This window comes from Sturnus vulgaris, unplaced genomic scaffold (assembly GCF_052056855.1).
Source record: "Sturnus vulgaris isolate bStuVul1 unplaced genomic scaffold, bStuVul1.hap1 Scaffold_510, whole genome shotgun sequence".
Lineage (NCBI taxonomy): Eukaryota > Metazoa > Chordata > Aves > Passeriformes > Sturnidae > Sturnus > Sturnus vulgaris.
Genome location: NW_028276507.1, coordinates 100,001 through 157,132, shown reverse-complemented (window position 1 = coordinate 157,132; position 57,132 = coordinate 100,001). Strand labels below are relative to the sequence as shown.

Below are 57,132 nucleotides of genomic sequence, written 5' to 3'. Positions count from 1 at the left end.
TCAGCAAAGGGTAGCCGGCTCACTGGGCCTTGGATCTAGAACTCTTTCTGGAACAAGGTGGAGAGCTGAGGTTCATGCAAGGAAGGGGCCAGGAATTCTTTGTCTGACTGGAAAATGCCAGAGGGGCAGTGTGTGACTCGGATAGGATGATATGTTCGTCTGGCGAGAGTCACAAAAGAATATTTTGGTTTACTGATAACTGGGCAGCTCAGAAGTTACTACTTGACTTAGTTGCTGCTCCCATCTGTTGCACACATAAACAGAGCAAAGCAGACGAATTCTCTCGGAGCCTGAGGTCTTTGACTGGCCCTCCAAAAATGCTGCCCGCTAAAAAACAGACGTGGGGGAGGAAAGTTGTCAAATACAATAGAGCAAGAAAAGGACACGGGCTTCAAAGTGCCCTCCAGCAGACCATGGAAGTGACGTGTCTGGAAGTGAAACCAGCAGTCTGCTTCCCCAGCCTCCTGGAAGCCTCTAACAGCTACACAGGCAGTGAGGGGAGAGAACAATTCAACCTAAAAATAATTTTCAGTAGCGTTCTGCACTGCTGTTAAAAATACTGCAACCAGGGAATGTGGTGTGGTGATAACTATTAGGCCTGTAAGTCTGGTAACTGGGGCTTTTAGCTCAAACATCTCGGTATGGCTACTTTGAGCCTTGTAAAAGCTGCGTTAAGTCCAATTTCTTGGGTAGTTCTACTAGCTCTAGCCTTGCTTTTCATCCCCTCAGTAACAAAGCAACTCCCTCTCGAGAATGTTATTTACTTTCCATATTATGTGCCTACCAATTTCTGGAATTGCAAATGTCTTTGGATACATGCGTAAATTTAAGTTTCAAGAAAGCTGTCAAGCTAAAACAAAGGCTTGCCATAATGCAGAAGAAAATGTTTTATGGAAGAACTGAGAGGTCCCTACCTGGGCATAGAATTTGCTATACGAGGGTGTGTTCCAAACGGATCTGCCATCTAAACAAGCAGAAAAATAGTTGGAATGTAGTGAGTTCAATTTAACTATTGCTAGAAATAGGAATTATTAGCAGAGCTTGGAGCATGATATCACTAGCAGCAGTAAGACGCTTTTAGCTTGCTTCTCATAAATTACTTGTAAAAAGCATTTGTACCTAGTGTGTAGCAATTAATATTTCCCCATTTTCTTCCCCCCCGCCCCCCAGTCTCAGGTACTCCTTTTATTTTACCCTTTTCTGTCTTGTAACATCACCTTCCTTTATTTTATTCTATCTTCTGTTCTCAGAACATCGCAGCATCCTCTGTCAATGTGAAAGCATTTGTTCATCCTGTCTTGGAATGGCTGTCAATGTTGCCCTCTTCTGGATCACTTTTTTTTTTTTTTTTTTTTTTTTTTTTTTTTTTTAACAATATGTTGCTAAATGTCAGGAAAATTAATCCACAAACACCAGCGGTTTATGTCCAAAAAGGAAACAGAGGAGTCCTTTTTGCTTTATTCGAATAAAGGGAGAGGCCATGGGACATTCCCCTGGGATCTCTCAAATTTTTGGAGGACGCAGCCTCCTTTTTATCCTATTTTCCCGGCCGCATTTCCCTCTCTCTTTTCCCATTGGCTGAGGTACTTGAGAGGCACAGACTTCCCGGAACGCCTGATACCTGAAATTCCCCTCTAATGTATAACCCTCCCTTTTAATTTTTAATTCTTATTGAATTCATAGTTTCCCCCCGTTGCTTCTTTCATCTTTCGATATCCAATTTCATTTATCAGCAGCCCTGCAGTTTGTTTGTAAAGGCAAATATCTCTTTCCATTCATCAATCAGTGGAATCCATCCCATTGTTTCTTTTATCTCTCAGTGCTAGCCTTATCTACAGGCTGATCCACAGCTCATTTGTAAAGACAAATTCAACATTCCTCTCAGCTAATAAATGAGAAGTTAGCTGAAAAAAGTAAAAACTGGATTTTTTTTCTGGTGTGTGTCTGACAATACAGTGGAGAGAATTTGCGGGAGGATGATCGAGGATATCCTATTATAATATCGTTCTCGGACATTTTACTATTTTAGATCATCAGTTGTATTCTGAAAGAAATCTATTTTAATGATATGTGTACGTTTGCACGAAGTTAAATATAGCTTGCGGCTGGGCTCTTTAATGAATAGGGGTATTTTTGGTTTTAATTCAATATTTTATGCTTGTGGTGTGTAGTGTGCTGATTTATTTTTTAATGTTATTTACTACGTGCGCTTTTGTTTTTGAGTGAAGGTAACTTTCTGGATGGCTTTGTATTTGAGGCAGAATGAATTGAAGTAGGTTTTTAAAACTGATTTTTCATATGTACGATGGGGAGTTTAGTAGGGGCAGCTCTGATGGTGGGGGCTTGGTTGTTAATTTTATCAGACGGCTTTTGTTAGATACAGCTTTTAATTCTGGAAAGTTTTTTTTTTCTAATGTCGTGCTTTGAAGGTGGTTTTCGAGGATGTATGGTATAGCTTTATTTTGTTTGTAGATGGTGTATGATAAGGGCTATGGTCTATTTATCTAATGCCATGTTTTTTCATTCAGGTGTTGATAAGGGAGTTCTTGAATGGCGTTTTGTGTTGTTTTTGTTTTTGGTGGGGCGTTGTTTTTAAAGGATACCTTGATAAGGTTTGCCGATGGCGTTCTAGCCTGTAGCATAAGGCATAGGGTAGTTTTTGAATTATTTTGTGGTGGCTTTGATTCTTGCCAGTATGTAGTGTTTGTTTGAGGTAATGCTGTGTAGCTAATTTCTGTTTTCTTATTAATATTAGAATTGGAGTGTTGTAGTATATGGGCTGTTATTATATCATAGGGGTTCTATTTATTTGGTTTGATTGTTTTCTAGTTATGGATAATTTTTCTCAAAAAACCATTTTCAGGATTTCAGGCGTGACACAAAAGAACACTCAGATTGCTGGAAGGGAAACGTGTGCCCAGATTGTCTCGAAGCAGTGCTGCTGTCGGTTCTCGTTCAGTTGTGTCTTCTGAAAATGAGACTGTTGTATTCATTGCGCTGTGCTAAACACTTGTCATTCTCCCAATGCCAGGAAACAGATGAAGCTTGAAGAAAGAGGAAGGAATTTGGAAGCGTACAAACAAGCTGAGAAGAGGTTCAGAGATCAGGGTGCTCGCTGGCAGCAGGGGCTGGGGTTAGGGCTGAGCAGGAGCAAAGCCGGAGCACATCAACCTCACCTCGTGTTTTCTCGGGGGCTTTATGGCCCTGGCAAGAGAGAGATGTTCACTGATGAGTCCCAGGCCGAGCCGTGAGCACAGCATGTTGTGTTGGAGCTGGGGTTTTTTTTTGAGACGTTCAGCAGCCACACTCTCTAGTCAAAAGTCCTGAGGTTTGTTGCTGCTCCACTTTCATCCTCATATCCAGCTTCCAGCCCTTTTCTTCTCTCTGTCCAGTGTGTCTTTTGTGTTCCTTTCTTGTCCTGTGTGCTCCCCATCCCATTCCCGTTCCCTACGGAGGGGGAGGGTGTGGAGACTGGGGGCTCCGACGTGGTTTGGGGCACCCCAAGGTCCCTGGGAAAGGGAGCCGGGCTGCGCTGGAGGAGCAGGTGAGTCGGGCGTGGGGGGGGGGGGGGGGGGGGGGGGTCATGGTGGGTGCCAGAACATTGAGAAGGAGGGGTGGGTGTAGAATGCATGAAAAACAGAACCATAAAAAATACCTAAATATAGTCTAAAAGGAATGTTTAAATGCTTTTTATTTGGGTAGAGGCACGGTTTTTATAGCTAATATAAAAATAAAATATAAAGAATAGAAATAGATTGGTATACATGTAAAATATAATGAAATATAAGTAGCAAATATCTATGAAAAATCTAGTGTATAACAGAAATAATGCAAATATAAGAATATGTATAAATATAAAATAGAGCTATGAGAATGGTAATAAGAATGGGGTAAAACATCAGTGAGAAATGGAAAAAAACCACATGAAAAATGGTGGGAAAATCAGTGAGAAATGGAGAAAAATCAGTGAAAAACGGGGGGGGAATCTTTGAAAAATGGGGAAAAAAATCAGTGAGAAATGGGGGAAAAAAAATCCATGAAAAATGGGGGAATAAATCAGTGAGAAACGGGGAAAAGTGGGGGAAAAAATAATTGAGAAATGGGGAAAAAATCAGTGAGAAATGGGGGAAAAGTCGATGAAAAATGGGGGAATATTCAGTGAGAAATGGGGGGGGGGGGGGGAATCAGTGAGAAATGGGGAAAAAATCCATGGAAAACAGGGAAACAATCCATGGGCAATGGCAGGAACAGAGTGAGCTGTTGTCGCTCGTGCTGTGGTGGCCGATGCTGTGGGGAAAAAATAAGTGAAAAATGGGGGCAATAATCAGTGATAAATGGGGAGAAAATCAGTGATTAATGGGCGGAAAAATGCATGAAAAATGGAAGGAAAAATTCAGAGAGAAATGGGGGAAAAAATCAGTGATTAATGGGGGGAAAAATGAATGGAAAATGGGGGGAAAATTCAGAGAGAAATGGGGGCAAAAATCAGTGAGCAATGGGGGGAAAAAATCGGGAAATATCCATGGAAAAATGGGGGGAAAAAATCAGTGAGAAATGGGGGAAACATCATGGTGAAATGGGGAAAAAAAATCTTTGATAAATTGGGGAAACAAATCATTGAGAAATGGGGGAAAAAAATCAGTGAGAAATGGGGAAAATATGGGAAAAAATCCACGAAAATTGCGGGAAAAAATGCATGAAAAATTGGGGAAAAATCAGTAAGAAATGGGGGAAAAAATCCATGAAAAATGGCGGGAAAAATCAGATCGGCGATCGATAGCTAATGCGTGCCTATGGATTAGATCGGCGATCAATTGATCACAACTACCGATCGATTAAATCGGCGATCGATTGATCGCGCCTGCCGATCGATTAGATCGGCGATCGATTGATCGCGCCTGCCGATCGATTAGATCGGCGTTCGATTGCTAATGCCTGCCGATCGATTATATCGGCGATCGATTGATCGCGCCTGCCGATCGATTAGATCGGCGTTCGATTGCTAATGCCTGCCGATCGATTAGATCGGCGATCGATTGATCGCGCCTGCCGATCGATTAGATCGGCGATCGATTGCCAATGCCTGCCGATCGATTAGATCGGCGATCGATTGCCAATGCCTGCCGATCGATTAGATCGGCGATCGATTGATCGCGCCTGCCGATCGATTAGATCGGCGATCGATTGCCAATGCCTGCCGATCGATTAGATCGGCGATCGATTGATCGCGCCTGCCGATCGATTAGATCGGCGATCGATTGCCAATGCCTGCCGATCGATTAGATCGGCGATCGATTGATCGCGCCTTCCGATCGATTAGATCGGCGATCGATTGCCAATGCCTGCCGATCGATTAGATCGGCGATCGATTGCTAATGCCTGCCGATCGATTAGATCGGCGATCGATTGCCAATGCCTGCCGATCGATTAGCTCGGCGATCGATTGCCAATGCCTGCCGATCGATTAGATCGGCGGTCGATTGCCAATGCCTGCCGATCGATTGCTAATGCACACTATTTGCACACTCCTTGCACACCCTTTGCACTCATACAGAGGCAGGAGGTTTGTCAGTTCTGGTCGGGGTTTTTTGGGGCGTTCATTCAGGGGGATTTCCTCAAGGATTGGGACACTCCTTGATTCCATCCCTTGCCTGTCTCCCAAGCGCCACCCTGTGGGCAGAGCGCGGTACTGCGCGCCTGCCTCTCCCAAGATGGCGGCTCGGGTGTCGCTCCCCGACCTTCTAACTCTGGCTGCAAAAGGAGGGTGGCACAGCAAGGAGCCCGCTCGCTCTAGTGGGATGCCTGCGCACGACGCCGACACCGATCCCACGGGTGCGATTTTCGGCGGCGTTTCCAATCGTGCGGACATCTCCTTCAGCCCGCTTCGGCCCGGGGAAGAGGGGCGGGGCCGCCAGCGATGGTCCCGGCGCAGCCCGGGCAGGCTCGGGGCGGAGCCGGGGCTTGGCGAGGCGGGGCACGGAGCTCCCGGGGACGGGACCGGGCGGGGCCGGGTGATCCCGGAGCGGTACCGAGCTGTGCCGGGGACGGTGCTGCAGGGGCGGTGCCGGGCCCGCCTCAGGGTGATTGAATGCCCAGAAATCGCCTCCTCTGCCCCGTGCTCACAGTGAGCTGCGGGCTGCAGCGTGCTGTCGGAGCTCCGCACACAGCACGGATTTGGGCTTCCCCTCCTCTCAAACCCTCTCCCCCTTCTTCCTCCTCCTCATCTTCCTCTTTTTCCTCTCCCTCCGCCTCGCCCCCCTCCCCGGGCCCCTGACTCCCCCCGGGATCCCCTCCTCCGGAGGCGGCCCTTCCGAACCGACCCCCCCTCCAAGCCCCGGAGCTCGAGACCATTAAGGTAAGCTTTGGAATTGAAATATCAGGATATTCACTCTATCCCACTGGCCTGAAATTTCAGGATCGTACGATTTTTTCTGGAAGCAGTTACCTTTGCTGCAGGATTGTGTGGTCACCAGTCTCCTTTCCTGTGCCTCTTGTTGAAATTTGCTGTCAGATAACCGGCTAGTAACGAAATATTTGACAGAAATCAATGCTGTGAACGGACTTCACTGCAGCAGTTGATGAAAGAGCAAAGAAAATGTCTGTCGTGTTTACGCACCCCCCCGAGGCTGAATGAATTCTGATACTGTAATAAATCAGTGCAGTTGGTGCCTGCAAAGGTCTTGACATTGATCAAGAAGATATTACTTTGGATTTTTACTTTTTATCAGTGTTTCTTTAATCTGTACTTCAGCACTCTAGCCTTTCATAAGTCTTCTCCGGTTTCCTCTGGCCCTGCAGAGTAGTCCTCTCTGTTATTGTCTGATCCCAGCTTTGATGCAAGGAGGACTTTTTGTCTTGAAAATTAGCATCCCCCTCCGCATATTTAAATTAGTTATTTGACTTTTGAGAAAAAGCTGGTCAGCTCGAAGTCCACCAGACACCAGAGGCTGCTGTTTTTAGCACCTTATTCAAAGAGGACATCCTTTAGTTACCTAAGGAGGGGTAGAGATTTACCCCTAGGAATAAGGAATAAATGCAAGCAGACTGTCCTGGCAAGAAAAAAATCCAGTTACAGTGACTGAATTAGGGTTTAGTGGCCCTTGATCCTTGCAAGGGATTAAAGGCAGGTTCACTTGGTCTCCCAGCAATGAATGTCTCAACCGAAAGCTGCTCAAAATGTGCCGTTTTTCTGATGGTTTTGGATTCTTTTGCCAGGTGGGAACATGGACTGCTTGACTTGTTCCTGTGTCCACTTTCCACTTCAGTCCTTTGCATTTTCTCTGAAGGGAAAGCAGGAACAGGGAAGTTGGGGCAGTTCCGTCAGCAGAAAGGCTGCTAAGAATAGATGGTAAGGACTTACTTTTCTGCACAGTGCCATGTAACTGAAGGCTCGTTTTTGGATTTCACATTCTGTTCCTGCCCGGTTTTGTGAGAGCTGCAGGTGCATTTCTGTTTCCAGACCCTGCCAAAAATAGTCGCTTATATTATAATGAATCCTTTTTCCTTCATGTTTTCTTGCTTTAAATGAATTCCCCTGTCAGATTGATGTGAGCAGCAGTTATTTTTAGAGCTGCTGGTGTTGTACACGGAGTAACTGTAGAACAAATGAGTTGTGATGGCTTCCTTGTATTTGATGTGTGGAGAGGAGCAAAGGCACAGATTCATCCTGTGTAATTGCAGTCGTCCAACGTAGGTGCCAGGGTTGGCAAGCTGGGCAAGGTTTCCTCTCTTGCTGGGCCTTAGGGGGAGGGAGCTGAACCCTGGTGTCACTCGGATTCCTTCCTCTTCTCCCTCCTCCTTTCTTGCTTGTAGAGCTGGAGCTCGGGGTCACCGAGTTTGGGTGCTCGCAGTCAGGGCCTGAATTTGGAGAGCAGGAAAGCGGGGGGAAGTTTCTAGGCACGTCAAAGCCTGTCTCTAGGGTGTGGGACTTGTTGGTCTTCCTCACCACCCCCAGCAACTTGCACTTCTCTCTGGACCTTGCTGTGGTCACAGCCCACTGCTCATTTATGTGACTGTTCATCCGTCTGCCTGATTGCTTTAAGTACAAGTAGCCTGATTCAGGTTTAATTTAGCAATGATTTTCCTCTGTTTCATCGGTAGTTTTCTAAAACTCCCCTACAGGCTATTTTGAAGGTGCTTTTTTTTTTTTTTTTTAACTGCCTGTGATGATAGAAAGCTGTACGGCCCTCTGAAAGCAGTATAACCTGCTTTCCAAAAATTACAGAAGTAGGATTTTTATTGTCCACTATGCAGCTGAAGTCCCCCAATGAGCCTCTTGAACTGAGGGTGAGGAGAGCGGCAGATACGACTCCTCATCAACCTGCTCTTCTTTTCGTTCCTAAAAGAAGGAAGCATGAAGGTAACTATAGAAAAAGATCTGCATCCCTCGGGGTTTTGTATTTTAGGTGTTTTGAGGTTTATTTACACACCTCCTCCTTTGTTTCCTGGACAGGTTTTACGTGACAGTGGAGCTTTTGAGTACACGTGGAAGGAGCTTTCAATTTGGCTGGAGCACTTGGATAATACAAAAGAAGACCAGAAGGAAGCAGTGATTCAGTTTTTGGAAAAGGTAACGGTGTTCAAATCAGCTGGATAAAAAAATGCAAAGAATAGTGTTAGTGGAAACTGGAGGTCTTGTTGCTATTGTTGAGAAACCTGTCAAAGACCAGCGAATGAATTCTGAGAAAAGCCTTGTTTGGGATTCTTTATACGGAGGTGGCATCCTTCTTGTGTTCAGTGGGAGGGCAGCCAAATGATTTGTAGGAAAATGAAATCCAAAAAGATCAGCTGTTATTACAGCATTGTTGGTGTAAGGGTAGAGTGGTGTAGGTGTGGGTAGCTTTGATCTCCTCTTTAGGTGCCGACATTATCAGAGCTCAGTAGATGGTGGTCCTTGACAAGGAAAGGTGACACTTGCTGTTTACTCTTCAGGATGTTGAATGCCCAGTGCTTTGCCTCCGCTGTGGTCTGCCCAGGTACTCGGTGTGTGGTCGCAATCTAGGTGCCAAGTTGTGGTGGGTTTTTGTTTTTCCATCAGTGTGGCCTGTAGAGCAGGAACTGTAGACAGAATCCTGCAGAAGTGCTATGGAAGTTGTCCTCATAAAAGCTGCCCAGCTTTCAGCACGTGGTCGTTCTCAGTACCGTGTGGTTCCCCTGCACTTGCCAGCCAGCAGGTGCACTTACCTTTCTCCCCACCTTTGCTGACAGATCCTGCTGAAGCTGGTGACCAACCCCTGTCCCTACACTGACAAGGCAGCAGACCTGGTTCAGGCAGCCAGCACGCTCCAGGTGGCTCTGTTTAAACAGGACTCTGATAACATCAGCATCCCCGTCTCTCACATTGATGGTATGTGGTAACCTGTCAACATCCCAACTCCATGACTTGGGGATACACTTTCTAGCCCTAATCAGCAAACTGGGGATGGATAACTCTGGCAATCCTGTTAAGTAAGGGCCCTCCAGGATTCAGCTCTCCACGTGTTCTTGGTATCAGAAGTCGAAGTGGAATTGCCAAGTTGCCGCTTTACCTCTGAAAGTAATTTCTGCCGTGGCTGTGCCACTTGAACGGTATTTGAAATCTCTCTTCATGCTCTTGCAGCAGCGTTTTTGAACTCAAATGGAAATCTAGCCCTTCTGCCTGGGACTGTTGACAGAGTCATGGAATCCCAGAGTGGTTTGGCCGGCAAGGCTCCTTAAATCTCATCCAGTTCCAGCCCTGCCATGAACAGGGACACCTTTCAGTAGCCCGGGCTGCTCCAAGCCCCAGTGTCCAGCCTGGCTTTGGACACATCCAGGGATCCAGGAGCAGCCACAGCTGCTCCGTGCTGGACAGCAGCATTGAAAGGCAGAGTGAAGGTTCAGCTGTAATTTAGGGGTTGCACTTAACGTTGTATTGTGTGACAAATGTGGCTTTCATCCTTTTTTTTAAATTTTTTTTTTAATTAAAAAGAATTAAAAAGATGCCTTGTATTCCTGGAGTGTTGCATTCTACGTCTGTTGTTTTTCCTGTTAGTCTGGATTCTTGCTTTGATGTTTTTCTTCACTTATTAGATGTCCTGGATATGGTGGATGTCCTGCTCGAGGACAGTGATGGCTTTGATGAAGAAGTTGGGTTCTCTTTAAATGAAGACGTGATCATTTCCCTTCAGTGCTGTTGTCCCTGCTGCATTAGAAGCCAGGAATGAACAAGTCCACGTGGGCCTGGATGCTGATCCCTCTTGCTGGTCCATGACAGCATGTGACAGGTGAGATTTCCAGGTGTCTGATTTAGCAGGAAACTGGTTTGTTCCTTCTTGTGAGGAGGCTCATTGGCTTTGCATGGGCAAAGCCACTCCACGTTTTCCATCTAGGAACAGAGTTGGGGAGCTGTTTTAAAACAGAGTCCCAGAGGTAAACAGCTTGGCTCGGTATTTCTGTGTGGGAATAGAAGAATATCTGTGTCTTCTGATTTTTCTCTCGTCTTTCTTCCACAGGTGTTTTTGTATTCCTGACTTGGGTTTCCATCGGGGACACGTGGCTTGGAGCTCAGGAGCCGGATCTGTTCCTTGCCCACGGCAGATTGGTCTGCACTAGTGCAGGTGACGAATTACAGGACGGCTTGGGAACTCGGAAACAAGGAGAAGCAAGTCTTATGTGTCTTTGCAAAAAGATTTGGCTACCACAGGGCATTAATTCAGGGAGTTAAGACTTCATCTTTAACGTTCTGTGCTCTGCCAGCATCACTGCGAGCCCTGAAAGCCTCCTGAGCTGTTCTCATACAGACCTATCTTGTTTGGTCAAAAAAAAAATCTTAGTTTAGTTTCGTCCAAGAAATGTTACTACTCTGTGCGAGCTCATGGGGAAGCTTTTATTCGGCATCTCTCAGTGGGACATTGAAAGTCCAACTTCCCATTTCTTGCACAGTCTGAGAGGCAGTATTACTTTCTATCATTTTTATCACAGGCATTTTAAACTTTTTGAGGAACCGGCAGGACTGTTTGTGCGGAGGCGTGCGGTTCACAGCCATCCTCTGTCCAACGTAGGATGGGAAAAAAAGGCTGGAGAGCTTCCTACAAGGGGCTGTAAGTGCAAATGACCAGGAGCCCGGGGTTTAGTCATGATGATTTAGTATTTCTTAAAAGACTCTGATTGATTTCATGATGCCAAAACCAGTATGGATAGAAGACTGAAGTCAGGAATCACGATGGTCTCCTTGGGTTTAAAAAGCTTTAATGGTGTTTCAAGACATTTGTATGAGACCTGGTTTGTTTTTTCTTACCCTTTTATTCAATCAAAAAAAAAAAACCTTGATCCATCACTGCTGCTGTGATGTGTGACAAATGCCTGTCCTCCCTCCACGTGGAACAGGTGAGAGGTGGAACTGAAGCCCAAAGAGTTTTCTGCCCACTGATAATACGTGAGCCGTATTGGGAATTCTCTGCAGAATGGCAACAGTTGTTCTTGAATGTGGCCATGAGGGGAGTGGAACATGGCAGCCCGGGTCTGAGAAGGTGCAGTGCCAGAAGGAGAAGCTTTGAAATGTAAATCAGGATTGATTCAGGTGACTCGCTACCGTGTGCTGTGCCCAGGGCCTTGGTAGAAATACTGTGCAGGGAAAAGCCAGAGCTGCCTGTGCTATGAGCTGAATTTTTTATTGGGGGGGGGGGGGGGGGGGGGGGTGTGAAATAAGAATGAGGTGCAAATGAGGGAATTGCTTGTGTGTGTGAATATTCTTGTCCTAAAGGAGCGCTGCCCGGTGCTCCTCCCTTCCTGTGCCCCTCTCCTGGTGAGCCTCTGTCCTGCTGGCCGTGCCTCTCTGTCTCCGTGCCTGTGCTGCTCCTTGCCCGTCTTTGCCCGCCCCGCACGGGCTGTGCTCGCTTCCTCTCTGGCTCCTGGGTTCCCTCTTTGTCATGGTACCCCTCAGTCCTTGCTGTGTGTTTGGCACTCTCTGTCTTTTCTCCGTCCTTCTCTGTGCCTCTGTGGTGCTCCCTGTGCCGTTGTTTCCCGTGGGATCCTTGTGTCCCGGTCACTGTCTGTCCTAGGGTGATGTTATGGTGTTTCTATCTCCAATCATGTGTCCTGATTATGTTTGGTATTATGTCCTGTGCTTCCAGGACTGACTCTGAGAGTGAAGCTTTGTTTTGTCTTGTTATCAGCCGGCTCACCTCCCCCATGGTCTATGTTTAGGAGAGGTTTTAGCTCGGTTTGCTTGCTTGCCTGCTTGCTTGCTTGCCTGCTTGCCTGCTTGCTTGCCTGCTTGCTTGCTTCTGCCTCTTTTTCTTTCCTTCGCTTTGCCCTTGCTTTTTTCTCATTAGTTAGTTCAGCTAGGCAGTCCAACTTTTTCCCTGGACTGTTTTCTCTTCCACCCCGTCCCCTCCCTCTCCTGGATACCATCTGAACCTGTTCCGGACGGGGACCTGGGAAACCCCAAGAAACACCGGGAGTCTACACTCTGTCACCTGCAGCAGCCATTCCCAAGCGCCAGAGACTGATAACTGAGCGACCACTCGCCAGAGAGACTGAACTCGTCATCCCTTCAGAACGGTGAAAGAGTTTTTTGTCAGCTGGCGTTGTCTTTTTTCCCTGTGCTGGGGAGTGTCTTGCTTGTTAAATAAAGAGGTTTTTTTCTCCCACTCTTCTCCGAGGAAATTCTTCCCGAACCCGGTGGGGTGGGGGGGAGGAGTCGTGGGGTTTGCTGTCTGGGGGCTCCTTCTGGAGGTTTTCCCCCAAATTTGCCCAAAACCAGGACACTGTCCCTGTTCATTTTTAATCCCTCCCTCTTGTGCTGCCCATCCAGCATGCCAGGGGTTTCTTTTCGTTTTTTGGTTGTTTTTCGTTTTCATTTTTCTTCTTCTTTTTTTTTTTTAGGGGGGGTTCCATTTCATCGTGCACCTTGATGTTGATTTTCTTCCCTTGTCCTCTCTGCTGCCCCTCCTCCTTTCTGCCCCTTGTCCCCTGTGTCTGCAGGGCTGGGGAGGAACTTCAACCCTTGTGGGGACTGCCCTCCCTTTTCTGGTGTCAGCAGAGTCACTTTCTGTGGGATGGACACATGGGAGGGGTTGCAGTCAAGTGCCCTGCTGCTGTCCAGGGCAGTTGGAGTCGTTCTGTGCCTTCTTTGGGGTGAGGAAAAAAGGCTGAGGGGGGCTCCGACGTGGTTTGGGGCACCCCAAGGTCCCTGGGAAAGGGAGCCGGGCTGCGCTGGAGGAGCAGGTGAGTCGGGCATGGGGGGGGGTCATGGTGGGTGCCAGAACATTGAGAGGGAGGGGTGGGTGTAGAATGCATGAAAAACAGAACCTTAAAAAACAGCTAAATATAGTCTAAAAGGAATGTTTTATTGGTTTGTGTTTGGATAGAGGTAGGGTTTTTTTATAGATACTGTAAATAGAAAAGAAAAGATAAAGAATAAAAATATAGAAGCAAATATAAGAAACCAATATATAAATATATTACATTACATTATATTTTGTTATGAAAATAGAAATATATAAATATTTAGACTTTAAAAGGAATTTTTTATTGTTTTTTATTTGGTTAGAGGAGGGTTTTTAATAAAGAATATAAATAATATAGGCAAAAATATACAAATATGCAAAAATAGATACTGACATAAAATTATTATAACTATATATGCATATATATATGTAAGTATAAATCTATAGAAATAAATATAAATATAAAATACATGTATGTAGTATGTAATAGAAATAATTTATCGATTTTAATATGTTATATTAAATAGTATGTTATAATAGAATGTAAATAGCATATAGTATATTAATATACTAGTAAAAACTACATTAAATAGTATATAAATATAGGATACACAATATAGACATATAAATCTACAGATATAAATATGAAAACTAAATAGAAAAATATATTCAAATAGAATTTAAAATAATCGAGTTTTTTGTTTCTATTTGGTTAGAGGCAGAGCTTTTAAAGAAATAATATTAAAAACTATGAACCTACAAATATAGATAAAATAGAAATAACATTAGTAATATAAATCTATGTATATAATGAATAATAAAATAATATTGTATATATGATAAATAGAATAGCAATTAAATTGAATATATGAAATATGTCTAGATTATGACTATAAATTAAATATTAAAAAATAGATGATTTCTATATATAAAAGGGGTTTTTTTTTCATTTGGTCAGAGGCAGGGCATTTTTAGTTTGGGTCGGGGTTTTTTTGGGGCGTTCATTGAGAGGATTTTATGACGGGTGGGGACTCTGGTGCTTGGAACTCTCTCCCTTCTCTGTCTGTCCCTGACAGGGCGGCAGTGCCGGGCTGAGTTGGGCGGCAGTGCTGCCGCCGTGTGGACACGGGCGGGTACTGCACCGTGCCCCTCTCAGGATGGCGGAAGGGCCCGCGGGCCGGGACCCAGCCCTGCGGCAGCGCTCAAGATGGCGGCCTCTCTAGGACCCCGGCGGATAGGCGTTTACATAAAACGCCTGCCCGCACCCGCCGGCGCCCTCACGCCCGCGGCACCGCGGACCGCGCGGCCGTTGTCGGCACACTCTGACACGTCCGGGAAAATTGGCGGCGAGTGGATCGGCGTCGGCGATTTAATCAGGCATCTTATGCCTACACACCGGGGTCCTGATTTTTTCCCGCCCTTTCTGCCGCCATTTTGGGAAGGTCAGGCGGGGTGCCGCCCGAGCCGCCATTTTGAGAGTGCGGACACGCTCAAGATGGCGGCCTCTCTAGGACCCCGGCGGATAGGCGTCTACATAAAACGCCTGCCCGCGCCCGCCGGCGCCCTCACGCCCGCGGCACCGCGGACCGCGCGGCCGTTGTCGGCACACTCTGAAATATCCGGGAAAATTGGCGGCGAGCGGATCGGCGTCGGCGATGTAATCAGGCATCTTATGCCTACACACCGGGGTCCTGATTTTTTCCCGCCCTTTCTGCCGCCATTTTGGGAAGGTCAGGCGGGGTGCCGCCCGAGCCGCCATTTTGAGAGTGCGGACACGCTCAAGATGGCGGCCTCTCTAGGACCCCGGCGGATAGGCGTCTACATAAAACGCCTGCCCGCGCCCGCCGGCGCCCTCACGCCCGCGGCACCGCGGACCGCGCGGCCGTTGTCGGCACGCTCTGAAACGTCCGGGAAAATTGGCGGCGAGCGGATCGGCGTCGGCGATGTAATCAGGCATCTTATGCCTACACACCGGGGTCCTGATTTTTTCCCGCCCTTTCTGCCGCCATTTTGGGAAGGTCAGGCGGGGTGCCGCCCGAGCCGCCATTTTGAGAGTGCGGACACGCTCAAGATGGCGGCCTCTCTAGGACCCCCGGCGGATAGGCGTCTACATAAAACGCCTGCCCGCGCCCGCCGGCGCCCTCACGCCCGCGGCACCGCGGACCGCGCGGCCGTTGTCGGCACGCTCTGAAACGTCCGGGAAAATTGGCGGCGAGCGGATCGGCGTCGGCCATTTAATCAGGCATCTTATGCCTACACACCGGGGTCCTGATTTTTTCCCGCCCTTTCTGCCGCCATTTTGGGAAGGTCAGGCGGGGTGCCGCCCGAGCCGCCATTTTGAGAGTGCGGACACGCTCAAGATGGCGGCCTCTCTAGGACCCCGGCGGATAGGCGTCTACATAAAACGCCTGCCCGCGTTCGCCGGCATAAAAATAAAGATGCATAAATATAAACATAGACATAAACATGCACAAACGTAAACCTGCATAGATATAGACATAAACATAAACATAAACATAAACATAAACATAAACATAAACATGCAAGACAATAACAATAAATATAAATATAAACATAAATAGAAATAGAAATACAAACATTAAAAAAATCAGTGAGAAATGGGGTAAAATCAGTGAGAAATGGGGGGGAAAAACCATGAAAAATGATGGAAAAATCAGAGAGAAATGGGGGAAAAATCGGTGAGGAATGGGGAAAAAGATCAACGAAAAATTGGGAAAAATCAGTCAGAAGTGGGGGATAAAAATCAGTGAGAAATGGGGGGAAAAGTCGGTGAGAAATGGGGAAAAAATCAGTGATTAATGGGCGGGAAAATGCATGAAAAATGGGGGGAATAATTCAGAGAGAAATGGGGGCAAATATCAGTGAGAAATGGGGGGGAAAATCAGGAAATATCCATGAAAATTGGGGGAAACATCCATGAAAAATGGCGGAAAAAATCAGTGAGAAATGGGGAAAAATGGGGAAAAAGGAGTGATAAATGGGGGAAAAAATCAGTGAGAAATGGGGAAAAATGGGGAAAAAAATCCACGAAAAATGGGTGGAAAAATCCATGAAAAATCAACGGAAAAATCAGTGAGAAATGGGGAAAACATCATGGTGAAATGGGGAAAAAATCAGAGAGAAATGGGGAAAAATCATTGAAAAATGGGGGATAAAAATCAGTGAGAAATGGGGGGAAAATGGGGAAAAACATCAGTGAGAAATGGGGAAAAAAATCTTTGATAAATTGGGGCAAAAATCATTGAGAAATGGGGAAAAAAATCAGTGAGAAATGGGGAAAATTTGGGAAAAATCCACGAAAATTGCGGGAAAAAATGCTTGAAAAATTGGGGAAAAAAATCCGAGAGAAAATCCCCGGGAAAATCCCCCCGGAATCCCCGAGAAAATCCCCCGGAGTCCCCGGGAAAATCAACCCGGAGTCCGATGGAAAATCCCCCCGGAATCCCCGAGAAAATCCCCCGGAGTTCCCCTGGAAAATCCCCCCGGACTCCCCGAGAAATTCCTCCCGGAATCCCCGGGAAAATCCCCCCGGAATCCGCGAGAAAATCCCCCCGGAATCCAGGCGAAAATCCCCCAGAAATCCCCGTGAAAGCCCCCCCGGAATCCCCAAGAAAATCTCCCCGGAATCCCCGAGAAAATTCGCCCGTAATACTCGGGAAAATATGCCCGGAATCCCCTGGAAAATCCCCCCGGAATCCCCTGGAAAATCCCCCCGGAATCCCCGACAAAATCCCCCCGGAATCCCCGGAAAATGCCCCCCGAATCCCCGGGATACTCACCCCGAGATCCCCGGGAAAATCCCCTGGAATTACCAGGGAAAATCCCCCCGCAATCCCAGGGAAAATCCCCCCAGAATCCCCGCGAAAATCGGCCCCGAATCCCCTGGAAAATTCCCCCAGAATCCCCAGAAAATCCCCCCGGAATCCCCGAGAAAATCCCCCCGGAATCCCCTGGAAAATCCCCCCGGAATCCCCGGGAAAATCCCCCCGGAATTCCCCGGGAAAATCCCCCCGAAATCCCCGAGAAAATCCCCCCGGAATTCCTCGGGAAAATCGTCCCGGAATCCACGAGAAAATCCCCCGGAAATCCCCGACAAAATCCTCCCGGAATACTCGGGAAAATCCCCCCGGAATCCCCGGGGAAATCCCCACGGAATCCCCGAGAAACCCCCCCCCGAAATACTCGGGAAAATCCCCCCGGAATCCACGAGAAAATCCCCCGGAAATCCCCGACAAAATCCTCCCGAAATCCTCGAGAAAATCCCCCCGGAATCCACGTGAAAATCCCCCCGGAATACTCGGGAAAATCCCCCCGGAATCCCCGAGAAAATCCCCCCGGATTCCCCGGGAAAATCGCCCCGGAAAACCCGAGAAATTCTTCCAGGAATTCCCTGGGAAAATCCCTCCGGAATCCCCGAGGAAATCGCCCCGGAAACCCCGGGAAAATCCCCCCGGAATCCCCGGGATAATCCCCCCGGAATCCCCGAGAAAATATGCCCGGAATCCCCTGGAAAATCCAGCCGGAATCCCCGAGAAAATCCCCCGGAAAATCCCCCCGGAATCCCCGGGCAAATCTCCCCGGACTCCCCGAGAAAATCCCCCCGGAATTCCGCGGGAAAATCTCCCCGGAATCCCCGAGAAAAACCTCCCGGAATCCCCGCGAAAATAGCCCCAGACTCCCCGGCATAATCCCCACGAAATCCCCTGGAAAATCCCCCCGGAATTCCCGGGAAAATCCCCCCGGAATCCCCGAGAAAATCCCCTAGAATTCCCCGGGATAATCCCCCCGGCATCTCCTGGAAAATCCCCCCGGAATCCCCGAGAAAATCCCCCCGGAATCGCCGGAATAATCCCCTGGAATTCCCCGGGAAAATCATCCCGGAATCCCCGAGAATATCCCCCCGGTATCGCCGAGAAAATCCCCCCGGAATCCCCGGGAAAATCCCCCGGAATTCCGCGGGAATATCCCCCCGGAATCCCCGGGAAAATCCCCCGGAATTCCTCGTAAAATCCCCCTGGAATCCCCGGGAAAATCCCTCCGGACTCCCCGAAAAAATCCCCCCGGAATACTCGGGAAAATCCCCCCGGAATCCCCGAGAAAATCCCCCGGAATTTCCCGGGAAAATCACCCCGGAATCCCCGAGAAAATCCCCCGGAATTCCTCGTAAAATCCCCCTGGAATCCCCGGGAAAATCCCTCCGGACTCCCCGAAAAAATCCCCCGGAATACTCGGGAAAATCCCCCGGGAATCCCCGAGAAAATCCCCCGGAATTTCCCAGGAAAATCACCCCGGAATCCCCGAGAAAATTCTCCCGAAATACTCGGCAAAATCCCCCAGGAATCCACGGAAAATTCCCCGGAATCCAGGAGAAAATACCCCGGAATCCCCATGAAAATCCCCCCCCCGGAATCTCCGAGAAAATCCCCCGGAATCCCCGCGAATATCCCCCCGGAATCCCCGGGAAAATCCCCATGAATTCCCCGGGAAAATAATCTCGGAATCCCCGAGAAAATCTCCCCGGAATCACCGAGATAATGGCCCCGGAATACCCGAGAACATCCCCCGGAATTGCCCGAGAAAATCATCCCGTAATCCCCGAGGAAATCCCCCCGGAACACTCGGGAAAATCCCCCCGGAATTCCTCGTAAAATCACCCCGGATACCCCGGGAAAATCCCTCCGGACTCCCCGAAAAATTCCCCCCGGAATACTCGGGAAAATCCCCCCGGAATCCCCGAGAAAATCCACCCGGAATCCCCTGGAAAATCCACCGGGAATTCCCCGGGAAATTCCTCGCTGAAACCCCTGGAAAATCCCCCCGGAATCCCGGAGAAAATCCCCCCGGAATTCCCCGGGAATATCCCCTCGGAATCCCCGGGAAAATCCCCCCGGACTCCCCGAAAAAATCCCCCCGGAATACTCGGGAAAATCCCCCCGGAATACTCCTGAAAATCCTCCCGGAATTCCCTGAGAAAATCGCCCCGGAATCCCAGTGAAAATCCCCCCGGAATCCCCGGGAAAATCCCCCAGGAATCCCCTGGAAAATCCCCCAGGTATCCCCGATAAAATCCCCCTGGAATCCCCTGGATAATCCCCATGGAATCCCTTGGAAAATCCCCCAGGAATCCCCGAGAAAATATGCCCGGAATCCCCTGGAAAATCCCCCTGGAATCGCGGGGAAAATCCCCCCGGATTTCCCGGGAAAAATCCCCCCGGAATCCCCGATAAAATCTCCCCGGAATCCCTGAGAAAATCCCCCCGGAATCCGCGAGAAAATATGCCCAGAATCCCCGATAAAATCCCCCCGGAATCCCCGGGAATATCCCCCAGGAATCCCCGATAAAATCCCCCCGGAATCCCCGACAAAATCCCCCCGGAATTCCCGAGAAAATCCCCCCGGAATCCCCGGAAAATCCCCCCGGAATTCCGGTCCATTTCTGTAGGAGAATAGTTTGTAAGGATAGTGCAGAAGGCACTAGTTGCCAACGAGTTACAGCTGTACTGATTAGCAAGGAGTGGAAACAGCCTTGCCTGCCCAGTGAGGCTGGTTGTTATAAAAGCGTGGGTCAGCTGGCTGCCAGTTTCACTAAGCACAGCTCCAGCAGGAGGTGCAGAGCCTGCTGCAGTGTGGGCTGGAGCCTGCTGGCTGTGCTGCGAGGAGGAAGGGACACGTGGCCGTGCAAGGGATGGACAAGGTGAGAGGATGCTGTGTGTGGGACAGACAGGCTCAGGTGGCTGGGGAAGGGACAGGCTGGGGTTTAGCCAGTCGTACAGAGGAGAGGAGGAGTCGGTGCTGTGTGGAGCTGCCTGTGAGAAAAGGAGACAGAGTTGCCTCAAAGAAATCTGTGGAGAGAAGGCATGAAAAGTGTGTAATGAAAGACTAATGTTGGTGCCTGTCATGTCTGTCTTGATAGAATTGCTACACGTTTTCTCGGAATGCTTTAATTTAGACATAAAATGAAAACTTTATTGTAAGAAAGGAATGCATTTCTCACCAAAGTGGTGTAGGGTGGGGGATCACAACTCACAGATGGCCTGGAAGCGGAACGGCCACAGGGGTTACTGTAACTGGGCCTCCAGTACCAAAGCCCCAGTGGGTTTAAAGGCTAGAGCTGGGCTGGGATTAGCACGGGCTATGCAGCTGGGCTCATGCACAGGTCTGTCAGCACTCCTACCCGAGGACAGTCCCTCACCTAGGGAGAGGTTCTAGGCCTGGAGATGAGGCTGAGTTTGGGAAGGGTGATGAGGACATGGTTAGGGAGGGATGTAAATGCATATCAAAAGACTTAATTTTGAGGGGTGGCAAGCATTAGCTATAAAACAGTAAGTATTTACAGCTAAAGGCTGGAGGTGGGGGCTGTCTGAGGAGGACAGGACTGTTTAAGGCTGAAGTTGGAAGAGAAACCTTGGTGAAGCTTTTGCGTTAGAAACGGCCTCACCTGCCAAATCAGATTTTTGTCTTCAGGATTGCACGAGTGAGGATGCCACAGCCAAGGAAAAGGTTCAGGTTTGGGAGGCAAAGGCGAGTTAGGCAGGGCTGCAGGGCTGGGGCTTGGCTGTTTCCATACTGCTCAGGGCAGCAAAGGGTAGCCGGCTCACTGGGCCTTGGATCTAGAACTCTTTCTGGAACAAGGTGGAGAGCTGAGGTTCATGCAAGGAAGGGGCCAGGAATTCTTTGTCTGACTGGAAAATGCCAGAGGGGCAGTGTGTGACTCGGATAGGATGATATGTTCGTCTGGCGAGAGTCACAAAAGAATATTTTGGTTTACTGATAACTGGGCAGCTCAGAAGTTACTACTTGACTTAGTTGCTGCTCCCATCTGTTGCACACATAAACAGAGCAAAGCAGACGAATTCTCTCGGAGCCTGAGGTCTTTGACTGGCCCTCCAAAAATGCTGCCCGCTAAAAAACAGACGTGGGGGAGGAAAGTTGTCAAATACAATAGAGCAAGAAAAGGACACGGGCTTCAAAGTGCCCTCCAGCAGACCATGGAAGTGACGTGTCTGGAAGTGAAACCAGCAGTCTGCTTCCCCAGCCTCCTGGAAGCCTCTAACAGCTACACAGGCAGTGAGGGGAGAGAACAATTCAACCTAAAAATAATTTTCAGTAGCGTTCTGCACTGCTGTTAAAAATACTGCAACCAGGGAATGTGGTGTGGTGATAACTATTAGGCCTGTAAGTCTGGTAACTGGGGCTTTTAGCTCAAACATCTCGGTATGGCTACTTTGAGCCTTGTAAAAGCTGCGTTAAGTCCAATTTCTTGGGTAGTTCTACTAGCTCTAGCCTTGCTTTTCATCCCCTCAGTAACAAAGCAACTCCCTCTCGAGAATGTTATTTACTTTCCATATTATGTGCCTACCAATTTCTGGAATTGCAAATGTCTTTGGATACATGCGTAAATTTAAGTTTCAAGAAAGCTGTCAAGCTAAAACAAAGGCTTGCCATAATGCAGAAGAAAATGTTTTATGGAAGAACTGAGAGGTCCCTACCTGGGCATAGAATTTGCTATACGAGGGTGTGTTCCAAACGGATCTGCCATCTAAACAAGCAGAAAAATAGTTGGAATGTAGTGAGTTCAATTTAACTATTGCTAGAAATAGGAATTATTAGCAGAGCTTGGAGCATGATATCACTAGCAGCAGTAAGACGCTTTTAGCTTGCTTCTCATAAATTACTTGTAAAAAGCATTTGTACCTAGTGTGTAGCAATTAATATTTCCCCATTTTCTTCCCCCCCGCCCCCCAGTCTCAGGTACTCCTTTTATTTTACCCTTTTCTGTCTTGTAACATCACCTTCCTTTATTTTATTCTATCTTCTGTTCTCAGAACATCGCAGCATCCTCTGTCAATGTGAAAGCATTTGTTCATCCTGTCTTGGAATGGCTGTCAATGTTGCCCTCTTCTGGATCACTTTTTTTTTTTTTTTTTTTTTTTTTTTTTTTTAACAATATGTTGCTAAATGTCAGGAAAATTAATCCACAAACACCAGCGGTTTATGTCCAAAAAGGAAACAGAGGAGTCCTTTTTGCTTTATTCGAATAAAGGGAGAGGCCATGGGACATTCCCCTGGGATCTCTCAAATTTTTGGAGGACGCAGCCTCCTTTTTATCCTATTTTCCCGGCCGCATTTCCCTCTCTCTTTTCCCATTGGCTGAGGTACTTGAGAGGCACAGACTTCCCGGAACGCCTGATACCTGAAATTCCCCTCTAATGTATAACCCTCCCTTTTAATTTTTAATTCTTATTGAATTCATAGTTTCCCCCCGTTGCTTCTTTCATCTTTCGATATCCAATTTCATTTATCAGCAGCCCTGCAGTTTGTTTGTAAAGGCAAATATCTCTTTCCATTCATCAATCAGTGGAATCCATCCCATTGTTTCTTTTATCTCTCAGTGCTAGCCTTATCTACAGGCTGATCCACAGCTCATTTGTAAAGACAAATTCAACATTCCTCTCAGCTAATAAATGAGAAGTTAGCTGAAAAAAGTAAAAACTGGATTTTTTTTCTGGTGTGTGTCTGACAATACAGTGGAGAGAATTTGCGGGAGGATGATCGAGGATATCCTATTATAATATCGTTCTCGGACATTTTACTATTTTAGATCATCAGTTGTATTCTGAAAGAAATCTATTTTAATGATATGTGTACGTTTGCACGAAGTTAAATATAGCTTGCGGCTGGGCTCTTTAATGAATAGGGGTATTTTTGGTTTTAATTCAATATTTTATGCTTGTGGTGTGTAGTGTGCTGATTTATTTTTTAATGTTATTTACTACGTGCGCTTTTGTTTTTGAGTGAAGGTAACTTTCTGGATGGCTTTGTATTTGAGGCAGAATGAATTGAAGTAGGTTTTTAAAACTGATTTTTCATATGTACGATGGGGAGTTTAGTAGGGGCAGCTCTGATGGTGGGGGCTTGGTTGTTAATTTTATCAGACGGCTTTTGTTAGATACAGCTTTTAATTCTGGAAAGTTTTTTTTTTCTAATGTCGTGCTTTGAAGGTGGTTTTCGAGGATGTATGGTATAGCTTTATTTTGTTTGTAGATGGTGTATGATAAGGGCTATGGTCTATTTATCTAATGCCATGTTTTTTCATTCAGGTGTTGATAAGGGAGTTCTTGAATGGCGTTTTGTGTTGTTTTTGTTTTTGGTGGGGCGTTGTTTTTAAAGGATACCTTGATAAGGTTTGCCGATGGCGTTCTAGCCTGTAGCATAAGGCATAGGGTAGTTTTTGAATTATTTTGTGGTGGCTTTGATTCTTGCCAGTATGTAGTGTTTGTTTGAGGTAATGCTGTGTAGCTAATTTCTGTTTTCTTATTAATATTAGAATTGGAGTGTTGTAGTATATGGGCTGTTATTATATCATAGGGGTTCTATTTATTTGGTTTGATTGTTTTCTAGTTATGGATAATTTTTCTCAAAAAACCATTTTCAGGATTTCAGGCGTGACACAAAAGAACACTCAGATTGCTGGAAGGGAAACGTGTGCCCAGATTGTCTCGAAGCAGTGCTGCTGTCGGTTCTCGTTCAGTTGTGTCTTCTGAAAATGAGACTGTTGTATTCATTGCGCTGTGCTAAACACTTGTCATTCTCCCAATGCCAGGAAACAGATGAAGCTTGAAGAAAGAGGAAGGAATTTGGAAGCGTACAAACAAGCTGAGAAGAGGTTCAGAGATCAGGGTGCTCGCTGGCAGCAGGGGCTGGGGTTAGGGCTGAGCAGGAGCAAAGCCGGAGCACATCAACCTCACCTCGTGTTTTCTCGGGGGCTTTATGGCCCTGGCAAGAGAGAGATGTTCACTGATGAGTCCCAGGCCGAGCCGTGAGCACAGCATGTTGTGTTGGAGCTGGGGTTTTTTTTTGAGACGTTCAGCAGCCACACTCTCTAGTCAAAAGTCCTGAGGTTTGTTGCTGCTCCACTTTCATCCTCATATCCAGCTTCCAGCCCTTTTCTTCTCTCTGTCCAGTGTGTCTTTTGTGTTCCTTTCTTGTCCTGTGTGCTCCCCATCCCATTCCCGTTCCCTACGGAGGGGGAGGGTGTGGAGACTGGGGGCTCCGACGTGGTTTGGGGCACCCCAAGGTCCCTGGGAAAGGGAGCCGGGCTGCGCTGGAGGAGCAGGTGAGTCGGGCGTGGGGGGGGGGGGGGGGGGGGGGGGGTCATGGTGGGTGCCAGAACATTGAGAAGGAGGGGTGGGTGTAGAATGCATGAAAAACAGAACCATAAAAAATACCTAAATATAGTCTAAAAGGAATGTTTAAATGCTTTTTATTTGGGTAGAGGCACGGTTTTTATAGCTAATATAAAAATAAAATATAAAGAATAGAAATAGATTGGTATACATGTAAAATATAATGAAATATAAGTAGCAAATATCTATGAAAAATCTAGTGTATAACAGAAATAATGCAAATATAAGAATATGTATAAATATAAAATAGAGCTATGAGAATGGTAATAAGAATGGGGTAAAACATCAGTGAGAAATGGAAAAAAACCACATGAAAAATGGTGGGAAAATCAGTGAGAAATGGAGAAAAATCAGTGAAAAACGGGGGGGGAATCTTTGAAAAATGGGGAAAAAAATCAGTGAGAAATGGGGGAAAAAAAATCCATGAAAAATGGGGGAATAAATCAGTGAGAAACGGGGAAAAGTGGGGGAAAAAATAATTGAGAAATGGGGAAAAAATCAGTGAGAAATGGGGGAAAAGTCGATGAAAAATGGGGGAATATTCAGTGAGAAATGGGGGGGGGGGGGGGAATCAGTGAGAAATGGGGAAAAAATCCATGGAAAACAGGGAAACAATCCATGGGCAATGGCAGGAACAGAGTGAGCTGTTGTCGCTCGTGCTGTGGTGGCCGATGCTGTGGGGAAAAAATAAGTGAAAAATGGGGGCAATAATCAGTGATAAATGGGGAGAAAATCAGTGATTAATGGGCGGAAAAATGCATGAAAAATGGAAGGAAAAATTCAGAGAGAAATGGGGGAAAAAATCAGTGATTAATGGGGGGAAAAATGAATGGAAAATGGGGGGAAAATTCAGAGAGAAATGGGGGCAAAAATCAGTGAGCAATGGGGGGAAAAAATCGGGAAATATCCATGGAAAAATGGGGGGAAAAAATCAGTGAGAAATGGGGGAAACATCATGGTGAAATGGGGAAAAAAAATCTTTGATAAATTGGGGAAACAAATCATTGAGAAATGGGGGAAAAAAATCAGTGAGAAATGGGGAAAATATGGGAAAAAATCCACGAAAATTGCGGGAAAAAATGCATGAAAAATTGGGGAAAAATCAGTAAGAAATGGGGGAAAAAATCCATGAAAAATGGCGGGAAAAATCAGATCGGCGATCGATAGCTAATGCGTGCCTATGGATTAGATCGGCGATCAATTGATCACAACTACCGATCGATTAGATCGGCGATCGATTGATCGCGCCTGCCGATCGATTAGATCGGCGATCGATTGATCGCGCCTGCCGATCGATTAGATCGGCGTTCGATTGCTAATGCCTGCCGATCGATTATATCGGCGATCGATTGATCGCGCCTGCCGATCGATTAGATCGGCGTTCGATTGCTAATGCCTGCCGATCGATTAGATCGGCGTTCGATTGATCGCGCCTGCCGATCGATTAGATCGGCGATCGATTGCCAATGCCTGCCGATCGATTAGATCGGCGATCGATTGCCAATGCCTGCCGATCGATTAGATCGGCGATCGATTGCCAATGCCTGCCGATCGATTAGATCGGCGATCGATTGATCGCGCCTGCCGATCGATTAGATCGGCGATCGATTGATCGCGCCTGCCGATCGATTAGATCGGCGATCGATTGATCGCGCCTGCCGATCGATTAGATCGGCGATCGATTGATCGCGCCTGCCGATCGATTAGATCGGCGATCGATTGCCAATGCCTGCCGATCGATTAGATCGGCGATCGATTGATCGCGCCTTCCGATCGATTAGATCGGCGATCGATTGCCAATGCCTGCCGATCGATTAGATCGGCGATCGATTGCTAATGCCTGCCGATCGATTAGATCGGCGATCGATTGCCAATGCCTGCCGATCGATTAGCTCGGCGATCGATTGCCAATGCCTGCCGATCGATTAGATCGGCGGTCGATTGCCAATGCCTGCCGATCGATTGCTAATGCACACTATTTGCACACTCCTTGCACACCCTTTGCACTCATACAGAGGCAGGAGGTTTGTCAGTTCTGGTCGGGGTTTTTTGGGGCGTTCATTCAGGGGGATTTCCTCAAGGATTGGGACACTCCTTGATTCCATCCCTTGCCTGTCTCCCAAGCGCCACCCTGTGGGCAGAGCGCGGTACTGCGCGCCTGCCTCTCCCAAGATGGCGGCTCGGGTGTCGCTCCCCGACCTTCTAACTCTGGCTGCAAAAGGAGGGTGGCACAGCAAGGAGCCCGCTCGCTCTAGTGGGATGCCTGCGCACGACGCCGACACCGATCCCACGGGTGCGATTTTCGGCGGCGTTTCCAATCGTGCGGACATCTCCTTCAGCCCGCTTCGGCCCGGGGAAGAGGGGCGGGGCCGCCAGCGATGGTCCCGGCGCAGCCCGGGCAGGCTCGGGGCGGAGCCGGGGCTTGGCGAGGCGGGGCACGGAGCTCCCGGGGACGGGACCGGGCGGGGCCGGGTGATCCCGGAGCGGTACCGAGCTGTGCCGGGGACGGTGCTGCAGGGGCGGTGCCGGGCCCGCCTCAGGGTGATTGAATGCCCAGAAATCGCCTCCTCTGCCCCGTGCTCACAGTGAGCTGCGGGCTGCAGCGTGCTGTCGGAGCTCCGCACACAGCACGGATTTGGGCTTCCCCTCCTCTCAAACCCTCTCCCCCTTCTTCCTCCTCCTCATCTTCCTCTTTTTCCTCTCCCTCCGCCTCGCCCCCCTCCCCGGGCCCCTGACTCCCCCCGGGATCCCCTCCTCCGGAGGCGGCCCTTCCGAACCGACCCCCCCTCCAAGCCCCGGAGCTCGAGACCATTAAGGTAAGCTTTGGAATTGAAATATCAGGATATTCACTCTATCCCACTGGCCTGAAATTTCAGGATCGTACGATTTTTTCTGGAAGCAGTTACCTTTGCTGCAGGATTGTGTGGTCACCAGTCTCCTTTCCTGTGCCTCTTGTTGAAATTTGCTGTCAGATAACCGGCTAGTAACGAAATATTTGACAGAAATCAATGCTGTGAACGGACTTCACTGCAGCAGTTGATGAAAGAGCAAAGAAAATGTCTGTCGTGTTTACGCACCCCCCCGAGGCTGAATGAATTCTGATACTGTAATAAATCAGTGCAGTTGGTGCCTGCAAAGGTCTTGACATTGATCAAGAAGATATTACTTTGGATTTTTACTTTTTATCAGTGTTTCTTTAATCTGTACTTCAGCACTCTAGCCTTTCATAAGTCTTCTCCGGTTTCCTCTGGCCCTGCAGAGTAGTCCTCTCTGTTATTGTCTGATCCCAGCTTTGATGCAAGGAGGACTTTTTGTCTTGAAAATTAGCATCCCCCTCCGCATATTTAAATTAGTTATTTGACTTTTGAGAAAAAGCTGGTCAGCTCGAAGTCCACCAGACACCAGAGGCTGCTGTTTTTAGCACCTTATTCAAAGAGGACATCCTTTAGTTACCTAAGGAGGGGTAGAGATTTACCCCTAGGAATAAGGAATAAATGCAAGCAGACTGTCCTGCCAAGAAAAAAATCCAGTTACAGTGACTGAATTAGGGTTTAGTGGCCCTTGATCCTTGCAAGGGATTAAAGGCAGGTTCACTTGGTCTCCCAGCAATGAATGTCTCAACCGAAAGCTGCTCAAAATGTGCCGTTTTTCTGATGGTTTTGGATTCTTTTGCCAGGTGGGAACATGGACTGCTTGACTTGTTCCTGTGTCCACTTTCCACTTCAGTCCTTTGCATTTTCTCTGAAGGGAAAGCAGGAACAGGGAAGTTGGGGCAGTTCCGTCAGCAGAAAGGCTGCTAAGAATAGATGGTAAGGACTTACTTTTCTGCACAGTGCCATGTAACTGAAGGCTCGTTTTTGGATTTCACATTCTGTTCCTGCCCGGTTTTGTGAGAGCTGCAGGTGCATTTCTGTTTCCAGACCCTGCCAAAAATAGTCGCTTATATTATAATGAATCCTTTTTCCTTCATGTTTTCTTGCTTTAAATGAATTCCCCTGTCAGATTGATGTGAGCAGCAGTTATTTTTAGAGCTGCTGGTGTTGTACACGGAGTAACTGTAGAACAAATGAGTTGTGATGGCTTCCTTGTATTTGATGTGTGGAGAGGAGCAAAGGCACAGATTCATCCTGTGTAATTGCAGTCGTCCAACGTAGGTGCCAGGGTTGGCAAGCTGGGCAAGGTTTCCTCTCTTGCTGGGCCTTAGGGGGAGGGAGCTGAACCCTGGTGTCACTCGGATTCCTTCCTCTTCTCCCTCCTCCTTTCTTGCTTGTAGAGCTGGAGCTCGGGGTCACCGAGTTTGGGTGCTCGCAGTCAGGGCCTGAATTTGGAGAGCAGGAAAGCGGGGGGAAGTTTCTAGGCACGTCAAAGCCTGTCTCTAGGGTGTGGGACTTGTTGGTCTTCCTCACCACCCCCAGCAACTTGCACTTCTCTCTGGACCTTGCTGTGGTCACAGCCCACTGCTCATTTATGTGACTGTTCATCCGTCTGCCTGATTGCTTTAAGTACAAGTAGCCTGATTCAGGTTTAATTTAGCAATGATTTTCCTCTGTTTCATCGGTAGTTTTCTAAAACTCCCCTACAGGCTATTTTGAAGGTGCTTTTTTTTTTTTTTTTTAACTGCCTGTGATGATAGAAAGCTGTACGGCCCTCTGAAAGCAGTATAACCTGCTTTCCAAAAATTACAGAAGTAGGATTTTTATTGTCCACTATGCAGCTGAAGTCCCCCAATGAGCCTCTTGAACTGAGGGTGAGGAGAGCGGCAGATACGACTCCTCATCAACCTGCTCTTCTTTTCGTTCCTAAAAGAAGGAAGCATGAAGGTAACTATAGAAAAAGATCTGCATCCCTCGGGGTTTTGTATTTTAGGTGTTTTGAGGTTTATTTACACACCTCCTCCTTTGTTTCCTGGACAGGTTTTACGTGACAGTGGAGCTTTTGAGTACACGTGGAAGGAGCTTTCAATTTGGCTGGAGCACTTGGATAATACAAAAGAAGACCAGAAGGAAGCAGTGATTCAGTTTTTGGAAAAGGTAACGGTGTTCAAATCAGCTGGATAAAAAAATGCAAAGAATAGTGTTAGTGGAAACTGGAGGTCTTGTTGCTATTGTTGAGAAACCTGTCAAAGACCAGCGAATGAATTCTGAGAAAAGCCTTGTTTGGGATTCTTTATACGGAGGTGGCATCCTTCTTGTGTTCAGTGGGAGGGCAGCCAAATGATTTGTAGGAAAATGAAATCCAAAAAGATCAGCTGTTATTACAGCATTGTTGGTGTAAGGGTAGAGTGGTGTAGGTGTGGGTAGCTTTGATCTCCTCTTTAGGTGCCGACATTATCAGAGCTCAGTAGATGGTGGTCCTTGACAAGGAAAGGTGACACTTGCTGTTTACTCTTCAGGATGTTGAATGCCCAGTGCTTTGCCTCCGCTGTGGTCTGCCCAGGTACTCGGTGTGTGGTCGCAATCTAGGTGCCAAGTTGTGGTGGGTTTTTGTTTTTCCATCAGTGTGGCCTGTAGAGCAGGAACTGTAGACAGAATCCTGCAGAAGTGCTATGGAAGTTGTCCTCATAAAAGCTGCCCAGCTTTCAGCACGTGGTCGTTCTCAGTACCGTGTGGTTCCCCTGCACTTGCCAGCCAGCAGGTGCACTTACCTTTCTCCCCACCTTTGCTGACAGATCCTGCTGAAGCTGGTGACCAACCCCTGTCCCTACACTGACAAGGCAGCAGACCTGGTTCAGGCAGCCAGCACGCTCCAGGTGGCTCTGTTTAAACAGGACTCTGATAACATCAGCATCCCCGTCTCTCACATTGATGGTATGTGGTAACCTGTCAACATCCCAACTCCATGACTTGGGGATACACTTTCTAGCCCTAATCAGCAAACTGGGGATGGATAACTCTGGCAATCCTGTTAAGTAAGGGCCCTCCAGGATTCAGCTCTCCACGTGTTCTTGGTATCAGAAGTCGAAGTGGAATTGCCAAGTTGCCGCTTTACCTCTGAAAGTAATTTCTGCCGTGGCTGTGCCACTTGAACGGTATTTGAAATCTCTCTTCATGCTCTTGCAGCAGCGTTTTTGAACTCAAATGGAAATCTAGCCCTTCTGCCTGGGACTGTTGACAGAGTCATGGAATCCCAGAGTGGTTTGGCCGGCAAGGCTCCTTAAATCTCATCCAGTTCCAGCCCTGCCATGAACAGGGACACCTTTCAGTAGCCCGGGCTGCTCCAAGCCCCAGTGTCCAGCCTGGCTTTGGACACATCCAGGGATCCAGGAGCAGCCACAGCTGCTCCGTGCTGGACAGCAGCATTGAAAGGCAGAGTGAAGGTTCAGCTGTAATTTAGGGGTTGCACTTAACGTTGTATTGTGTGACAAATGTGGCTTTCATCCTTTTTTTTAATTTTTTTTTTTAATTAAAAAGAATTAAAAAGATGCCTTGTATTCCTGGAGTGTTGCATTCTACGTCTGTTGTTTTTCCTGTTAGTCTGGATTCTTGCTTTGATGTTTTTCTTCACTTATTAGATGTCCTGGATATGGTGGATGTCCTGCTCGAGGACAGTGATGGCTTTGATGAAGAAGTTGGGTTCTCTTTAAATGAAGACGTGATCATTTCCCTTCAGTGCTGTTGTCCCTGCTGCATTAGAAGCCAGGAATGAACAAGTCCACGTGGGCCTGGATGCTGATCCCTCTTGCTGGTCCATGACAGCATGTGACAGGTGAGATTTCCAGGTGTCTGATTTAGCAGGAAACTGGTTTGTTCCTTCTTGTGAGGAGGCTCATTGGCTTTGCATGGGCAAAGCCACTCCACGTTTTCCATCTAGGAACAGAGTTGGGGAGCTGTTTTAAAACAGAGTCCCAGAGGTAAACAGCTTGGCTCGGTATTTCTGTGTGGGAATAGAAGAATATCTGTGTCTTCTGATTTTTCTCTCGTCTTTCTTCCACAGGTGTTTTTGTATTCCTGACTTGGGTTTCCATCGGGGACACGTGGCTTGGAGCTCAGGAGCCGGATCTGTTCCTTGCCCACGGCAGATTGGTCTGCACTAGTGCAGGTGACGAATTACAGGACGGCTTGGGAACTCGGAAACAAGGAGAAGCAAGTCTTATGTGTCTTTGCAAAAAGATTTGGCTACCACAGGGCATTAATTCAGGGAGTTAAGACTTCATCTTTAACGTTCTGTGCTCTGCCAGCATCACTGCGAGCCCTGAAAGCCTCCTGAGCTGTTCTCATACAGACCTATCTTGTTTGGTCAAAAAAAAAATCTTAGTTTAGTTTCGTCCAAGAAATGTTACTACTCTGTGCGAGCTCATGGGGAAGCTTTTATTCGGCATCTCTCAGTGGGACATTGAAAGTCCAACTTCCCATTTCTTGCACAGTCTGAGAGGCAGTATTACTTTCTATCATTTTTATCACAGGCATTTTAAACTTTTTGAGGAACCGGCAGGACTGTTTGTGCGGAGGCGTGCGGTTCACAGCCATCCTCTGTCCAACGTAGGATGGGAAAAAAAGGCTGGAGAGCTTCCTACAAGGGGCTGTAAGTGCAAATGACCAGGAGCCCGGGGTTTAGTCATGATGATTTAGTATTTCTTAAAAGACTCTGATTGATTTCATGATGCCAAAACCAGTATGGATAGAAGACTGAAGTCAGGAATCACGATGGTCTCCTTGGGTTTAAAAAGCTTTAATGGTGTTTCAAGACATTTGTATGAGACCTGGTTTGTTTTTTCTTACCCTTTTATTCAATCAAAAAAAAAAAACCTTGATCCATCACTGCTGCTGTGATGTGTGACAAATGCCTGTCCTCCCTCCACGTGGAACAGGTGAGAGGTGGAACTGAAGCCCAAAGAGTTTTCTGCCCACTGATAATACGTGAGCCGTATTGGGAATTCTCTGCAGAATGGCAACAGTTGTTCTTGAATGTGGCCATGAGGGGAGTGGAACATGGCAGCCCGGGTCTGAGAAGGTGCAGTGCCAGAAGGAGAAGCTTTGAAATGTAAATCAGGATTGATTCAGGTGACTCGCTACCGTGTGCTGTGCCCAGGGCCTTGGTAGAAATACTGTGCAGGGAAAAGCCAGAGCTGCCTGTGCTATGAGCTGAATTTTTTATTGGGGGGGGGGGGGGGGGGGGGGGGTGTGAAATAAGAATGAGGTGCAAATGAGGGAATTGCTTGTGTGTGTGAATATTCTTGTCCTAAAGGAGCGCTGCCCGGTGCTCCTCCCTTCCTGTGCCCCTCTCCTGGTGAGCCTCTGTCCTGCTGGCCGTGCCTCTCTGTCTCCGTGCCTGTGCTGCTCCTTGCCCGTCTTTGCCCGCCCCGCACGGGCTGTGCTCGCTTCCTCTCTGGCTCCTGGGTTCCCTCTTTGTCATGGTACCCCTCAGTCCTTGCTGTGTGTTTGGCACTCTCTGTCTTTTCTCCGTCCTTCTCTGTGCCTCTGTGGTGCTCCCTGTGCCGTTGTTTCCCGTGGGATCCTTGTGTCCCGGTCACTGTCTGTCCTAGGGTGATGTTATGGTGTTTCTATCTCCAATCATGTGTCCTGATTATGTTTGGTATTATGTCCTGTGCTTCCAGGACTGACTCTGAGAGTGAAGCTTTGTTTTGTCTTGTTATCAGCCGGCTCACCTCCCCCATGGTCTATGTTTAGGAGAGGTTTTAGCTCGGTTTGCTTGCTTGCCTGCTTGCTTGCTTGCCTGCTTGCCTGCTTGCTTGCCTGCTTGCTTGCTTCTGCCTCTTTTTCTTTCCTTCGCTTTGCCCTTGCTTTTTTCTCATTAGTTAGTTCAGCTAGGCAGTCCAACTTTTTCCCTGGACTGTTTTCTCTTCCACCCCGTCCCCTCCCTCTCCTGGATACCATCTGAACCTGTTCCGGACGGGGACCTGGGAAACCCCAAGAAACACCGGGAGTCTACACTCTGTCACCTGCAGCAGCCATTCCCAAGCGCCAGAGACTGATAACTGAGCGACCACTCGCCAGAGAGACTGAACTCGTCATCCCTTCAGAACGGTGAAAGAGTTTTTTGTCAGCTGGCGTTGTCTTTTTTCCCTGTGCTGGGGAGTGTCTTGCTTGTTAAATAAAGAGGTTTTTTTCTCCCACTCTTCTCCGAGGAAATTCTTCCCGAACCCGGTGGGGTGGGGGGGAGGAGTCGTGGGGTTTGCTGTCTGGGGGCTCCTTCTGGAGGTTTTCCCCCAAATTTGCCCAAAACCAGGACACTGTCCCTGTTCATTTTTAATCCCTCCCTCTTGTGCTGCCCATCCAGCATGCCAGGGGTTTCTTTTCGTTTTTTGGTTGTTTTTCGTTTTCATTTTTCTTCTTCTTTTTTTTTTTTAGGGGGGGTTCCATTTCATCGTGCACCTTGATGTTGATTTTCTTCCCTTGTCCTCTCTGCTGCCCCTCCTCCTTTCTGCCCCTTGTCCCCTGTGTCTGCAGGGCTGGGGAGGAACTTCAACCCTTGTGGGGACTGCCCTCCCTTTTCTGGTGTCAGCAGAGTCACTTTCTGTGGGATGGACACATGGGAGGGGTTGCAGTCAAGTGCCCTGCTGCTGTCCAGGGCAGTTGGAGTCGTTCTGTGCCTTCTTTGGGGTGAGGAAAAAAGGCTGAGGGGGGCTCCGACGTGGTTTGGGGCACCCCAAGGTCCCTGGGAAAGGGAGCCGGGCTGCGCTGGAGGAGCAGGTGAGTCGGGCATGGGGGGGGGTCATGGTGGGTGCCAGAACATTGAGAGGGAGGGGTGGGTGTAGAATGCATGAAAAACAGAACCATAAAAAATACCTAAATATAGTCTAAAAGGAATGTTTAAATGCTTTTTATTTGGGTAGAGGCACGGTTTTTATAGCTAATATAAAAATAAAATATAAAGAATAGAAATAGATTGGTATACATGTAAAATATAATGAAATATAAGTAGCAAATATCTATGAAAAATCTAGTGTATAACAGAAATAATGCAAATATAAGAATATGTATAAATATGAAATAGAGCTATGAGAATGGTAATAAGAATGGGGTAAAACATCAGTGAGAAATGGAAAAAAACCACATGAAAAATGGTGGGAAAATCAGTGAGAAATGGAGAAAAATCAGTGAAAAACGGGGGGGGAATCTTTGAAAAATGGGGAAAAAAATCAGTGAGAAATGGGGGAAAAAAAATCCATGAAAAATGGGGGAATAAATCAGTGAGAAACGGGGAAAAGTGGGGGAAAAAATAATTGAGAAATGGGGAAAAAAATCAGTGATATATGGGGAGAAAATCAGTGATTAATGGGCGGAAAAATGCATGAAAAATGGAAGGAAAAATTCAGAGAGAAATGGGGGCAAATATCAGTGATAAATGGGGAAAAAAATCAGTGATTAATGGGGGGAAAAATGCATGGAAAATGGGGGGAAAATTCAGAGAGAAATGGGGGCAAAAATCAGTGAGCAATGGGGGGGAAAATCGGGAAATATCCATGGAAAAATGGGGGGAAAAAATCAGTGAGAAATGGGGGAAAAAATCAGTGAGAAATGGGGGAAACATCATGGTGAAATGGGGAAAAAAAATCTTTGATAAATTGGGGAAACAAATCATTGAGAAATGTGGGAAAAAATCAGTGAGAAATGGGGAAAATATGGGAAAAAATCCACGAAAATTGCGGGAAAAAATGCATGAAAAATTGGGGAAAAATCAGTAAGAAATGGGGGAAAAAATCCATGAAAAATGGCGGGAAAAATCAGATCGGCGATCGATAGCTAATGCGTGCCTATGGATTAGATCGGCGATCGATTGATCGCGCCTGCCGATCGATTAGATCGGCGATCGATTGATCGCGCCTGCCGATCGATTAGATCGGCGATCGATTGCTCATGCCTGCCGATCGATTCGATCGGCGATCGATTGATCGCGCCTGCCGATCGATTCGATCGGCGATCGATTGATCGCGCCTGCCGATCGATTCGATCGGCGATCGATTGCTAATGCCTGCCGATCGATTAGATCGGCGATCGATTGATCGCGCATGCCGATCGATTAGATCGGCGATCGATTGCCAATGCCTGCCGATCGATTATATCGGCGATCGATTGATTGTGCCTGCCGATCGATTATATCGGCGATCGATTGATCGTGCCTGCCGATCGATTAGCTCGGCGATCAATTGATCGCGCCTGCCGATCGATTAGATCGGCGATCGATTGCTAATGCCTGCCGATCGATTAGATCGGCTGTCGATTGCCAATGCCTGCCGATCGATTGCTAATGCACACTATTTGCACACTCCTTGCACACCCTTTGCACTCATACAGATGCAGGAGGTTTCTCAGTTCTGGTCGGGGTTTTTTGGGGCGTTCATTCAGGGGGATTTCCTCAAGGATTGGGACACTCCTTGATTCCATCCCTTGCCTGTCTCCCAAGCGCCACCCTGTGGGCAGAGCGCGGTACTGCGCGCCTGCCTCTCCCAAGATGGCGGCTCGGGTGTCGCTCCCCGTCCTTCTAACTCTGGCTGCAAAAGGAGGGTGGCACAGCAAGGAGCCCGCTCGCTCTAGTGGGATGCCTGCGCACGACGCCGACACCGATCCCACGGGTGCGATTTTCGGCGGCGTTTCCAATCGTGCGGACATCTCCTTCAGCCCGCTTCGGCCCGGGGAAGAGGGGCGGGGCCGCCAGCGATGGTCCCGGCGCAGCCCGGGCAGGCTCGGGGCGGAGCCGGGGCTTGGCGAGGCGGGGCACGGAGCTCCCGGGGACGGGACCGGGCGGGGCCGGGGCGGTGCTTTAGGGGCGGTCCCCAGTGGTCCCAGGCGGCACCGGGGGCGGGGCCGGGTGATCCCGGAGCGGTACCGAGCTGTGCTGGGGACGGTGCTGCAGGGGCGGTGCCGGGCCCGCCTCAGGGTGATTGAATGCCCAGAAATCGCCTCCTCTGCCCCGTGCTCACACTGAGCTGCGGGCTGCAGCGTGCTGTCGGAGCTCCGCACACAGCACGGATTTGGGCTTCCCCTCCTCTCAAACCCTCTCCCCCTTCTTCCTCCTCCTCATCTTCCTCTTTGTCCTCTGTCACTGCTGAGGCTCTGGAAAGAACTGAAATTCTGCAGGGAGAGATGTCCTCTCGTGGCCCCAGGGACTGCCTCGGCACGGGCCAGGAGCGCCTCCGGCCCCTGCCTTCTCCTGCTTGAAAAGATCACCTGGAGCCCGAGCTCGGGGGGGTGAAATCAGCTGAAATCCAGGTAACTCTGTCAAGTGCCCCCCAGGGACATCGGCGGGGCTGGGGGATGAGGGTTTGAAACAGCAAATTCTTTGGAATATACACCTGTCCCTGTGCCGATGCTGCTGAGCTTCCTGCCACAGTATATCCCCACTCCATGAGGCGCTGTGAGGTTATGGCAGTGGGAATTGAGCAGGGAATTCGGGGCTATGGGCATAATTCACGGGAGCTAGCAAAGCTGACAGCCAACCCCAAATCGGGGCACAGCACAGAGAACAATCTGTGTGCTGCCCTGTCAGCTCAAGCTCCTGGGCTGGGAAGTATTGGGAGTTAAATGTATGGAATTACACAAATCACAGCAACTGGCATCACCCAGAGGGACAAACCAAGTCCCAAACAATTCCTCCACAATCCACTCTGGGAAAAACACCCTGTGCCTGCCAGGAGCTCTGACCCTGCTTTTCCTACCAGCTCCTGAGCAGTGTCAGGTCCACCACGACCCCTTTAAAATCCAGATAAACCCCAAATCTTACACAGTGATTAATCCAAAGAAAGTACTGAATTGTTGTCATTAAAAGCTCAAAACTCATTAAGAATTCTATGACAACAGTGTAATGGACTCCCAGGAACCTCATGAATGCTCTCAGTTTCATTTTTGTGTATTTTTACTCCCTCATTTGGCAGCTTGTAAAACTTATCCTGGAATTCAGAGGTCAAGCAGGATCGACTTTGGATTGACCTTCACCTCTGTTCCCACTTTGTGCAAACACAACTCGTGCCCAGGTGGGTGAACTCATCACCTCAGTTTTTCACTCCAGAGTATCCCCTCCTTATTTCCCTGTAGATGAACTCAGATCCACTCCTCACCTCCACTGGTCATCCAAGCGTCCATTCTGTTCCCCACAGGCCCTGGTGGCCCCGGGGAGCTCCCTTGGCCTTTCTCCTGCCCCTCTGCAGCCCGAGGTCGCTACACAAACAGTTCTTGTGTCCCCTCTAAATGACCCCAGGTTTTCTGCTCAATGAATGGCATGACCCGTGCCCACTGCTCATGATTCACCCAACCAAAATCAAGAGCAAATGTTGCTTGGGCTTTAAGAACTTGAAATAACTCTGAAGCAAAAGAAATCACCTTTTTCTTCTGGTTTTTATTTTTATTTTTTCATTTAAGATGCTGGACTTGCCTCTGTGGATGTGTGCTGAGCTCTCACTGCAGGGGACTGTCAGGCCTGAATGGCTGTGAGTTCGTGTTCTTCTCAGTAGGGAATCAGAAATTATTCTTAGACCATAGAATTGTTTTCTGAAACCTTTCCCCTTTCCTCTTTGTGCCTTTGAATTTTTCAGCTGTTCCCTGTTGTCACTTCCCCTGCCTGACTTCTGTGCAGCTCCTAGCTGGGAAAAACTGGGAAAACTTAGGGGGTACAGAGGTGGAATTTTTGGCTGGATTTTTCTAACATTTCTAATTTTGCTGAACTTATTTCCCCAGTGAGAAGAGCACGAACTCACAGCCATGCAGGCCTGACAGTCACTGCGGGAAATCTGGCACAGTATTAATAAGTAACCTTTCCTGAGAGCAGTCACCACCCCAGTCCTCCAGCCTTGTCAAATGTTTGCAATGAATGGACCCAAGTTCTAATCCTTAATCTAAATTTATGTCAGCTTTTGTTAGAAAGATACCGGACAGTAAATCATACAAGAAAATTTAAAAATTGCACAAAGAATAGCCGGCCCAGACCAAACCCAACCGCCCCCATCAGTGCTCCACCCCAATTTTGGGAGAAACAGTGATACAGTTTATAAATACTCTCCTTCCACACTATTCAGTCCTTCACCGCACATCCCCAGAGAGGAGTCCCTCAGACCTTGCTCCCCTGAACACCAGGAGAGCTGGAGTTTCACCCAGATCCCACATTCCCATGGCAGTTAATCCCAGCAGGGAGGCAAAGAGGAACCCTGCATCCTCTGACATAGCCCACAGCACGGGCAGCACCAGGAGCCCTCCAGGCTCAGACCTCTGGTGCTGAAGCCTCTGGGCTTTGGCTGCTCAAACACCACAGCTCTTGGCAAAGATGGCAGGAGAGTCGTGATTCTTCCTGTCCTAAAAGAGAGGAGGAAAAGAAAATTAAGTCGACTGCAGAAGGATTCCAGCTCTCACACTTCTGGGGGGGGGAGAGGGAGGGGGAAGTGATTTGCCTAATTTCCACTGAAATCAGAGGTAAATGGTTCTAATCTGTATCCTTGGAAATCTGCAATTAGATATTTCGTCAACACTGGATTTAGTCTATTAAAAGCTGTACATTTTTCCCTCAACCATACTTTATGCATACTAGAGAAATAAATTTGCACGTTTTCTGGCTTTTCTGACATTTCCTGGCTTTTTAATCCTAGTCTTTGCCTTCTGAAAAGCATTAATTGACTCAATTTTCACTCATGACAAATCCACCTGGTTTTTAAAATATGAGATTTTACATTCATAGCGACAGAATTTTCATTGACATTTAAACTTGACTGAAAAATGTGCATGATTTCTACTGTGTTACCCTGAATGAGAACTCTATCTGTCAATTTAAATAACTTTCACTCTTTTCTTATTCATCATACAGCTTTTATCCCTTCAGATACCTTTGCTTTCTATCTATATTGTACAGCAAACCTCCACAACTTTAACTTTTCCATCTTTTCTGAGACATGTTTTCTTGTATTTCAATTACCAGTGGCCTGGCGTTTCATTTGCTCTGGCTTTCTTTGTGACTTTTGTTACCTTATTTAGCCCACGAAAACACCCACAGGGAATATAACCACAGCAGCTTATCAGAGCTGTAAAATTGAGGCTACATTTCTGATGTGCAATATGCTCTTGCAGTACCTTCACGAGGGCATTCTGCATACAGCAGGAGAATATTTACTGATGTACTAGTGCAATAATGACCCACCTGCCTCTGCTCCTCTCTGGGGCACTTTCTGTCTGTAGGGATTGGAATTAACGACAGTCTCTCTGTGCTGCCTGATGTCAGAGCTGAGAAAGGTGTCGAGGATATATAAGAGTCGTGAGACTTGCCAGAAAGGAAGAGGGAGAAGGATACTCCAGAGCCAGATGCAAGCGTGGAATTGTTGCATGCACACTTCCTGCTAACCATGAGGGCTTGCTGGCTTCTCCAGTTAGATCTGTGACCACAAAAAGGTAAATACTTTGCCTTTTTTCTTACTTTCCCTGCAGTGTAAAAGATGCGCCTTTAGAAAAGCACTATATCCCCTATTATTAATCAAGAGCATTTTTTCAGGAAAAGACTAAGACAGCTTTAAAGTAAACTGCACTGGGGACCAGAATTTGAGACTGGGATATGTCAGGAAACGCAAATCAGAGATAAGGGATAGGATTGAAACTACTGGATGGAAAATGAGCATTTACTGCTGAGAGCTATATTTCTGAAACTGAATTGTGTCACTAAACTTGAAGGGATCATTTTTCTCACTCTAGCTTGTGAAAAAGACTAATTGCTCTTGATTTAGGACAGAATGGGCATCGGTGATAGGATGTACTGAAGAGTATTTGGGTTAGCTTTCAGTTTTGAATCACTATTCTTTTCAGAAAGTTTGGAAGGGAAGATGCACAACCTGAAGTTGTCAGTTTTCTTCATTGCACTTTCTGTCACTCTGAGCTGTTTGGAAGCTACACCTATTGAGGGGTGAGTGACAAATAATCATGTTTATTTCTTTTTAGGGAAAAAGGTGTTCAGATTATTGCATGAGTTGCTTTTGCTTTCATGTCTTAAATAATATAAAAATAGAGTTATTCAAGCTCACTGTTTTATTGTTGTTCAGAGATTACTGTCTCTGGCTGATGATCTATCTGATGGTACTTCCAAGAGACAAGGATGGATGTTGCCTGTAATGTCACACAATACACTCTCAGGACTCAGTGAGGAAATGCCAGAACAACCAGCAGCAAAGACAAAAAGGTATTGATTTTCCTTGTTTCTTCCAGCCATATCAGATTGAATCATGAAGCAAACTTTGTTCCAGTGATATCCTGCTATTTGAGAGACTTTGCTTCTGCTTTTTTTCCCTCAGGAAAAAAAAAAAAAGATATTAAAATATCCTTCTACTAAACAGAGCTTTCCTATAAGCATAAAGATCAGCTTTTCTGTAACAAAAAGATCAAAGCATTTAGGGTCGAAAGTGAAATCCAGGGACTTTGTTTCAAATCATTTGATCATTTTACGATTATAAACTTTCTTAAATTAAAGAGGCTGCAAACTCTACATTACCTTGTGAAGAAAGGTGCATTTTGCAAGCGCCTTACTTTTTAAAAAGTTCATCAGATTTCCAAGCCTGGAGGGGAAAGAAAAGAAAACATACCCTTCTTAATAATACTGCAGCTCTACTGGAATGGAATTATTTTATGGTAAAAATGCTTTCAGTAATTAAGCAATTTTAAAATCACATAATTAAATATTAATCATAGGAAGAAGGAAAAGAAGAAATTGATTCTGAGAGAATTTCACTTGTCTGAAATATATTGTTATTTATAAATTCAATTTCAGGACCTCTGTGAGAACCAGTTGCTATTTGAACCTTGTGTGGTAAGGACTTGAATAAAACCAAAAGAAATATCCATGAAAGTCAATGGGAGGTTATATAAAGCCCTATGCAACAATTTTCTTGTAATGCAATTACACATTTAAAATATTAATTGCTTAAGAACTGCTGCCTATCTACTAATCAAGAACCTGTATAAGACAGACATTCCTTTCATAGCTGCCTTTCCTCTTGTATTATTAGATCAATACAAATAACTTCAAAAGGTTATATGACATTTTAGATGATAGATTTAATAATCAGTAAGCAAAGGAACACATTGGTAACTGCTCAGAGTTTGAAACTGGGATATAGCTGCTCTTCACAGTAAATTTTAGCCACAAAGTGATATCTAATTCATGCCATATCAGCATGAAGAAGTCCAAGAAAATATGCAACAACTCAGTAGGCAATCTCTGCGAGCAAGTATTTCTGTTTGAAGGAAGAACACAGTAATCTAAGAAACAAGTCTGAAAACCCAAGCTAACCATTACATTGCAATTTAAAAAAAACCCTCGTGCTACATAGGTTTTACGTGGAGTTCTGTAAATGATCTGTCGGTTCAGATCATAAAATGTTATTTCTAGATACGGATCCTTCCTCGGACACTCTTTAAAGTATCATTCAGCAAAGGATTTTCTCTCACCACAACAGAACTTTCAATTTGCTGGTGTTTCAAAAGAGATGTGGCAGGTTTTTTTTTTTTTAGATGAAACCTCTGTTTAGTCAGAGCTAAGTGGGAGAGAGACAGAGCAAAAGACCGTCCTAAGTGATTCTGCAGTTGGCAGAAGCTGGCAATGCCTGCTACTTCTCATGATATGTGGTGCAGATGGGAGAAAGAGTCTTTGGGTTTAATCCACTTGCTGTGGACTGGAATATTACCACTCACTTCAGTGAGAGCAGGATGTAATTCTGTGAAAACATGAGAACTGAATAAATGTTAGTGATCATCATTATGTTAGTAATCCTCATGATATCAGCAAGAGCTCTAAATAGATTTAGAAGTTCAGCTGAAAGTTAAACATTTAATCATTGCTTTCACTTTGTGTCTCACCTATACTATCATTACAGGTCTTCTAAATGTCATAAACTGCTGTGCAGGATATCAATAAAAACGACATATGACAGTTCATGTCTCTGCATTTGAATAACCTCCATCATTAAAACTGATAATAGCACCCAGCACAAGGATTTTTTTCAGGAACAAAGTAGGTGGTGGGAAGATTCTAATGTTCCTGTATTTGTGCACATATTAAAAGAACTCCCACATTAGCAGAGCTCAAATGACTATGAGAAGTGGCACACTCGATGGCTCATCGTTTGACTTACTGCTGGCTGTCTTTGTTTCACCTTGGCAGTCACCAGCTGGAGAAGAGGAGATGCAACACGGCCACGTGTGTGACGCAGCGCTTGGCCGATTTCCTGGTGCGCTCCAGCGGCAGCACCGGGGCCCTTTACCCGCCCACCAACGTGGGCTCCAACACCTACGGAAAGAGGGACAGAGAGCCCCAGAGCCACGCACAGCTTTAGGCTCTGGAGATGGCTGCTGACACTAGAAGCTCAGTTTTTATTGTATCAACAACCTCTCAGTCATTTATTACTTGTAGAGTCTTACCAGTGCCTTGTTTTCTCTGTGTGTGTGGGGGGGTATGTGATTTATGTTCATCATTCCACCATGCATGTACAATGACATGCATAGGCTATTCTTCCAACCCCATTAAGAACTCCAGAAATCTGCTTGTTAAAATCCTTTGTAAAAATCTGTCACGATAATAAATGGAAAAGTAATGGCAACAATGTTATTATTATTATTATTATTATTATTATTATTATTATTATTATTATTATTATTATTATTATTATTATTATTATTATTATTATTATTATTAAAAGGATGAAAAAGATAACCCATGATGTGTATGTCTTTATAGTCACAGTCTGGTAAGAGAAAGAAACCGCCTTAATTAAAGAACAATAAATATCAGAATGCTAGCAAAAGTTATGTCCTAATGAAAGTAAAACAGAAGAATCTTCTGTTTTTTAAACATCTACAGCATCTTGTCTGGTACAGTTGAAGGAACAACTAGATGAGAAAAGATGCTGCATTGTGCACCATAATCAGACAATTATGCAGTTAACTGATTGGCCTGTTTCCACTATAACATACAGCAAGCAAGGAAACGTGGTCTTGCAGCACAGACTTCTGTGCCTACTGAGCAGGGGATTTTAAGGATTTGCAGTTCTTATGTTAAGATGATATCAGTAAAATGTAAGCATAATAAGTATAATAATATATGTAAGTATAATAAATATCAATAAGAGATAGCTCTGATACAATCTAGGAGAAACTCCCATCCTTGGGTATTCCTTTCCTTAACTACAGTAACAAAGGGAAGAGAAAAAACAATGAGTAGCTCAAGAACCAAAACACATCATAGAAACTCAGTAATTTTTTCCACTGGCATACTTAAATTGCTACCAAAATCCAGGGGAAATATTTCAGAGATGGGCAGACCTTAATGAGAATCTGACGGCATTATTTTCTCCTATCTCAGCCCAGAATCAGGGCAGGCTTAAAAACCTTTAAGTTCCTTTAAATTTTAAGCAAATTTTCATAGAGGTGAGCTGTTTCATTTCACAGAAATGGCTGTTTTGTCCACACTTCCTCAGTGAAGGGTTCACTGTTGTCCGAAAAACATTATTGTCCAATTACGAAAAACATTCAGCAGAACCTTAGTTCTGGAGAGGCAAATGAAAGTTCAATAACTGCCTTCAGTTGGTTTGTTTCCATTACAAAGTATACCTCGAAATAGAAACATTTTTGCTAATTTAATGTTAAATGGCATATTCACATCATTTCACACACAAAAAAATGCATGGGAATAAAAAGTACAGGATTCCTCCTGTAAAAAGTGTTATTAATTACTCTCTTTATTGAGGGAAGTTTCAACCTTCATTAAAGTTCTAATGGATATTAATTCTGAATTTTATTGAGAAAACCGTTTATATGCCATTGAACTAATACTTCTGCCAGCTTGAAATGCCTTCCATTCCAGTTACTTTTGAGTTACGCTGCACACACACTGTGCGTTTAATTGGTTTTTAATTTAGAATATTTATTTCATTTATTAACATTTCAGAAAACAAATGAGAGAGAGGACAGCTTTGAAGTGTCACTGCGAGATTGTTTGTACAGAGCAGTAACCAAGTGGAGCCTTCCCTGTGGGTAGCTGCTGATCTCTAGGCTGATCCCAGCCCGGAATATGAGCCACGCTTTATGCACCAGATTTTGTTTTTTCAGCTACCATTTGACAAACACTAACAAAGCACAGGCTGTCCATGCACAGGACCAGTGAAACTGGGTACATTATTTTCTGCCTCACACACTCTCGAATCTGGTGGATTGGATACCAGCATCTATTTCACACAATCAAACTATTCCACAAATACTGAAAAATCTAACTCGGTTCCTAAGTCAGTGAAACCACCAAGAGAGAAAAGAGGGGGACCATCTCACCTGTCTTTAGCTCCTCTTTGTCTAACCAGTTGTCAGCGCTCTCCTGCTATTTGGTGGAGGAAGACTACTTCCAATTCATCCCAGCTTAGACACCTATTTTAGGATGGGATTAATCACGCCTGAAGTGCCTCTATTTCTTCGCTGATGATAGAGAGTGTCTAGACAATTAGCTGAAAATGAGCACTTAGATTTAAGATAACTAGAGTTAGTTGACAGGAATCTCATCTGCATTTGGTATGAACCGTTCAAACTAAAATCAAAGAGAAAAAGATTTGGTAAAAAAAACCCCCACACCACCAGCACCTCAGACTCCAAATCAACTTTCATTCTGAGCTACGTTAGTTAATTCATCAGCCAGAGCATCTTGAGAAACTTCCTTCAGTGAGATTTGTTCCCGCCCGTACTCCCTTGAGAAGACAGCTCTGCTCCCTCCCTCCTGCTGTTGCTGCACTTGGCCTCTCAGAGACGAAGCATCTAGCCATAGTAAGGCTGGATACAAGCACAGTCCAGGGCTAAATGAGCCAGGAAAAGAATGGACTGTAATGGAAAAAAGAAAATAAATACATTTATTTAATAATGAATTAATTACTAATAAGCATTTAAGCATTACTTCATCAGCTCTGCAAACAGCATGGCCAGAATTTTCTGTGCATTTTTAAAAATCCCACTATGTATTTCTAGGCTTCTTCAGGGATGTAAATATTACTTGAGAATCGAGCCTTAGATAGATTGGATTCTTTTTCAATTCATCTGGCTTCCCTACACCTTTCAGAGAATATGCAAGCAAACAAAAAATACAAAAGAGGAAAATTAAGAATACAGACAATGTGATAAACATGGCATTATTCCCCTTAAAAAACCGAAGATACTAAACCTCTGCTTTTTAGCATGTAAGTAATGAAGTCACACACGCCGCATATCAGGCAATGTTTAAATACAAAGCCAGTCCTAAAAAAGTCCAAGTGCACAAGCATAAAATAAAGCAGGAATATTTTGTCTAAGGATATATCGCTCAGTATTACCCATTAGCATTCCTTGTTTAACCTTTTATTGCATCTACTTATGTTAGTCACTTATAGACTCTTTAAATCTCTGTTGTTTCCCCCCACTTTCTACACAAGGCTTTTACTTTTTAATGCATTAAAGGCTATTGTTGCAGCCACAGAACACTCCCATTGCACTTACCTATGCCCGATATGCAACAAATAGAAGTAAGAAAGCCTTCTCCTGCTGATATGACCGCTGCTCTTCCGGCCCTGCAGCCTCTCACCCCTACACCCTTCTAGAAACTCATGGCTGCTATCTTGCTGTGCTGCATCAAGAACAAATATGTTATTGAAATATAGAAATCATTGCCACCTGGAATAGGGTTCTGCAGTTGCTACTGCCCGAGGAATGAAAGGAAAACAGAGGTGGCCACACTGGCTGCACACTTGAATGCAATTACACAGCTGAATTCATGCACAAGTAAAATATAACCCGAAGGAAAGAAAAAATACCGGTTTTCTAGTGAAGCACAGAACAGCATCAATTTCCACAAACGAGGCTCAGTCCGAGTAAGAGCTGCAGCCCCACACTGCCTGGGGGGTTCTTCACTCCTTCCACACCCCAGTCCCCTCTCTCCAGCAGAGCAGCAACATCCAAGCTCGGTGTTCCAGCTGCTCATGTCTCTTTCAAAGAAAACTTAGCAATAAAAGCAGCTGTGAGTCAGGAAGACAGCCGAGTTTGCCCTTGAAAGGAGGTGGTCACACACAGTGAAAGACAAAATGCACAGAGAGCTCCTAAGGAAAAAAGGCAGCGACCACGTCTTTTCCCTGGGCTCTGCAGGGGAGGGGCTGTGCCGGCAATGTCCCTCCTGTGCCAAGTGTCACGATCCAAAAAAAAACCAACCCCAAATTATGGATTAGGATTATTGATTAGCAGGAGCGTGACCAGAGCCCCGGCAGGACGGCAGCGCAGCGCCGCCTGGCGGCGGAGCAGGAGAGCAGCGCCGGACCCCGTGCCAGTGTCGGTATCGCCGCGTCCCCTGCTGGCCGTGGCCATGCCGGTCCCGATGCCGCCCACGCCCCCCCGCGCGGCACCGGGTCGGCCCTCCGCCCGACTTCGTCGCGTCTCCGCCGTCGCTGTCCCTCCCGCCCCGAACTTCGGCGCCGCGGCCCGCCTCTTGGCATCATCTCGTCAACGCCCCACGGCGTCTCGCCCCCCCGCGGGACCCGAGCGTCCCCCGGGTCACCCGTCCGCAACACCGACGCACCACCCCCCCGCGGGACCTCGACAGCACATCCCCGCAGATCATAACGCCGGCGAGCAGAACTTCATGCGGGCCGCCATATTTGTCCGGTATCACGTGACCGGACGGGCGCCGCCATATTTACTGTTAGGGGCGGTCCCTGGCGGCCCGGCGGGGGCGGAGAGTGGGGAGGAGGCGGGGACAGTGGGCGGGGACACGGTGACGGCACTGATGGGGGTGGAGCCGAACGTGGCGGGAATGGGGGGTTCTGATAGGCGGGCCGGAACTGCCTCGGGCTCTGATTGGCTGGCCTGGCCGGCCCTTCCACATAAATAGCGTGTGCTGCAGCGGGTCGGGCACTGCGGAGGCGGCGGCGGAAGAGGTAAGGGCGGGGTCTTGGGGGACGGCGGGGCCGAGCGGCGGGGCGTGGCGGGCCGGCGTGGCGGGGCCGAGCGGCGTCACGCGGCGGGGCGGAGCGCGGGGGGGGCGGCGGTCCGGGACAGCGCGCGGCCGCAGCGTTCCGGGGGTCCGCGGCGGGGCCGAGCGGCGTCGCGCGGCGGGGCGCGGCGGGGCGGGGCCGAGCGGCGTCACGCGGCGGGGCGGAGCGCGGGGGGGGCGGCGGTCCGGGACAGCGCGCGGCCGCAGCGTTCCGGGGGTCCGCGGCGGCGGCGAGTGGGGAGGCGACGGGCGGGGACGCCGTAACGGGACTGATGGGGGTGGAGCCGAGCGTGGCGGGAGTGGGGGGGCTCTGATAGGCGGGCCGGAACTGCCTCGGGCTCTGATTGGCTGGCCTGGCCATAAATAGCGTGTATTTCGCAGGGTCGGGGCACTGCGGAGGCAGCGGCGGAAGAGGTAAGGGCGGGATCTGAGGGGGGCGGGCGGCGGTTAGGGGTGGCGCCGGGGCCCGGCCGGCGCGGCGTGGGGGCCGGGGTGGGTCGGCGGGCAGGCCCGAGCGGAGCTGCGGGGCGTGGTGGTGGGGGGGGCGGGGCCCAGGGGGAGGCGACAGGGCCGGCCCGGGCGGCGCGGGGGGGGCGGCAGGGGCGGCGCGGGGGGGGGGAGGTGGCGGGGCCGGCCCGGGCGGCGCGGGGGGGGGGGGGCGACAGGGCCGGCCCGGGCGGCGCGGGGGCGGGGGGGGCGGCGCGGGGGGGGGGAGGTGGCGGGGCCGGCCCGGGCGGAGCGGCGCGGGGTGGAGCGCAGCCGAGGGGCGGGGCCCGCGGCGGAGCGCGGCCGCTGGGGCCCGGCGTGGCGTGTAGGGGGGGCGGCTACTGGGTCTGGGGGACTGGCTGCTCCTAGTGAGGGCAATTTATATGGTTTCAAGTATTGGGAATAAAGGTGCTTTTTTATGTTTTTTTTATCTCTAAGCTTTATATGATTTAATCGCGTTTTCTTCTTTCTTAGACTGAAACTGAGAGGCTGGAGCTGAGGAAGCAGAGCTGGAGAAATACGGTAAGGTTTGAAAACATAACTGCTTTGGGGCTGTGTTAGGGCATATGGAGGCACGATGGTATGTGTGTGGCTGGATATTAAATCACTAAGGGATATGAAAGGGAGTCTAGAGATGTTAATGGGGTAAGGATTCTCAGATTGTGGCTGAAATATGAGTTCAGGAGGTGCTCAAACCACAGAGAGGTAGAGGTAAAAAAAAATATCCTGCCGTGGAAAGCAGAAAGACCATTACATGGCACAGCCGGAGCAATGTGGATCCAGAAGCGAAGCAGAAGAACTGGCAGTTGAATAAAGCTTGTGGTTTGAAAAAGAGCTGAAATCACAGGGGCTGGGGCAAAAGGGGTGTCTGAAATGATTGACTCTGAAATCGCTCGTGCCGGGTTAGAAGGGATGGAGGTGAAATCGCCGTAGGAGCGGGATACGGACTGGGGCAGGCTTCGAGGCTCTGGGGCGGGAGGTGAATTGGTGCGGGGCTGGAGCCAAGACACAGATGCTGTGCATTGAAGGTGGAGAAGATTGCTCTTGCAGAGATGGAGAAAGGCTCAGGTGAAGTCAGAAGAGCAGAGCTGGCAGTTGAATAAAGCTTGTGGTTTGAAAAAGAGCTGAAATCACAGGGGCTGGGGCAAAAGGGGTGTCTGAAATTATTGACTCTGAAGTTGCTCGTGCCGGGTTTGAAGCCGTTATCGGGGTAGACACCATAGGGGTGCCATCGAGACGGGGCGATCCGTGCACCAAGATTGGCACAGGTCCGGGCTGTTGAAGGTGGGTCTGGGTCGCGTGCCAGCGCATGGAACGGGGACACGAAGGGCTGTAATAGGAGGGGGGACCGTAGGGCCGGAGGTGAAATATCCATGGGAGCGGGATATGTACCGGGGCAGGCTTCGAGGCTCTGGGGCGGGAGGTGAATTGGTGCGGGGCTGGAGCCAAGACACAGATGCTGTGCATTGAAGGTGGAGAAGATTGCTCTTGCAGAGATGGAGAAAGGCTCAGGTGAAGTCAGAAGAGCAGAGCTGGCAGTTGAATAAAGCTTGTGGTTTGAAAAAGAGCTGAAATCACAGGGGCTGGGCTAAAAGGGGTGTCTGAAATGATTGACTCTGAAATCGCTCGTGCTGGGTTAGAAGGGATGGAGGTGAAATCGCCGTAGGAGCGGGATACGGACTGGGGCAGGCTTCGAGGCTCTGGGGCGGGAGGTGAATTGGTGCGGGGCTGGAGCCAAGACACAGATGCTGTGCATTGAAGGTGGAGAAGATTGCTCTTGCAGAGATGGAGAAAGGCTCAGGTGAAGTCAGAAGAGCAGAGCTGGCAGTTGAATAAAGCTTGTGGTTTGAAAAAGAGCTGAAATCACAGGGGCTGGGGCAAAAGGGGTGTCTGAAATGATTGACTCTGAAATCGCTCGTGCTGGGTTAGAAGGGATGGAGGTGAAATCGCCGTAGGAGCGGGATACGGACTGGGGCAGGCTTCGAGGCTCTGGGGCGGGAGGTGAATTGGTGCGGGGCTGGAGCCAAGACACAGATGCTGTGCATTGAAGGTGGAGAAGATTGCTCTTGCAGAGATGGAGAAAGGCTCAGGTGAAGTCAGAAGAGCAGAGCTGGCAGTTGAATAAAGCTTGTGGTTTGAAAAAGAGCTGAAATCACAGGGGCTGGGGCAAAAGGGGTGTCTGAAATGATTGACTCTGAAATCGCTCGTGCCGGGTTAGAAGGGATGGAGGTGAAATCGCCGTAGGAGCGGGATACGGACTGGGGCAGGCTTCGAGGCTCTGGGGCGGGAGGTGAATTGGTGCGGGGCTGGAGCCAAGACACAGTTGCTGTGCATTGAAGGTGGAGAAGATTGCTCTTGCAGAGATGGAGAAAGGCTCAGGTGAAGTCAGAAGAGCAGAGCTGGCAGTTGAATAAAGCTTGTGGTTTGAAAAAGAGCTGAAATCACAGGGGCTGGGGCAAAAGGGGTGTCTGAAATGATTGACTCTGAAATCGCTCGTGCCGGGTTAGAAGGGATGGAGGTGAAATCGCCGTAGGAGCGGGATACGGACTGGGGCAGGCTTCGAGGCTCTGGGGCGGGAGGTGAATTGGTGCGGGGCTGGAGCCAAGACACAGATGCTGTGCATTGAAGGTGGAGAAGATTGCTCTTGCAGAGATGGAGAAAGGCTCAGGTGAAGTCAGAAGAGCAGAGCTGGCAGTTGAATAAAGCTTGTGGTTTGAAAAAGAGCTGAAATCACAGGGGCTGGGGCAAAAGGGGTGTCTGAAATTATTGACTCTGAAGTTGCTCGTGCCGGGTTTGAAGCCGTTATCGGGGTAGACACCATAGGGGTGCCATCGAGACGGGGCGATCCGTGCACCAAGATTGGCACAGGTCCGGGCTGTTGAAGGTGGGTCTGGGTCGCGTGCCAGCGCATGGAACGGGGACACGAAGGGCTGTAATAGGAGGGGGGACCGTAGGGCCGGAGGTGAAATATCCATGGGAGCGGGATATGTACCGGGGCAGGCTTCGAGGCTCTGGGGCGGGAGGTGAATTGGTGCGGGGCTGGAGCCAAGACACAGATGCTGTGCATTGAAGGTGGAGAAGATTGCTCTTGCAGAGATGGAGAAAGGCTCAGGTGAAGTCAGAAGAGCAGAGCTGGCAGTTGAATAAAGCTTGTGGTTTGAAAAAGAGCTGAAATCACAGGGGCTGGGCTAAAAGGGGTGTCTGAAATGATTGACTCTGAAATCGCTCGTGCTGGGTTAGAAGGGATGGAGGTGAAATCGCCGTAGGAGCGGGATACGGACTGGGGCAGGCTTCGAGGCTCTGGGGCGGGAGGTGAATTGGTGCGGGGCTGGAGCCAAGACACAGATGCTGTGCATTGAAGGTGGAGAAGATTGCTCTTGCAGAGATGGAGAAAGGCTCAGGTGAAGTCAGAAGAGCAGAGCTGGCAGTTGAATAAAGCTTGTGGTTTGAAAAAGAGCTGAAATCACAGGGGCTGGGGCAAAAGGGGTGTCTGAAATGATTGACTCTGAAATCGCTCGTGCTGGGTTAGAAGGGATGGAGGTGAAATCGCCGTAGGAGCGGGATACGGACTGGGGCAGGCTTCGAGGCTCTGGGGCGGGAGGTGAATTGGTGCGGGGCTGGAGCCAAGACACAGATGCTGTGCATTGAAGGTGGAGAAGATTGCTCTTGCAGAGATGGAGAAAGGCTCAGGTGAAGTCAGAAGAGCAGAGCTGGCAGTTGAATAAAGCTTGTGGTTTGAAAAAGAGCTGAAATCACAGGGGCTGGGGCAAAAGGGGTGTCTGAAATGATTGACTCTGAAATCGCTCGTGCCGGGTTAGAAGGGATGGAGGTGAAATCGCCGTAGGAGCGGGATACGGACTGGGGCAGGCTTCGAGGCTCTGGGGCGGGAGGTGAATTGGTGCGGGGCTGGAGCCAAGACACAGTTGCTGTGCATTGAAGGTGGAGAAGATTGCTCTTGCAGAGATGGAGAAAGGCTCAGGTGAAGTCAGAAGAGCAGAGCTGGCAGTTGAATAAAGCTTGTGGTTTGAAAAAGAGCTGAAATCACAGGGGCTGGGCTAAAAGGGGTGTCTGAAATGATTGACTCTGAAATCGCTCGTGCCGGGTTAGAAGGGATGGAGGTGAAATCGCCGTAGGAGCGGGATACGGACTGGGGCAGGCTTCGAGGCTCTGGGGCGGGAGGTGAATTGGTGCGGGGCTGGAGCCAAGACACAGATGCTGTGCATTGAAGGTGGAGAAGATTGCTCTTGCAGAGATGGAGAAAGGCTCAGGTGAAGTCAGAAGAGCAGAGCTGGCAGTTGAATAAAGCTTGTGGTTTGAAAAAGAGCTGAAATCACAGGGGCTGGGGCAAAAGGGGTGTCTGAAATGATTGACTCTGAAATCGCTCGTGCTGGGTTAGAAGGGATGGAGGTGAAATCGCCGTAGGAGCGGGATACGGACTGGGGCAGGCTTCGAGGCTCTGGGGCGGGAGGTGAATTGGTGCGGGGCTGGAGCCAAGACACAGATGCTGTGCATTGAAGGTGGAGAAGATTGCTCTTGCAGAGATGGAGAAAGGCTCAGGTGAAGTCAGAAGAGCAGAGCTGGCAGTTGAATAAAGCTTGTGGTTTGAAAAAGAGCTGAAATCACAGGGGCTGGGCTAAAAGGGGTGTCTGAAATGATTGACTCTGAAATCGCTCGTGCCGGGTTTAGAAGCCGTTATCGGGGTAGATGCTGTAGGGGTGTCATCCAGATGGGGAGATCTGTGTGCCGAAATTGGTGCAGGCGTGGGGTATTGGAGGTGGGTCTGGGTCAGGGGCATGGGGGCTAGGGGGCCGGGGGGGACCAGAGGCCAGACAGTCAGTGCGTTAGGGGGCCTGGGCATCCTAGGGCAAGGTGGCTCACAGGTCAGCAGGGCCAGGTGGTCATGGGGCCTTGCGGCCACGGGACTTGGGGGCTAGGGGGACAGTGGACCCATGGGCCAGGGGTTCAATGGCCAGGGGCCTAATGGGTCATGGGAGCTGGGGGGATGAGGTGCCCAGGTTAGGGTTTGGGGTTGGACTTAGACTTGGGCTTAGTCTCCGTCTTGGGGTTGGGGTAAGGGGTAAAGGTTAGGGTTGGGGTTATAGTTAGGGTATGGGTAAGGGTACAGGTTAGTGTTAGGGTACGGGTACGGCTTAGGGTACCGGTGAGTGTTAGCGTACGGGTTAGGGTATGGTTTAGGGTTAGCGTACGGGTTAGGGTATGGGTAGAGGGTAAAGTTAGGTTTAGGGTTAGGATTTGTGTTAGGGTTAGGGTTATTTGGGTTACGGTTAGGGTTAGTTCGGTTAGGGTTAGGGTTATGGTTAGTGGGTTTAGGGTATGGGTTAGGGTTACTTGGGTTAAGGTTAGGGTTAGGGTTAGTGTTAGGGTTAGTTGGGTTAGGGTTAGGGTTATTTGGTTTAGGGTTAGGTTTACGGTCAGGGTTAGGGTTGGGTTTAGGTTTAGAGTTAGGTGGGTTAGGGTTATGGTTAGGGTTATTTTGGTAAAGGTTAGGCTTATGGTTAGTGATAGGGCTAGTTGGTTTAGGGTTAGGGTTAGGGTTATTTGGTTTAGGGTTAGGTTTAGGGTCAGGGTTAGGGTTAGGGTTATTTGGGCTAGGGTTATGGTTAGTTGGGTTAGGGTTATGGTTAGGGTTATTTTGGTAAAGGTTAGGCTTAGGGTTAGTGTTAGGGCTAGTTGGTTTAGGGTTAGGGTTATTTGGTTTAGGGTTAGGGTTAGGGTTATTTGGGCTAGGGTTAGGGTTATTGGGGCTAGGGCTAGGGTTAGGGTTGGGTTAGGGTTATAGTTAGGTCTATGGTTAGTTAGGTTACGGCTATGGTTAGGGTTATTTTGGTAAAGGTTAGGCTTAGGGTTAGTGTTAGGGCTAGCTGGTTTAGGGTTAGGGTTATTTGGTTTAGGGTTAGGTTTAGTGTCAGGGTCAGGGTTAGGGTTAGGGTTATTTGGGCTAGGGTTAGGGTTAGGGTTATGGTTAGTTGGGTTAGGGTTATGGTTAGTGTTATTTTGGTAAATGCTAGGCTTAGGGTTAGTGTTAGGCCTAGTTGGTTTAGGGTTAGGGTTAGTGTTATTTGGTTTAGGGTTAGGTTTAGGGTCAGGGTTAGGGTTAGGGTTATTTGGGCTAAGGTTAGGGTTAGAGTTAGGGTTAGGGTTATTGTTAGTTGGGTTAGGGTTATGGTTAGGGTTATTTTGGTAAAGGTTAGGCTTATGGTTAGTGTTAGGGCTAGTTAGTTGGTTTAGGGTTAGGGTTAGTGTTATTTGGTTTAGGGTTAGGTTTAGGGTCAGGGTTAGGGTTAGGGTTATTTGGCCTAGGGTTAGGGTTAGGGTTGTGGTTAGTTGGGTTAGGGTTATGGTTAGGGTTATTTTGGTAAAGGTTAGGCTTATGGTTAGTGTTAGGGCTAGTTGGTTTAGGGTTAGGGTTAGGGTTATTTGGTTTAGGGTAAGGTTTAGTGTCAGGGTTAGGGTAAGGGTTAGGGTTATTTGGACTAGGGTTAGGGATAGGTTTAGGGTGAGTTGGGTTAGGGTTATGGTTAGGGTTATTTTGGTAAAGGTTAGGCTTATGGTTAGTGTTAGGGCTAGTTGGTTTAGGGTTAGGGTTAGGGTTATTTGGTTTAGGGTTAGGTTTAGGGTCAGGGTTAGGGTTAGGGTTATTTGGGCTAGGGTTAGGGTTAGGGTTAGGTTTAGTTGGGTTTGGGTAATGGTTAGGGTTATTTTGTTAAAGGTTAGGCTTATGGTTAGTGTTAGGGCTAGTTGGTTTAGGGTTAGGGTTAGGGTTATTTAGTTTAGGGTTAGGTTTAGGGTCAGGGTTAGGGTTAGGGTTAGGGTTATTTGGGCTAGGGTTAGGGTTAGGGTTATGGTTAGTTTGGTTAGGGTTATGGTTAGGGTTATTTTGGTAAAGGTTAGGCATAGGGTTAGTGTTAGGGCTAGTTGGTTTAGGGTTAGGGTTAGGGTTATTTGGTTTAGGTTTAGCTTTAGAGTCAGGGTTAGGGTTAGGGTTATTTGGGCTAGGGTTAGGTTTAGGGTTAGGGTTAGTTGGGTTAGGGTTATGGTTAGGGTTATTTTGGTAAAGGTTAGGCTTATGGTTAGTGTTAGGGCTAGTTGGTTTAGGGTTACGGTTAGGGTTATTTGGTTTAGGGTTAGGTTCAGGGTTAGGGTTATTTGGGCTAGGGTTAGGGTTAGGGTTATTGTTAGTTGGGTTAGGGTTATGGTTAGGGTTATTTTGGTAAAGGTTAGGCTTAGGGTTAGTGTTACGGCTAGCTGGTTTTGGGTTAGGGTTATTTGGTTTAGGGTTAGGTTTAGGGTTAGGGTTAGGGATATTTGGGCTAGGGTTAGGGTTATGGTTAGTTGGGTTTGGGTTATGGTTAGGGTTATTTTGGTAAAGGTTAGGCTTATGGTTAGTGTTAGGGCTAGTTGGTTTAGGGTTAGGGTTAGGGTTATTTGGTTTAGGGTTAGGTTTAGGGTCAGGGTTAGGGTTAGGGTTAGGGTTATTTGGGCTAGGGTTAGGGTTAGGGTTAGGGTTAGGGTTAGTTGGGTTAGGGTTAGGGTTATGGTTAGTTGGGTTTGGGTTATGGTTAGGGTTATTTTGGTAAAGGTTAGGCTTATGGTTAGTGTTAGGGCTAGTTGGTTTAGGGTTAGAGTTATTTGGTTTGGGTTAGGGTTAGGGTTAGGGTTAGGGTTATGGTTAGTTGGGTTTGGGTTATGGTTAGGGTTATTTTGGTAAAGGTTAGGCTTATGGTTAGTGTTAGGGCTAGTTGGTTTAGGGTTAGGGTTAGGGTTATTTGGTTTAGGGTTAGGTTTAGGGTCAGGGTTAGGGTTAGGGTTAGGGTTATTTGGGCTAGGGTTAGGGTTAGGGTTAGGGTTAGGGTTTGGGTTATGGTTAGTTGGGTTTGGGTTATGGTTAGGGTTATTTTGGTAAAGGTTAGGCTTATGGTTAGTGTTAGGGCTAGTTGGTTTAGGGTTAGGGTTATTTGGTTTAGGGTTAGGTTTAGGGTCAGGGTTAGGGTTAGGGTTATTTGGGCTAGGGTTAGGGTTATTTGGTTTAGGGTTAGGTTTAGGGTCAGGGTTAGGGTTATGGTTAGTTGGGTTTGGGTTATGGTTAGGGTTATTTTGGTAAAGGTTAGGCTTATGGTTAGTGTTAGGGCTAGTTGGTTTAGGGTTAGGGTTATGGTTATTTGGTTTAGGGTTAGGTTTAGGGTCAGGGTTAGGGTTAGGGTTAGGGTTATTTGGGCTAGGGTTAGGGTTAGGGTTAGGGTTAGGGTTATGGTTAGTTGGGTTTGGGTTATGGTTAGGGTTATTTTGGTAAAGGTTAGGCTTATGGTTAGTGTTAGGGCTAGTTGGTTTAGGGTTAGGGTTAGGGTTATTTGGTTTAGGGTTAGGTTTAGGGTCAGGGTTAGGGTTAGGGTTATTTGGGCTAGGGTTAGGGTTAGGGTTAGGGTTAGTTGGGTTTGGGTTATGGTTAGGGTTATTTTGGTAAAGGTTAGGCTTATGGTTAGTGTTAGGGCTAGTTGGTTTAGGGTTAGGGTTAGGGTTATTTGGTTTAGGGTTAGGTTTAGGGTCAGGGTTAGGGTTAGGGTTAGGGTTATTTGGGCTAGGGTTAGGGTTAGGGTTAGGGTTATGGTTAGTTGGGTTAGGGTTATGGTTAGGGTTATTTTGGTAAAGGTTAGGCTTATGGTTAGTGTTAGGGCTAGTTGGTTTAGGGTTAGGGTTAGGGTTATTTGGTTTAGGGTTAGGTTTAGGGTCAGGGTTAGGGTTAGGGTTAGGGTTAGGGTTAGGGTTATTTGGGCTAGGGTTAGGGTTAGGGTTAGGGTTATGGTTAGTTGGGTTTGGGTTATGGTTAGGGTTATTTTGGTAAAGGTTAGGCTTAGGGTTAGTGTTAGGGCTAGTTGGGTTAGGGTTATTTGGTTTAGGTTTAGGTTTAGGGTCAGGGTTAGGGTTAGGGTTAGGGTTATTTGGGCTAGGGTTAGGGTTAGGGTTAGGGTTATGGTTAGTTGGGTTTGGGTTATGGTTAGGGTTATTTTGGTAAAGGTTAGGCTTATGGTTAGTGTTAGGGCTAGTTGGTTTAGGGTTAGGGTTAGGGTTATTTGGTTTAGGGTTAGGTTTAGGGTCAGGGTTAGGGTTAGGGTTAGGGTTATATGGGCTAGGGCTAGGGTTAGGGTTAGGGTTAGGGTTAGGGTTAGGGTTATGGTTAGTTGGGTTAGGGTTATGGTTAGGGTTATTTTGGTAAAGGTTAGGCTTATGGTTAGTGTTAGGGCTAGGTGGTTTAGGGTTAGGGTTATTTGGTTTAGGGTTAGGTTTAGGGTCAGGGTTAGGGTTAGGGTTAGGGTTATTTGGGC

At 47.7% G+C, this 57,132-nt stretch overlaps 3 protein-coding genes and 1 long non-coding RNA gene across 17 annotated transcripts; all 4 read left to right on the top strand.

Moving 5' to 3' along the window:
- The first annotated feature begins 5,699 nt into the window (after positions 1-5,699).
- LOC148217653 (nucleolar pre-ribosomal-associated protein 1-like) lies at positions 5,700-12,611 on the top strand. Of its 6 annotated transcripts, none has more exons than XM_088158531.1 (8): positions 5,700-5,832; positions 8,254-8,359; positions 8,453-8,569; positions 9,208-9,346; positions 10,051-10,244; positions 10,473-10,577; positions 10,942-11,060; positions 11,347-12,611. In XM_088158531.1, the coding sequence occupies exons 2-5, from the start codon at positions 8,354-8,356 to the stop codon at positions 10,182-10,184; spliced, it is 396 nt and encodes a 131-aa protein (XP_088014657.1). In that variant the 5' UTR covers positions 5,700-5,832; positions 8,254-8,353; the 3' UTR covers positions 10,185-10,244; positions 10,473-10,577; positions 10,942-11,060; positions 11,347-12,611. The 6 variants fall into 6 exon arrangements, 5 of the variants coding, with proteins under 5 accessions (XP_088014657.1, XP_088014655.1, XP_088014656.1 ...); XM_088158529.1 differs by lacking the exon at positions 5,700-5,832 and adding an exon at positions 5,993-6,355; XM_088158530.1 differs by lacking the exon at positions 5,700-5,832 and adding an exon at positions 7,211-7,348.
- A 13,942-nt stretch (positions 12,612-26,553) lies between these two features.
- LOC148217652 (nucleolar pre-ribosomal-associated protein 1-like) lies at positions 26,554-33,470 on the top strand. 8 transcript variants are annotated; one of them, XM_088158526.1, is made up of 8 exons: positions 27,221-28,206; positions 29,112-29,217; positions 29,311-29,427; positions 30,066-30,204; positions 30,909-31,102; positions 31,331-31,435; positions 31,800-31,918; positions 32,205-33,470. In XM_088158526.1, the coding sequence occupies exons 2-5, from the start codon at positions 29,212-29,214 to the stop codon at positions 31,040-31,042; spliced, it is 396 nt and encodes a 131-aa protein (XP_088014652.1). In that variant the 5' UTR covers positions 27,221-28,206; positions 29,112-29,211; the 3' UTR covers positions 31,043-31,102; positions 31,331-31,435; positions 31,800-31,918; positions 32,205-33,470. The 8 variants fall into 8 exon arrangements, 7 of the variants coding, with proteins under 7 accessions (XP_088014650.1, XP_088014648.1, XP_088014652.1 ...); XM_088158525.1 differs by having other exon boundaries at positions 27,221-28,547; XM_088158524.1 differs by lacking the exon at positions 27,221-28,206 and adding an exon at positions 26,554-26,690 and having other exon boundaries at positions 31,331-31,918.
- A 2,859-nt stretch (positions 33,471-36,329) lies between these two features.
- LOC148217651 (islet amyloid polypeptide-like) lies at positions 36,330-42,917 on the top strand. 2 transcript variants are annotated; one of them, XR_015800901.1, is made up of 6 exons: positions 36,330-36,567; positions 37,230-37,328; positions 39,514-39,723; positions 40,132-40,228; positions 40,365-40,501; positions 42,192-42,469. XR_015800901.1 is itself a non-coding variant. In XM_088158519.1 (6 exons), the coding sequence occupies exons 4-6, from the start codon at positions 40,149-40,151 to the stop codon at positions 42,648-42,650; spliced, it is 387 nt and encodes a 128-aa protein (XP_088014645.1). In that variant the 5' UTR covers positions 36,331-36,567; positions 37,230-37,328; positions 39,514-39,723; positions 40,132-40,148; the 3' UTR covers positions 42,651-42,917. The 2 variants fall into 2 exon arrangements, 1 of the variants encoding a protein (XP_088014645.1); XM_088158519.1 differs by lacking the exon at positions 42,192-42,469 and adding an exon at positions 42,479-42,917 and having other exon boundaries at positions 36,331-36,567; positions 40,367-40,501.
- Positions 42,918-47,225: 4,308 nt separating this feature from the next.
- Positions 47,226-48,996, top strand: LOC148217650 (uncharacterized). Its single transcript, XR_015800904.1, has 3 exons — positions 47,226-47,249; positions 47,687-47,719; positions 48,266-48,996. It is a non-coding gene; the product is annotated as an uncharacterized LOC148217650 (long non-coding RNA).
- Positions 48,997-57,132: the final 8,136 nt, after the last annotated feature.

Excerpts from the sequence above, each read along its gene's own strand:
- LOC148217651 (XM_088158519.1), top strand. The coding sequence starts at position 40,149 with ATGCACAACCTGAAGTTGTCAGTTTTCTTCATTGCACTTTCTGTCACT. Across the intron at positions 40,229-40,366 it reads GAAGCTACACCTATTGAGGG|ATTACTGTCTCTGGCTGATG; the intron begins GTGAGTGACAAA and ends TGTTGTTCAGAG. Across the intron at positions 40,502-42,478 it reads CCAGCAGCAAAGACAAAAAG|TCACCAGCTGGAGAAGAGGA; the intron begins GTATTGATTTTC and ends TCACCTTGGCAG.
- LOC148217653 (XM_088158531.1), top strand. Across the intron at positions 8,570-9,207 it reads TGATTCAGTTTTTGGAAAAG|ATCCTGCTGAAGCTGGTGAC; the intron begins GTAACGGTGTTC and ends CTTTGCTGACAG. Across the intron at positions 9,347-10,050 it reads CCCCGTCTCTCACATTGATG|ATGTCCTGGATATGGTGGAT; the intron begins GTATGTGGTAAC and ends TTCACTTATTAG.
- LOC148217652 (XM_088158524.1), top strand. Across the intron at positions 29,428-30,065 it reads TGATTCAGTTTTTGGAAAAG|ATCCTGCTGAAGCTGGTGAC; the intron begins GTAACGGTGTTC and ends CTTTGCTGACAG. Across the intron at positions 30,205-30,908 it reads CCCCGTCTCTCACATTGATG|ATGTCCTGGATATGGTGGAT; the intron begins GTATGTGGTAAC and ends TTCACTTATTAG.